The 72,089-nt window shown below is 37.9% G+C and overlaps 3 protein-coding genes across 11 annotated transcripts in view; all 3 read right to left on the bottom strand.

Annotated features, from left to right (window-relative positions):
• Positions 1 to 4,991, bottom strand: part of dvl1b (dishevelled segment polarity protein 1b) — a 21,695-nt gene extending 16,704 nt beyond the window's left edge. For 2 of the 3 annotated variants that reach the window (XM_026221249.1, XM_026221251.1), the window contains exons 1-3: positions 4,366 to 4,991; positions 1,154 to 1,223; positions 647 to 768 (exon numbers count right to left, since the gene is read on the bottom strand). In XM_026221249.1, coding sequence (XP_026077034.1) covers positions 647 to 768; positions 1,154 to 1,223; positions 4,366 to 4,535 — 362 coding nt within the window. In that variant the 5' untranslated portion in view covers positions 4,536 to 4,991. The remainder of the gene's footprint in view (positions 1 to 646; positions 769 to 1,153; positions 1,224 to 4,365) is intronic. The other variant, XM_026221250.1, reaches the window with a different exon arrangement.
• Positions 4,992 to 5,963: 972 nt separating this feature from the next.
• Positions 5,964 to 20,391, bottom strand: LOC113055199 (matrix remodeling-associated protein 8-like). The gene is made up of 10 exons (XM_026221248.1): positions 20,175 to 20,391; positions 15,248 to 15,274; positions 14,357 to 14,659; positions 13,970 to 14,071; positions 12,815 to 13,282; positions 8,295 to 8,456; positions 7,994 to 8,051; positions 7,826 to 7,908; positions 7,668 to 7,742; positions 5,964 to 7,484 (listed from the first exon to the last, which is right to left on the bottom strand). Exons 1-10 carry the CDS (start codon positions 20,236 to 20,238, stop codon positions 7,444 to 7,446), a joined length of 1,383 nt encoding a protein of 460 aa, XP_026077033.1. The 5' UTR covers positions 20,239 to 20,391; the 3' UTR covers positions 5,964 to 7,443.
• Positions 20,392 to 22,076: 1,685 nt separating this feature from the next.
• Positions 22,077 to 67,504, bottom strand: LOC113055197 (pleckstrin homology domain-containing family G member 5-like). 7 transcript variants are annotated; one of them, XM_026221242.1, is made up of 20 exons: positions 67,338 to 67,504; positions 58,947 to 59,026; positions 41,771 to 41,912; positions 41,501 to 41,600; positions 41,057 to 41,117; positions 40,758 to 40,849; positions 40,530 to 40,666; positions 39,023 to 39,183; positions 31,998 to 32,189; positions 30,988 to 31,149; positions 30,115 to 30,210; positions 29,675 to 29,875; positions 27,994 to 28,104; positions 27,580 to 27,729; positions 27,030 to 27,167; positions 26,776 to 26,895; positions 26,375 to 26,623; positions 26,142 to 26,272; positions 24,822 to 25,811; positions 22,077 to 23,042 (listed from the first exon to the last, which is right to left on the bottom strand). In XM_026221242.1, exons 1-20 carry the CDS (start codon positions 67,390 to 67,392, stop codon positions 23,033 to 23,035), a joined length of 3,378 nt encoding a protein of 1,125 aa, XP_026077027.1. In that variant the 5' UTR covers positions 67,393 to 67,504; the 3' UTR covers positions 22,077 to 23,032. The 7 variants fall into 7 exon arrangements, with proteins under 7 accessions (XP_026077027.1, XP_026077025.1, XP_026077030.1 ...); XM_026221240.1 differs by lacking the exon at positions 67,338 to 67,504 and adding an exon at positions 62,233 to 62,535; XM_026221245.1 differs by lacking the exon at positions 67,338 to 67,504 and adding an exon at positions 60,827 to 60,842.
• Between the last annotated feature and the right edge of the window lie 4,585 nt (positions 67,505 to 72,089).

Here is a 72,089-nt window from a genome sequence, read left to right as displayed (position 1 = left end):
CTACAAGTGAATTTAGTCATCCCAACATTATGATGTACACTGTACAGAATAAAAAAAAGAGACTTGCTAAAGATTTCATTTGATTGTGATTAAAAACATTAATAATTTCATAAAACTAAAACTACTTTTATAAAACTACTTTTAAAGGTGGGATAGGGGATTTCAGAGAGGCTAGCAATGGCAAGCTACCATTGAAAGCAAGATCCCAACCTTCCTGCATAATCACTCTCCAAAGCCACGCCTCCTCAAAAACACATGAATGCACACAGGTAGACCAGAGGCTAACCAGCGACACAATGATAGACGGCACTGATGGAGGGTTGAAAGTAAGGCTGTCAGATTGCCTTAGGTTTCATTCACCGGTGAGAAAACATTACAGTACAAAGTGAATAATATTACAATAATAACTCCATTCTCGCTTGGTCTGCAATAATGGAATGCGCTGATGACGTATCATGTCTATGCAAACCAAATCACATACCCTGCCTTTAAGTGATTATTTAATGACAGCAAAGCTAATCTAAATGGAAAAAATCCTGAAAAAATAATGCATACTTTGCTGGGACTCTGATCCAGATTATTGAGCTGTTTAGTGGATTCTTTCAGGAGCGTTTGCTTCACAGGATACATGTGTGTTGGTACTCACTGGAACGAGGGGGGTCTGGAGTCTCCAATACCTCCTGTCCTCTCCAGCGGTGGGGGCAGCTCAGTATGACTGTCAGTGCACACAGACATCCCATCCGTATGGGAGCTCTCAGCCAATACAAGCTACAAACAGACACATAAATGCATATTTAAAAAAATGAAGTGTCTAGTTCAGATGCTTTTTGTTTGGATGAACAGGATGTTTGAACTGGTCTACTAAACTCACAACAAAAGACAACAACAAACAAAGGCCTCAAAAGGCACTAAAAAAAATGGCATCCAGCATAACGCAATTTCCTGAATTATGCATTAAACTTTAGAGTCGGTCTGACTTCAAAGTGCCTTTAAGACTTAATTAGTGTAATGAATCGGTGAACTAAAACTGGTGATGTCCAGTGTATGATTTAGCGCATGTGCTGCATATTTCTTATGACATATGAATGCATGACTGCCTGCCTTTTCCACTCTGATTCAGATGTTATATAAGGCAGAGGTTATCACAGCTCACCCATGACACCACTCTCCCGTTGAAACAAGGCAGTTTGGAGTTATCGTCAGAGACTTCCTCTTTAACAACCCTGCAGGGACACAAAGGAAAAAGAGGCATGCATTATTAATTAGTACAATGTTTGAATAAAACTGCTGTATTGGTTGTGCATATTATATACCACTGCTCTGTGCCACCAGATTTTGCAGGATCCTTTTTTTTCCTTTCAGATTTTTGCAGCCTAAAATAACTGAATTTGCAGAATTCTCAAAAACTTTTTTGTGTTGTGATGTCAAGTAAAACGTGACTACATACTCTATATAATAATGTTATAATAGTTTTTTTTTTTTGTTCAATTTATAATAGTGTTAACAGTGATTGCAAAAAAAGTGCAAATCCAGTAAAATAATGTATATGGGGACTAGCAAATATTCATCCTAATATACATTATCTTCAGCCCTACATATAAGTAGTTTAACAGTATCATCAAACCTCTAGAAACTGTCATTACATCCCACACTCTTAAAACATAATTATAAACAAGACACTGAATTGCTTGCACAGTAACAGTATTGATTCATTTGTTGCTGAAATAAGATAAAAACAGATGCCACAAATAATACAAATTTTGCATTAAATTCTGGAATCACAGATTTGCAAATCTCATCGCTCGGACTGACTGCTGTATTAAACATCCACCAACATGTGGTGACAAATGTGTTTATAGGGACATGTGCTGTGTGGTGTGTAACTGTGATCCTGTCTAAATGTGTTGCTCAGACTGACTTTGCTAACTGTAAACTGTCACAATGGATTTGAACAGAGCATGCTCCCACATGGCAGCTTGTCATGAATATGTCAACTCAATTATGTCAACCTTTCTATGTTTAACCACAACAAACCAGACAGAAAAAAAAAGAGTTTTAGTGTGAGATGAGCTACTGAAATTAACATCAAATTACGATATCAATGTCGTCATGTTATTTCTCATTTTACATGCTACTGAAACAATCTAGACAGACATTTAAAGGACTTAAATTAGGTTAAATTAGACCACATCACTGAAGCACTGTTTTTTTGTTTGCTTAACTTAACTGCGGATTTGTTTTTAAACAAGACAGTATGATGCAGGCTTTTTAGAGAGACAACGATGATGCTGAGTCTGACTATATTGGATCCAATAGTACCGTAATCGCAACCTGTGTTTTTACCACTATTGCACTGTCTGTTCCCGATTTTTATATAGGAGGCTATTTATATGTCTTTAACCAAAATGGCCCATGTTGTTTTCAGAGTACATTACAGCAGCGTCGTTTTATTATTTTAACGTACAGTACTGTGCAAAAGTCTTAGGCCACTAGTATTTTCACCAACAAAAAATGGTTTTAAGTCAGTTATTTCTATGTTTTGCTGTAGTGTGTCAGTAGGAGATATTAGCTTACATTTCCAATCATTATTTTTGCCATTAAATGTAATAATCCAGTGAGATTTTTGTTTGGCCATAGATTTAAATGATTATAATGAATATATTTATAGTGACAATTTTATTTGTTTTGCAGATTTTTAAAAAGCATCTGACACAGTTAACCATAAATTTACGTTTGAGACATTGATTTATAATTTATATAATGGCTCAGTAAAACTTATAAATGGCACTACCTCTAAGTTTTTTTTTTTTTTTTAGAAAGAGACAGGGATGCCCAATATCGCCTTTTTGTTTTTACTTGTAACCCAGACAATGACTTTTTATGATGCAGACAATGAACTTTTCGCAGAATTAGAATTTTAGAAAGAGAAATAAAATGCTGTCAACTGGCAGATGATACAACTATATTTGTTAGAAATTCATTAGAAGATAAAAATGTGATTGATTGTTTAAATACGTTTTTTTGGTTTCAGGGTTAAAATTTAATTTAAAAAAATGTGAGTTGCTCCCTCTGAAAAATAGTCAGTTTCTTGATAATAATGGAATCTCCATAAAGAATGTGGTTAACTATTTAGGAATCAAAATATGCAGAGATGATTTAAATAGATTTAATTTATGGTTAATGAGGGACTAATCAATGAGCAGTAGAATTATTTTAGTAGTTTATCTCGTCTGCTCTATCCTGCGATTTCACTAGAAGAACCTAAAAACATAATTATGGAAGTCGATTTCAGCACTTCAAATACAATTTTAAAGAATAGATGGATTAAGCATTATTTTCAGTACAAAAATAAAATGAGGTGTTTAGTTCCTAATTCAATCTCTGAAATAAATGGGTGGATTTGCTTTTCTGTTGCAATGCCATTTTGAAATGAGTAAGATTCCAGTTAGACTAGTAATTTTCACAGGCAGGTGCTTTTCTCTTGGTTGCTTATCTATAAACATAATTTTTCTCCTAACAAATGTATAATTTGGAGTAACAGGTATATAACATATAGAAATAAAACTTTATTTACTAAAATTATTTAATGAAAACGGGAACCTGTATGCCTATGTAGAATTTCTTCAAAGTTATAATATTCAAATAATCCCTAAAGAATATTATATAGTGTTCGATGAATCGATACTATTATTCTGGTTTAAAATGCGTTTTAATTAACCTTCATCAACCAAAACCCAAAACTGATCAAAGTATCCTTTGAAACAACATTCAGACACAATGCATTGGCATTAGGACGAGGAAAAAAAATCAAACCGTTGTATCTCACAAAACACTACCAACATAATCACATCACAAATGTCCATGCAGACACATATAGAGGTGGAGAAAATCCATCTTTAGTGATTTTAAGATGGTCTCCCAGTCTGACCAGAAAGAAACAACACTAAAACTGACTGGATAAGCCTGACCAAGCTTAGGTTGTTTAAGATGTTTTAAGGTTGCAAAGCAAAATTTAATAAACGGACAGAAAATCAAAATCAGGGATCTTTTTTTATTATTATTATTATTTTTTTTTTCTACATGCTGGTTGCTTTCTCACTTACTCTTGCTAAAGGTCAAATTTCGGTTACCATGCAAATAAAATAAGCAAACAGATGAAGCCTATCGTACAGTATTTGGTGCTGAACATCTAAGAGCATGACTGTATTCTGAGGCTGATCCCACAAAGGAGGAGACGATACAGTCATCACCAATGACAGGCAGGTGCCAATGATGACATGACGCTGACAGCTTCATTCGCACGATGGAGTGAATACAATCAATGAATGAATAGCCTTCAATCACATTTCCCATCATTCGACTTACCCAAAATCTTGATCCATAGATTTAAAGAAGAATTTGTAGCTGTTGACCGGTCGGTTGCTGAGGACATTTTTGAAATCTGCCAAAGTTACCTTTTCTGGAGCTACTGACAGTTTCACTAAATAAGGAGTTTCCTCCTCGTCTATATGGTAAATTATTTTAGTCTCCGCCATGAGAATATGGTGGGAACAATTGCCAGAGAGCAGCGCGTGTTCCTGATGCTGTCTAAACAGACGTAAATAATGTCTAACGCAACGGATGCTAAATTAATATAATCACGCAATTGGCGCGATTGAGGCTATGAATTAAGCGACTTTGTAACGCTAAGGCTAAGGCTAAGAACACAGCCATTATGGAGGCCTGATATCTATCTATTGCGGTCCACTCTGCGGAGGATACGCTGCCTGTGTTACTGAAACAGGAAGGAAAGGTTCACATCCTTGAGAGAATCAGCCTGGAATATCCCAGCCGTTCTTCTGCGCAGTGCTGCCATCGTGTGCTAGAAAGAAGCCATGCACTCTTTAAAATCTGGATTCGAGGTGGATTGGAATGAAAACAATAAACAAACAAAAAACGAATTTTAAGAATTGATTACACTTTACTATACTTTCCAATTAGTTAATGCATTAGCTAAAAATAACTAACAATGAACAATATGTTTGTTATATTTATTATTGTTTGTTAATCAAATTAATCTCTTTGTTGTAAGAACGTTATCTTAGATCAAATAAATAATTTGAATAATGTAGCCTATTAGTAAATGTTGAAATTAACATTAACTTTGGTTGATAAATGCTTTAGAATTATTTATCATTGTTAGTTTGTTAACCAATGTAGTTAACTAATATTATTGAACAATTAACGTTTATTGTAAATTGTTAATTAAAATGGAACCTTGAAATAAATTAAAATAAATCTGCTTATTCAACTTAGAATTTGACTTTTATGCCTGAATTCAAATTCAATTCAAACTGAAGCATTAAAAAGGACATTAGAATTTTACAGATTTAAATGGAACATCCACATTAATTCAAATAACTCCTGTAAATTAATTTTAAATATTTCAGAACAAATTACTTATTTGAGAGTTTTACAGCACACAATGTATTTATTTATTTTTAATCAGTGTTGGTCTCACCTACAGAAAATGTAATACATTTTTGTTTCTTTGTATTTAACAACTTAGCTTGCATTTAATGGTTCATGGTAGAAAAACAATTCATTTCCCAGAATGTTAATTTAAAACAGTTTTTATAAGTAATAAAAAAACAATGTGATATAAATTGTGTATCGCTGAATGACAAAAGTTAAATTCTTTTCTGATTAGTTAATTTATTTAGACAGCACTGATATGAGTTATGGTAAAATGATGAGAAATATCTATCATAAATCAGCTGCAGTCTTATTACAGTTCAACAGACAATTTGTTGAGACAATGAGTAAAGATTTTATTTTATGTTTTTAAGTTCGGTCATAAGCAAATGGCCATATATTAATGATTTCTAGTTTGAATTTGTTTAAGCATCATAAATCTTTAACATTATAGGCACATGAGCCTATATTTATGCACTGAAAAAATGCCACCTACAGCATGCAAAAGATAATCCAGGAGTTAAAATGTGTTTATTTCATTCTGTTTTGAATCAGAGAATTGAACATTTTATCATCAATAATAAAACTGCATCAGGAAATTCCTCTTGCCACCTCAATCAGTGGTCTTAACACATTCCTATCTGGAGCCTTTGAGGAATTTAAAAGAGTGACTGAGTCTCATATAATCATTATACTGGGCAAAAGCATTGCATTTCCCCATACTGATCAGTACATAACACGATGTGAGCAAAAAAAATGTTTGCATCTATCATATTCATGTATGAATATTCATAGCCATGCTATTAAAATTAAATTATTTTTATGTTGTACAGGTACCTTAATGCATTTGTATCACTTTCACAATTAACTGTTTGACCTCAAATGAACTCAAAGCAGCAAGTATGTATGAAAGCAAATACACTAAACACTAGAATATTCAAATAAAGGGCAGTTTGTAAGACACAAAGGCAATTAGTAAGGCTTGTAACATGAGAAAAGTAAGCATGAAAATATACAAATGATAACATGAAAAAAGTTAATAACAGAGACAGTTTAACATGAAACAAAAGATTGTGATAAAACAATCTTATACATTAAAAAAGTAGCTTTTTATTGGTAACACACTTTTGGGAATAAATATCAAAATGAAAAAAAAAAGTGTTTATAATATTCTAATGAATTGCAGTATTGAATATTTTGGCTAAACTGACTGTGCTTTCATACACCAATAAGAATGTAGACTTTAATTTTCTTCTGTTTACTCATGTTTAAAACTGTTAAACAAAACCAACACATAAAATTCAGAATTGAGTCTGGGCTAAATTATACAGAGACAGATCAACATTAAAAGCAAATTACACCTGACCTAGCATGATTATTAAGAGCATGATGCATTAAAGTATGCTTATAAATTGAAGGTTTCAGAAAGAAAAAAAATATTAAAAAGGAATTAAAAATGCAATTTGTGATGTAGCAATAGCGTATGCAATAATTGTACCATACAGCTGTGGACTTAATTTAATTACAAAATCATTTAAAACGGCATAGATTTTTTTTTTTTTTGATTCCCTATTGAATAAGAAGGTTCTTCCTCAATTAAAGCTTCTGAGCTAACATTTCATGCCACAGCCTCTGCCAGGCCTCATCCTTCCACACGACACATTATTCTGTTTCATTCTCACCCACAAAGTGTGTGGCAGCATTGGGCAAATTCAGTAAAAAAAAAAAAAATAAAAAAAAAATGCAGACTATATTCTTGCATTTTAAAGATTTTTGCTTGTTTTTTTAGTGCTCTGAAACAAAAAAAGCAAAAAAAAAAAAAAAAAAAAAAAACCATCTTGAGTCAGGAAAAAGAAACTATACAACTGTCTTTCTCTCCTTTCACTTATTTCCTTGCCATTATTGTCACTGTCCACATGTCATTCTTCATCCCAAAGTCACCCCAAGTTTGAACGAATCTGCCCCTGGACCAGCCAGTGGCAAAGTACCTCATTTCCAAGATGGCCTCTCCATCTCTGCAGAGAAAAAAGCTAAAGAGAGGGAATTAGTGAATTTTGGAAGACAAATCAAATTTCGGAGTTATTTTGGTTTGCACACTACTGTGGTAAAAGTTTGTGCTGATATTGATTGATTGATTTAAAGAAGTATCCTCACTGAGGCTGCATCTATTTGTTTCTTAAATACATTAAAACAATCCCAACCAACGATTTTACCTCTGTCCAGGTCAATGACTTTTGGGGAGCATAGTTTGGACATTTCCACTTCCTTCAGAAGATTGTTCTTGTAGTCTTCAGAGAAAAACAGAAATACATTTGTCCAAGTTTTTTTTCACTGGTGGTGCATTTTGAGAGGAAATATGAGGTAAACTCACCCAGCTTCGTTTCCTCTTGGTTGCTTGACTTCACATCTGCGATGCTTCGCTCACATTCTTTCTTAACACATGATGTGTGGCCACTAGATATATGACAAAAATTGACATCTTATGCTTTATGCATAACTAATGTTCACAGATGGCGTTTTAACGTCAGTGGGTACTCACACATACGTCACCGTTGGCAGAGGAGGGCTTTCGATTTTTCGTGGATCAAAATTTAGGCCTATGTTTAAAAAACAAAACATAACAAATGCAATGCAAATATTAAATCACGTACAGATTACATAATATTTGAGCATACAAATGTCATATATTAATACATGTTATATATAACTATGTGGTTGAATGACACTTCTGAAGTGCCACAATGAAAACCATTTTATCCACAGTTACATTTAGACACCTGAAATATAATTATATGAACAACAGATATCAAAACAACAGATGGAAAGGACCGATAAAAGACCTTGTTTTTTCCGGTGACACGTCAGGAGAGCGATAGCCAACACAATAAGGGCCAGTAGAAGGAGCATTGCTAGGATGTAGCCCAGCTGCTGCAGGAAGTGATTCTTTTGCTCTGGCAAGATGACGTTGATTACATGTGGCGGCACTTCTACCATATCGGTGTCTAAAAGAAAAGATGATGAAGTAAATATATTGAGAATTTTGGCATCATACTTGATTGTTTTTTGCCATTTTTAATAACCACCAGAGGGCCCTGTGCTACTTATAAAGACTTATGCTACACAGAAGTTTTTGCAGTGAAAAAGCACACTTCAGCACTCATAAAGGAGAGATATTACAGATTGAATCATAACCTGATTTCATGTCCTCTAAGAAATGAGCATATTCTAGTCTATGCTCCTGAGCTATTTATTTGGCATCACATCAGCTTACATAGTCTATAAAATAAATACATTGAAAAAAATAAAGTATATTTTAGATTAACCTGCTATAAAACACAATACATTTTCAAGTGAAAAATAACTAAGACCAAAATCCAGGAAAGTCAGAGATAAAAAGAAATATACACCATTATATACAGAAATATTCACAAGAGCTGGATTCATACGGATATCTACAGCATCAGCTTCGTTTTAAGCAGCACAGTTTGTGCGGTTGTTTGTTTTAATTGCACTCTGAATTCTGCCAGAAAACCTGCCATGTGTTTTTCAGCTAGGATGAGATTTTCTTTTTCCTGGCAGGAATGAAAAAAAAGGTTTTAAACAAGAACAGTATTGGAAAACTGAAAGATGATTGTGGGAAATGGGGAAGTTCTATGTGGTCCATTTTACTGAATGACATTGTCATTATGCTTCCCAGGAAAATTTTATAAATCAAATAAATAAAAACCAAAGCTGCACCACTTCTTCAACAATAGAGACATAATAAAGACACCCAGCCTAAAATGACGACAATGGATGACAAAATACTGTATGATATCATAAGTCTTAGAAGAGTAGTTATTAGATGTGGAAAATCACTCGGAGACTATTATGTTTGGATCTGGACCTGAAAATCTGAGAGAGATTCTTGCTTCTTAATGTCTTATTATCATGAAGTTGTTATATATATTATTATTTAAAGCTTTTTAGAAATGTCTTACAAAAACACCCAAACTTTTGAATAGCAATGTATATCAAATTGAATTCATGGTTACACTTTATTTCGATAGTCCACTTTAGACATTCTACTGACTATAAGTAACTTTGTAACTACATGTCTACTATAAACCAACTAAATCTCAGAAATTTCCAACTACATGTTTACTAACTCTCAGAGTAGTGTTAGGGGTAGGTTTAGGTTTAGTATAAATTGACAATAAGCTGACAAAGAAAGTGTTAGAAGATATTAAGCAGGCAGTCTACTAATATTCTACTAACTGCTAGTTGACATGTAGTTGCAAAGTTACTTACTCCTAGTAGAATGTCTAAAGTGGACTATCAAAATAAAGTGTTACCAAATTCATTACCATGAAAAAGAGATTAAAACAATAATAGTATTAATATATCAGACAACTACAAATTACAAATGTTTGTAATGAAATATTTCTAATGTACCTCTCTCTGTGAAAACAAGCACATTCTGCTTACTACTGTGTTAAAACATACCCATTAAGTAATTGTTACCTGTGCCACAGTTACTCTTTCCTGCTTGTTCATGAACTGATGTGTCCATGAATAGCTGTGTTTATGGTGATGTTGAGTTTGGGCTAAAGATGAAAGCTGAACATTTATGGGCCAAACAATCCAGAACAGGGCTTCCACGGGGACTTCACTTGGACTGTCCTGGTTCTAAGACCATAGAGGAACATCAATATGCTCAAAGCTCGCAACTTTTGAACAGCTATTGCCAGATCCTGAGTGATTCATATGATTAGAACCACCTGGTCTAAAATGGCTAAACTACAACACAATAAACAGAATTATGAAACGTCCTAAAAGGAAATGGTTTTATGTAATGCCTGAGCAGGATCCAGACAGTTGTCTTTTTATTCATGCTTAAACAAGACAGAAGAAAGGACTGACACATTTTGGACAGCTTAAAAAAGGGTTGAGGGAAGGTTGAAGGGGGAAGGAGGGGATGTTGAGGGTGGGCTGACCTAAATCCACAACAGTCTCCTCCTTATGGCTTATGGTCTAATGTTGAGCTCTAGCTACAGCTGGCCAGATGCTTTACAGATGAATCAAGCTTCCCTTTTCCTGCAGATAAACAAGACGCTGTCCAAAAAAACTCAGACAGAGGGTAAAAAAGAGAAAACTATGCAGTGAGAAGTGAGAAAGAAAGCGACACAGGCAAGACAGATCAACAGAAAATTAAAGAAACAGCTGAAGCGAAATGGAATGCACAAGGGAGGAGACAAGAATCGTGAAAGAAAACAAGAAAGAAAGACTGAAATAAAATAAAAAATGGGGCAGATTAAGTCAAACCACAGAGTTATTTAGCAGCAGTTAAAAGAGAGAAAGTGAAAGCTTGGAAAACGAATAGACTGACGATTTGTATGACATTTACAAAATATAACCAGGGGAGTTGAGGAAACTTGATACTTTAAAAGAACAATTCACTGAAAAAAATAACAATTGGTCATTAACTGGTCAAAGTACAACATGCTGGTCTATTTGCTTCTTCTTCTTATTGCTGCTTCAGTCATTCGTCACTGATAATCTTTCCCTTTAACAAGCTGAACCACTGCAGCTGGGTCACTGGAACTTGAGATCTCATGAATGAATCAGCCAGACCAGTATGAACCAGACTGACCAATACAACAAAAAGGATAAGTAAAAGAATGATTTAAAAGAATGAATCAAATGATTCAAAAGTACGATTACTTGATCACATCCACTCATCTCACATACAGGCAATAGTAAGCATTGTTTTTCAGTGAATAATGACTTCAATATTAGTTTGTTCTGAATACAAATGTGTCATAAGGCTTAATTAAAACTTAGAATATACTGCACACTGCACACATTGTTTATTGTATTATAATGATAATTATAATTATAATAATAATAATTATTATTATTATTATTTTTTTAAACATCAAAACAAAACTCATTTGGGTTTGAATTGATGTGAGGGTGATTAATGATGACTGAACTATCCTTTTAAATCAAGGAAGAGAGCCTAGACAAACAATTGACGTCAAAACAAAATACAGACACTACAAATCAGAATAACACAATGTATAATTAGGCACTCACTGCAGATGCCCAAGATTGTTTTGTTTGTTTTTGCCCCCCCCAAAAAAGGCCATGTAGAAATATAATGTTGTTAGAAGAAAGTGTTTAGCGCTTTCCTTTCTATCCCAAAAGTTTGTGAATATCCACCAGATTCCACTGAGGTTTGTGTAGTATATGGTCAACATTTCCTTATTAGTGGTTTTTCTGCTGAATCCCCACCCGTCTTTCACTCTCTTTAATTTATGCATCAATTCCTCTAGGTCTCTTATATATTTCTTTAATTTTTTATCTCCAAATTCACATCACCTACCTCCCTGTCTTATGCAAATAAAAAAGCTTTCTTATCCTCCTTCCCTTCTGTCTGCCTGGCAATACCTCAAAAGAAAACAAATGGCTTTCACTGATCTGACCAGAACAAAACTCAAACTGAGAAAGCGAGCAATTACAGTGGGAGAGGGAACAGCAATGGAATGTAAGTGAAAAAGAAGCAGAAGAAGAAGAAGTTTTAAAGGATAAATGCTGCATTTAAATGAATGTGAACGTGGCAACCCAGACAGCAGGGTAACCAGATCTGCAGACTTACCTCAGACTGATTTAGGTCAGGATTGTTTGCTTAAGTCCATGCACTATTTTCTTTCTCATTTCTTTTTCTTAAATTTGTTTATCATTTAGTCAATAGAGATTAAATTCATAAGACATAAAAGGGAGTCCAATGGTGGGTGGGTGCTTTTTCTTTGGCTCAATAAATGCTGACAAAGTAATACAAAACTCTTCTATAAAACAAGTGTAGACTTGTGTTGTACATCAACCCTTGCCTCTTTCTCTTGTGAATACAAACAAATCACAAACCAAGAACAAATAAAGAAAAGCTAATTAAATTAGGAGAACTCCCTAGCCTGGGGGTATAAGTTGCAAATATAGCAATCAACATATTTCTTCAGGAACATGCTGAAGATGCTCCAAGCAGGACGTTCTTTTGTCTTACATTCACTTGTTACCTGTTTAAGTGGTCCGCACTGGCATTTATCCACATGCAACTTTAGTTGAGTGCCAATTCAGCCGACAACAATTTTAGACACACTCTATGAACTGCAGACATGCATTCAGATGAAAAATATTTACTGGAATCTGTGGTGCAAACATGTCATAGTGCCAAAGCAGCAACAGAAACCACTGACCGCAGCAACTATTCTGTGTTAAACTGGGTGAATTCTGGAAAATCCCTTGTGTGCTGTGAAAGTGTCGTACATGATTAGTAAACAGTCCAAATAAAGAAAGCTGAATAAATTAATGTTCCTCTTACTTGGTTCTTCATTGGGAAGATATTGAGGTTCATCTGTGGCTTCCTGAGGGATCTGGGGGACCGGAGGCATCACAGTAAGCTGGAAGATGCGTCTCTCATGCAGGCCGCAGTAGTGATGGTGGAGATGACAGGAGTATAGCCCCTGATCCATGGGCTGGGTGTCTGAGATGATCAGAGAGAAATCTCCCTGCGAGAACGCTGTGGCAGAAATATTCATCTTTTGCTGAACAAACAGCGGTCCGTAGTGACGTCTCTCACCAGAAGCGTACAGGTCGATGAGCCGATCGGCACGGTCGTGTCGGACCCCTGGAGGTTGACGGTCCCAGTGCACCACTTGTTGTTGGTCCTCCTGACTGTTGCCCTCTGTCCAGATGGGCCGGCGGTTAAAACAAGGGAGAACCACCGTGCTGCCCACCAGAACCACAAACACTGCCTTCTGACCGTCCCAAAACCGCCTCTCCTTACGTGCTGAGAGAAAACCACAGCAACATGTAAATATGAGTATCCATATACAGTATAATTGCTGTTCAAAAGTAATTATTAAAATACATACTTAAAAAAATATATACTTTTATTCAGCAAGGATCCATTAAATTGACCTGACAGTAAAGACAAAAAACTATATATATATATATATATATATATATATATATATATATATATATATATATATATAGTAAAAAATATCATGATTTCTACAAAAATATTGAGCAGTATAACTGTATTTGACAATAAAAAATGTTACTTGAGCACCAAATTAGCAAGTCAGAACGATTTATGAAGGATAATTTTACACTTGAAATTCCAGATTTGCCATCACAGGCACTGATTAAATTTGAAAAGATATTAAAATAAAAAACAGTTATTTTAAATTGTACTAATACTCACTCTCTCTCTCTCTCTCTCTCTATATATATATATATATATATATATATATTATTTTTTATTTATATATTTTTTTTTCAGTTGGTGACTGGAGATGAACAGAAAAGTGCAAAGTTTGCTTTTCAAATGGTCTTCACATTCTTTCCATTCTTTAATCGTCAGCCAGCTCCTTATTTGGCATGAACTTAAACAGTCTGATAAAGATGCAGGTTAAATGCCAAGAATAGCCAGACAAAAACCTCCTCTAAAATATGAAGTGAATTTACCAACCTGATCTGGTGACATTGAGCTGAACTTTGATTGACTCATACAGGTGGCAGTAATGATGATGCAGGTTACAGGAGTAGATTCCTTTGTCACTCACTGCAACATCTGTATGAACCCAGACAAAATGTATCAATTTGGAATCTAGAAAAGGAAATATTCTGAAATGTGAAGGTTATATACTGTAGGTCTTATGTAGTTAAAAAACTTGAGAAGTTTGAATGGATTTGATGTTCCAAGGGATATAGCTGGTGGTTTCCAAAGCGTTCTGTGTAGTTGCTCCTGGTGCTTACTATGATTTTGTTTACAGAAAGACAGACAATTGACTGGTGGCTGCTAAGGTTTGAGGCTCATTTCTAGGGAGTTCCTTTGCATTGCTGAAAAGTATCTCACCTTTGATTACCAAAGAGAAGTTGCCATCCTTAAAAGCCGTCTTGGTCATGTTAATCCGCCCCTGGTTGTAGCCATTGTAGATGCGCTGGTCTCCAGTAGAAAACATGTCTATAACACGTTCCATTGCGAGGTCTGGGCCACTACGAAGTAAATCCCAGTGCACTACCCTTTGGCGATCCTTTATGCGGTCTTGTGTCCACACCATGCGCTGACTATGACATTGCAACACCGCCTGAGATCCCTGCAGCACGCTGATATTGTACGTGGCCACCACCACGCCACTGCCATCACTTTGGCCTAGCGCTGAAACACAAATGGCAGGTTTCACGGACACAGATTAGGCCTTATCATTCACAGAATTCTCAGTCCTGCAGTAGTTAGGAGTTACTCTACTCTGTTCAGAAGTTTGGGGTTGGTTAGTTTACTCAATGTTTTTGAAAAGAAGTATCTTATGCCCACAAGGACTGCATTTATTTGATCAAAACTATTGTAAACACAGTAATATTGTGAAATAATATTACAACTTAAAATAACTTTTCATTTTAAATATATTTTACAAATATAATTTTCAATTACATATGGTTTATAAAAAAATTTATTATAAGTGATTAACAGTTTTATGTGGAAACCTTGCTAAGAAAATCTGGATTATAAAGAATAGAAAGTTCTAAAGAGCAGCATTTATTTATTTTAAATTAAACATAAATCAATTGCAGTAATGTATTTGTCACTACTGTCACTTTTGATCCATTTATTGCATCCTTCTAAATAGCATTAATATCTTTTTTTAAGTAATCATAAAATTTTGAATGGTAGTGTATATTTTTGGATACTTATATTGTTAATTAATATGCTCTATGCTCTTTTTTTTTTTTTAAGTAATGTGCTTACCAGGGCTGAAGAGGAATGAAGCCAGAACTGTAAAATAAGCAAAGAGAAATAAATTAATACATAAGCCACCTCATACTTTTCTTCCCACTAGGTTCAAGACTAGAGATTTGCCATAAGGGATTTATCACTGTGTTTTTTAGAAATAACTGTTAAAATGATTAGCTCTAAAAATAAAAAAATCAACCGGCTGGATGTTTTATGACAAACTGGGCCTTGAAACTTCCAACTGAGAGCTTCTGAGCACAATAAAAAAATATATTGTAGGTATAATATGTGAAACATACAGCAACACACAAAAAGACGGAAACATGAAACATGGTGATGGGCAGCCATGTACAGTATGCTTCACTTTCTGCATAACATTACTTTGTTAACAAATATTTTGTGAAAATGAGCAGCACCCATATTTTGCAGCTGTCTGGAAGGACTCTTTATGGATGTTTGCATGAGTCTGTAGACTCTGTAACTATCAGAAATAAACACCTCTTTGTACATCTACAAGAAAAATCCAAACACTCAAGGCTACTAAAACATTACCTTGTAATCTCTTGTCAAATTTAGACTTACAATATGAACATTTAACTAGATATTACCTAAACCCAAATTATTCTCAATCACTGAAATGTTTGTCAAGTTTTTGTAAATTCAAGGGACAGCTCACAAAAAAAAGGCCTACTGAAATTTGCCCTACATTAGCTCTATTTGACATGTTCATGAGATAAGTAACAATGTCTGATTTGTGAACAATACAGTCAAGTTTGGAACAATATGAGGGTAAGTAAATGATAACCACAATTTTAATTTTATGAACTTTATGACTAAGGGAGTGGTTGGATAGTCCCAGATTCTCTTGCATTAAAAAGGTCTGGGACAATTCAACTACTCCCTTAGTCATAAAGTAGTAAAATTTTCTGTGCTTCCTTTTCAACATGCTACAAAAATATAAGAGAATTACATAAAATGGGTTGTTTTTTTTCTATTCACACAACCCACAAGCTTAAAGAAACACAGTACAAAACACAAACAGTCTGTTGGATGAACAAGACATTTTAACATTTCACAACCATGTGAAACACCTAGCATTTCATGAAAAACCAGAGCAGTGTAGTTATTTTTGCACAGCTGTCTCTAACAGCTGTGTCTACCATTCAGATGACTTAACCAATTCTGTACAATTTTTTTCAAAGCAGTGGTTTCTCTGAAAGAGCAGACTGAAATATAATGCTTTTTAAAGACTTTACAATAAAGAAATATATTCAATTAAGCTACACAGTAATAATTATTTTCACCCAGGTTTTCATCTCTGTATATGGTTTTGAGGGTTGTTATGTCATAATGATTTTGTGTCAAATGAAAGAAAAATAAATACTTTTGCAAATGTACAGCAAAACCTGAGGGCAATAGAAAGGCAGTAATAGGGATGTGTTAGAAGCTAGAGAAACCACAATCATTGAAAGGCAGTGAAAGGCAGAGGAGGAGGAGGGAGAGTGTCAAGCGTTTGGAATCTGCTGAGGAAGCATTTTGAAATGCAATGACTTGTCCGTTTGCTCATATTGGGTATTCATCATTCATTCACATATGCACACTCATTTTCACACAAACATGTGGAGGGCAAAACAGCACCTGCACATTAGATTGTAAACCTATAAAACTGCATCTCTCTTTCTATCTCTTTTTTATGTTTTCCCCAAAATGACAATTCTGTGCCATTTACTAACCCCTATGTCATTCCACACCTGTATGACTTCAGTGAAACACAAAAAAATACATTTTAAAGAATATTCTGGTACAAACAAATTTGGACCCCCATTGACATTCATTGTATGAAAAAATACTTTGGTGAAGAAAAAGTAAAGCAGGTTCGGAATGATGCGATGTAAAGTAAATTTACAGAAAATGTTCAACTACTTTAAGTCAGGGCTCCGATTTTTTTCTTCTTCTCAGAATTATGAAACAGCTTCAGAGGAACTGTATATAACTGAATAAGGAACTGTATTTTTAGTGATGAAAATGATTTCATAAATAGTCCTACACCAGAAATGAGCCCGGGTTCTTAATCTCAGCCCAGCAGAAAAAAAGAAAAAGCAGTGCTGTTTATCAAGCCCTGGGTATTGGCCTTGTAACTGAGGTTTGTTTATAGGGGTTAACTATAGGTAAGATTTCACTTTTTTTCTCTCACAGACCTGGGGCCCGTTCTTCGTATGTCGCTTATTACATCCAAGATGACACATCCGGCTAATTGGGTTCTTCGAACACACCTGTTGTGTATGATTAGTATCGCTGGATTGAGTTATCTGAGAGAAATGCGCGTTCATGTGTTGGGTTAAAATGGGATATGTATCGATCCTCGAAACCATGATCAGCAGTGCAGCGATTGGCTGGTGGCATATAATTTAAAATGACACCCGACGAAAAACTTGACAAATTTCTGGACTTTTATAAGGAAACAGCCAAGCAAACAAAACTACATAAATGTTATAATAGATACATGAAACAGATAATAGATACATGTTTTTGTTGTATTAGAATTTTTTTTCATGATTCCCAATTATTTAGATTCGCAATTTATAATAGTTGTGCAGTCTTTACATTTTTATTTCAAAGTAGAAATTATGTATTCATTTCATTTTATATTTGGAAAGATTTGTTACGTGATAGCATTAATGAAAGTTTCTTAAGAGTCAATATCATGTTATCTGCATCTCCTGCGCTCCATCAAGCCACTCGTATAATAGCAGTCATCACTCAAAATAATACACGACTCTATTATCTGTATAGCATGTGTGTAAGACTCTAATACAATTATGAAGTAATAATTTTGTGACAAATAAATATTTCAGTGAGTAAAACTGTCTGTGTCTATAGTAGGCTTATATGGACTACACAGCATTTTTATATTATTTTTAAATTTTTTTTTTAATGATTATTATTTTAAATTATTGTCCCTGGATCAGTACGATACTCTTGTAATAAAGTAGCGGTGGTAGCAGACATATTTTGAGTATCAGTTCTGGTTGAAAAGAAGCGATCTAATCCTGTTTACATGAAATAAGCCTGCTCCCGAGCAGGTTTAAGTTTACGGACCTGTTGCTATGACAGCAGCTCCGGGATGAGCTTCGAAGAACCAAATGATCCAAGATCACATCAACATTCAAATCCAGCTAACTGAGTTAGCGACGTACGAAGAACGGGCCCCTGCTGAGTGTGCAGAAATGTTTTGGGATTATCCACTCAAAACAGAAACCACTGCAAAATGTCAAGTGTATTAATTTAAGATGAATAGTCAAGATAGGGGATAAAGTGAAAACAGTAAGTATAGTGAACATTTTACTTCAGATATTCAGTGTATGGAGTATTTATCAGGCTGGATTGATGAAACAAATCCATTTAGAAGTTCAAATAGAGGCAAAGACATGTATAATTCAAAAAGAGTTTAGTTTTACATCAAAATATTAAGCTCTGATTGAAAAAAAATAAAAAAAATAAATAAACTTGTCATTGGCCCAACTGCCAATAGGGCCTTGTCTAAAAGAATGAAAATTCGTCACCATCGAAGCATCCTAGGTGTGTGTGACTTTCCTTATTCAGAATAATCCAATCGAAGTTATATAGAAAATTGTCCTTGCTTTTCAGTCTGTCAGTGGGGTAAGTGGGTGTTTGTTGTCAACAGTTCAGAAGACGTGAAATAAAGTGTGCGCATCTGTAATAAAACGTCCCTCATACAGCTTTGGCGGGTGAATAAAAGCCCCCTGTAGCCAATTTATGCATTTTTGTAAGATAAATATCCAGATTTTAAATGTAATAAAAAAAATTCCTCACTTCTGCTGACTGTGGGGAACCAGAAAACATGCAGGCGGATCAGCGCAGCGTGGTTAGTGACAAGCGTGGAGAGAGAACAAAACAAAATGCTGGACACGAATTGGAAGCACAAAGCGAGGATTTGTGAAGAAAAACGTTGGAGGATTTTGAAGTAAGCCAAGAGGGGTCAGGTTTTCCTTTGCTAAAGTAAGGACACTTTGTTTCCTTTGCTCCTACATTTCCCAGAGGCAAGCGCGACCCATACATCTTCCATCTTCCGCTTGCACATCTTCATTCTCGAGTGAACCAATCCTTTAACTGACCAAAACTGGTTAATCATACGTTTACAACACTGACTCAATCTGTGATGAGTAGATCTGAATAATAAAACATCTACACTTGTTTTAAATAAAACCGTATGCCTTTGCTGTTTGTGTCAAGTGAATCACCCTGAATCACTCCTGAGTTCTAAATATGCAACTCTAGGTCCAAAGTGTTAGGTAAGGGGAATTTTCAGTGCAAAGAGAATAAGAAAGAATAAACTTCAGCTCTTTGTAAACCATCACTGGATCAGACATTTCAACGAGAAAAACAAGACCATCGTGGACAAATATTTCATGCTCACCACCTGAATTCCCCTCTGCACAAAAAAAAAAAAAAAATTCCATACCACATTTAGCATTCATTCCACAGAATGTCCAGAAATATATTAATTTCCCTTTTTATCTTTTATGTGCTTAACTTTTGGTGCTCATATCATGACGGGAGCAGAAACTTCCCTTTGGGTTATTTCAAAACAAAGTCATCAGTCTGGAACACAAGTTTGAAGTTATCTGCGTCTCAACAGTGCGAAATACAGACTGAAAAAACATTAAATTACTTTATAAAACTTTTAAACAGCGGATAATATTCGCAAACATTTACGACTCTCCAGAGACATGCCAAAGATAAGCCTACACTCAGGTGAGAGAAGAGAGACATTACCTTATATACCACACAAAATTAAGCATTTTAGTCCATTTAAATTTTTATTCCAGACCATATTTATTCATATCCTTCAATGTAAACAGAGCCGCACTAAAGCTTAAAGAACAACAATAACTTTGTAGGTAAATCAGATTGAACTCACGTTGAGCCAAGAAAAGCGCTCGAGCGCACAACGGCACAGCCAAGTTCTTCATGTCCGATATCATCTTGGGTTATTCACTCTAGGATGAGTTAAAAGAAGTATAAAGACGAATTTGTAGGTTTATTCACCTAACAAACTTCTATCGCGAAGGAAGACTTGCTGTTTGTCGACCAGCGACATCAGCAGCAGTCTGCTCTACTGACCCGCCTTCAGTTGACTATCTCTCTCTCTCTCTCTCTCTCGCTCTCTCTCTCTCTCTCTCTCTCTCTCCCTCTCTCTCTCGAACCACTGAGCTACGGTCTTTGTTCATATCCCTTGAAATATGAAAATCTTAAAAACAGTTCTTATAAGAAAATGAGCAAAATGCGCTAAGAAGTTTTATGATATAGGATCTATTTTTTAGCCTAGCCTACAGCAGAAAGCCGTCCAATTTCAAACGATTCCCGAACTAAACGTCTGCGTTCCCCCAAAGAAACTTAAATCGTTTCTTTCCAAAACATATACACACCCCCCCCCCCCCCATTATCTGCAGAAATCACTGTCATTCCGTCCAACTCAGTTCACTCGGCTTTCAATCTGTGACAAGTAAAATAGCATGAGTAGGATATTTGCGGAATACAAATATATAGGCTTAAACTGGTCGGTTGCTAGCTATTTATTTCTTTATTTCTGATTTTTTTTTTTTTTTTTTTGCATTTAGCGACGTAGTTTTTTGTATTTTACTGATGATCATTCCAGTTGCATGGCCAGATTTGTCTAAGGTAAGACCTGGTAATAATTAGTGAAAGTGTCCCCAGTTAGCGTTGTTTCATCAGGGTGTTGGTGGTGTGTTTACTGGCGTTTCTCACAGCATGGTTATGAGCCACAGTGCAGACTCAGCTCCCAATATGAGCAATAAAACTCTAGGAGAACAAACCATCAAGACAGCCTCATTCTCCTAAGAACGAGCAAAGAGAGAGGTACAAATGTATTTCTATAGTTAGTCAATTTTAGACTATAAAGATGTGGAAGCAGATTCTAATAATTTCAGTAGCCATATTATATTATGGGGGAATTGGTGTTCCCCTGCCCTTCTTGACTTCTGAGAGACACTGCCACTCTTTTTATTCCCAATCATGTTGCAAATTGACCTAATACATTGCAAATTGGTCCTACAGCTGTTCCTTGTTTACATTTAACTTTTCCTGCCTCTTATTGCTACCTGTCCCAACTTTTTTGGAATGTGTAGCTCTCATGAAATTCAAAATGAGCCAATATTTGGCTTGACATTTCAAAATGTCTCACTTTCAACATTTGATATGTTATCTATATTCTATTGAGAATAAAATATAAGTTTATGAGATTTGTAAATTATTTCATTCCTTTTTTACTCACAATTTTTACAGTGACCCAACTTCTTTGGAATCGGGTTTGTACATGATATTGCCATAACTGATATAGCAAATAGCCCATTTATTTCTGAACATTAAATTGCCTTAGTTGATTTTACATTTCAGCCTGTTCATATTTGGGTTTACATAAAAGTGATGGAAATGATGGAAATATAAATTGCATCACCACATCTCTTTATCAGCTGTACAAACAACATATGAAGTCGAAGGTTTAAAAAAAAGTAGATCTTTGCTTCCACCTTGTGGATTATTGGAATATTGTAATTTCACATTTGAGAGCTCACTCCTGTACTGCACTGCATTCTAAACCCATGTTGCATTAAATGTCACACCAAGAAAAATAGGCACATAGTGTAACCAAAACATTAAAATTAGACAAGGACCATTCAGATTTGCTTGGAATGATATAAACATTTGGAGACACTCCAATTTTTGGAATTTCCTCTTAATAACAAGAGATGATATCATTCATTCAGTTTTATAAATAAAATAGACACATTTTGGCAGTGGATTTGGAGTCTGAAGCATTTTAATGGGAAGCTTGCAGGTTGTGTTTTCTCCTTTCTTTCTTAAGAAGCACTGTGCAAATTTGTAACCTGTTAATATTGAAGCTGCATATGTAAACCAATCAAATCCAGAGATAAGACATAAGATTCAGCCCTTTTTTTATGTCAATAGACAAATCAGAGACAGTGCTAACCATTCAAATAGCAAAAAGAAACATAACAATCAAAAGGCATCAACAATAAAAATGTTCTACAAAACAGAGCAGGTTCAATAAATACCGTATTTACAGAACACTGAAAAAACAAAAGCAAGCAAGTTGATTATTGTGGCGTTTGAAGCAAAAATAGTCCACAGTTGTTCTTTTTTTTTTTTTTTTTCGTATCACAAGTGAGATTTAGTCAATTCCTACAACCCATTTTTATTTTAGGTGTTTCAGGAGCTACATCATCTAGAATTGAAAAAAGCCCTTAAGACTCAGAGGTCAAATTAATTGACAATTCAAGCAAAATGACAATTCAGGTAAATTCTGCGATTAACAGTGCTTCTGAGCTTATAGTCATACTTTTTGTGAAAATAGATCCAAGGACATGTATGGAATGGAGTTAGAAATTGGAAACAATTATTTTCTTTTCTGTCCCTTTTACTCTGCAAAAGCCCTGACTGGTGCATCGCTGAATGAAAACTGATCAACTCAAGTCTCTTTTTTGTCAGACAAGTATTATACAAAATGTCTTTGTACAGTATATATAACCCTTTACCTTTATATTCAACATTGAATTATAGTCATGGCTTTTAACTGAGTTCCATAGTGTTCTCCCTGTTTCTGCCTGTTTATATTTGAGTCACTGAGTTGTACTTCCTCTTGGGCACATATCTTTGCAGATGTAGTCTTGGACCAAAGACTTGGTTTAAGTCCCACCAATAGACCAGCTAATGGCATCAGCTTCATTTACACCAATACTACACTTCCCTAGAAAGAGAGACAGAGAGAGAGAGAGAGAGAGAGAGAGAGAGAGAAACAGATTTTTTTTAAATAAATAGCAAATTAATGATATATCTGTAATGTGACATCATATTTAATATAATTTCAAAGCAACTGCATAGCATTTCATAACAACAAATCATTCACTCAAACATCAGGGAACATTGAGAGACCTTCCACAAGGTAAAAAATATATAGAATAAATGGAAAAAAGTGAAAACCTCAGTACTCAGGATTCTAGATCTAGTTATTGTTTCTGAAGGTCCAATTCTCTAATAACTCTGGGTGGAGACTGAGATTATTAGATAAAAGACACTGGGGGGAAAAGCACTGGATGTTGAAATGCCAACTTCCTATGATGACTAGACAATAGAGGCTTGGCTATCCTGTGCCTCACTGACCGAGATCACTGTGTCTCAACCTATTAAAAGCTATATTAGAAGAGCACATTGTCTTCTAATGGGCTGAGTCCACACTGATGGCTAATGGTGTGCCACACTCTGCAGAGAACATTAACAATGAGGAGGACACGCTGTGCGAGCATGTCTGGACAATGAAGGAGAGTTTTATAACAACATGCAGGAACAATCTGTCAGCAAGCTATTAGTGAGACGACAAGAGTTTGAGGGGTACATAGTAATGCCTAGTGCTGACATCTTTTTATAGCAAGTTTATAAGAATGGCTAAATTACCACGTGCAGTTAGTGAAGAGAGACAAGGACTAAGCAACATGTTTGAATTGCAATTTGTTTGTGGTTACACGACGGAAATTACATTTTGCATTAAAAATAATACCTATTTTATTTTATTTTCATGACAAAATATTCTCAGTACTAACACTCCTCATGTCCAGACACAAGCACTAAATTAAATGTAATACAACAAATATTACCAAATTCTACTTTACAAATGTACACTACCATTCAAAGGACTGGAGTCAGTAAGATTTATTTTAAGTGTGTATTACATTGATAAAAAATTACAGTAAAGACAATTACAGTGTTACAAAAGAGTTCGGTTTCAAATAAATGCTGTTCTCTTGAACTTTTTTCAAAGGCACCTGAATATATCACAGTTGCCACAAAAATATTAAGCAGCAATGTTTTCAATATTAATAAAATAATAATAATAATAATATTAACTGTTTCTTGAGCACCAAATCAACATATTAAAATGATTCTGAAGGATCATGTGATACTGAGGACTGGAGTAATGATGATGCTGAAAATTTAGCTTTTCTATTCAAATGAATAAATTACATTTTAAAATATATTAAAACGCTTCTTTTAAATTGTAAAAATATTTTACAATATTAATGTTTTTTTAACAGTATTTCTGATTAAATTAATGTAGCCTTGAAAAGGCTCACAAACTTTTACAGTACTGTGTACTTTTTTAATTATAGCAATGATACGTTTTGTTTTTTATATTACAAGCAACCGACTGAAAATTGTCAGTGTAAAAATACCTAAAATTGGTTTCCTTATCTTTATGCAAAATAAAACGATATATATATATATATATATATATATATGTATATATATATATATATATATATATATATATATGTATATATATATATATATATATATATGTATATATATATATATATATATATATATATATGTATATATATATATATAATCTAATTATGAAAAGTATTCTTTTTGTATTATACATTTTAAAGTGTAATTATTTAATTTTTTCCGATTTAGGAGTGAAATATGACCTTAATATGTGAAATATTAGGTGTGTTTGTAGACTTACGATGCTGTCAGTGTTGAATTGATCACCATGGTAGCACGTATCCTGTGTAACTGAGCCACAGTCAGTTTCTTATGCTGCTGAAGTGGCTGCTGGGATAGCACCAAGTCACTGTTTTCCTCCAGACCACCAGAGGGTGGTGTCTCATTCTCTTTAATCTCAAAGTCTGAATGGCCATTGGGGCAGCTGAGGGGCCTTTGCACATGCCTGGACTCTGCTCTCCTAAGAGTGTTCGTCAGTTTGTTCGACAGTGTGATGGGGTCTTCACGGAAGTCTTCCTCGTCTGTCTGGAATAGGACTGTGCTGTGAGACATCTGTTTGGCGAGGTGTGTCAAGCTCTTGCTGATGTTGTTCCTGCCAGAGGGATGGAGAGGACCTGTGAGGCATTGAAGGAGGTCATCTTCAGAGCGTGACCTTAGGGCAAAGTGCTGCAGGTGGTCTGGACGTGGCTGGATGGGCGAACGGCGCCGCAGTGTATGTGAGCGACAACCCGTAACCTGAGACATCGCAGAAAAATCATTCTTCTGGCCAAGCTCCTCTTTGCCTGCACTGCCATCTAAAATGTAGGACTCATTAACAGTAATCTGAGAGCCATTCCAGGTCAGTGAATCCTCCTCATCACCATCTTCATCATCCTCAAATGCATCTTCTTCCTCCCCAGCATCAGTCTCTTCTCCCTCGCTCTGGCAAACCACCCCCTTTAAGTCCAGCTCTGTGATCAGGGACTGAGGTGAGAGAGTTCCATATGCACTGTCTATAGAAAGAGAGCGACTTTCTGGATCCAGGTCTGTGGCACCATAATCACTCAGACCTTCCAGAGTTTTACTGTTACTAGTAGAGAAGGAATCCCGCTGGCTTGATGAAGACAGCAGGGAATTTCTTAGCGATGCAGTCCGAACTGTCGACAAAGACCCAACCTCATCAGTTTCTTCCATAGTCGCCACAGAAAGGGTTTCGGTGGAGCCATCAGAGTGACTTGGTGAAAGAGAGAGGCTTTTGGAAAAGAAAAATTAAACTTAGATCTTTAATTAATCTATTGTGCCATTTCTATATTTAATTATATTTATCACATATATTATTAATGCATTAATACATATCAGTTTCATATATACATATATATATATATTTTTTTTTTTTTTTTTTTTACATCATTTAAGCAAATCTGTTTATTTACATTTTAATTGATAGATTTGGCACAGGCTTTTATCTAAAATTACTTACATTGCATTACTAATAGTTTTGCTAGTGCCATGCTTTACTGTTTGAACTACATAATCTACATACACTATATAGTATATATACAGGATATAAGGAAAACATTACCTCTTGCCTAGCGGCTCTCTGTGGTGTATTGATGGAGAGCTAGAGGTGGACATGCTGCTTTCTGTCTCATCCTCATCTCTGTCATCAGTGTCATCTCTCTGGGTCTCAGAGCAAAGTCTCTGGAGCTGGTTCTGCATGGGAAGACTCTTCATATTAAAACCAACAATCAAGGCCAATGGTTACAGTGACCAAACATTATTAATCAGAAGGATGCAGTAGGTTATTCGAATTACCTGTGCATTGTAAATGGCCTCAATCCAGCTGCGGCCCTGAGTGCCACTGTTGGCCTGAAAGCAGTAGGAGGCAACGGCACATCGAAACTCGTTGAGGTAGATAAGGAGGAAGCTTCCTGGGTCTTTCAGCTCTCTGCACACTGTGTTATGGATGACAAGAGGCTGCCGGATCACCTTCACCTTCTCCACACGCTTCACGGACTTAGTAATCAACAGAACATCAGTGAATAGGAAACAGTATACATCCATCTGTCGGAAACAGGAGTTAATGGAGACCAGTGAGAAGCTTTTAGACAACCACTAGCTGTTAGTTACAAATGTATTTCATACTAAAGTGCACTTATAAATGCAGGCTTTGAGGCTTTTTCCAGTAACAAATAAAAAAAAGAAGGAAATCGTACCCTGCTCTCTTTACCCTCCTTCATTTTGAGAGCTCCCTCTAGAAGCAGCTGCCGAGTTTCTTCAGGTGGGGCGCCCATGACTGGAGCAGTCAGGTCAAAATTATTATATTCCCTGAGGATCTGAAGGATCAATGCAAAGCACAATGGATAATTATAGAGACACCGATCAGTCACGCTGTTTGTTTCTTCAAGATCTCATATAAACCAGGCAGCATTCTGAAGCCTGATAGTATCTCATAGTTTATGCATCTCACCCTCTCCACCTCCTCGCTGGCCCCCTCCACGGCCTCATACGCCTCTATACGTCCAGCGATGGCAGCCAGCTTCTGTTTTTCCTCCCTTTGTCTCATTTGTGAGTCCACACTGTTAATGAAGCATTCAACAGTAGCCACCTGACCACAAAAGCAAATATTAACAGTAGTATTGTGGCTGTCAATAGATAAAAAAATAATAGACAATAAAAATAGCCTATAGAAAATAGACATAAAAGAAAAAGAAAAAAATATGTACAGCTATGTGCACAAGGTGTTACAGTCTCAGCTCAAGGTTCAGGCTTATTTGTTCATTAGTCATGTCAGCAGCGACTAGTCGACATCGACTCGACATTACGTGGTTCAAATTCTTGCAATTATTGTAAAAAAAATGTAATCCAAGAATTGAAATGTGGTCTTAGATATTTGAATATGTCACATCATTGTGAATCCCAAAACCCAGTGGCATGAACACACTAAACAACATTGTAAACAACATTAAAATAAACTAAATACTACTGAATAATGTGCGCATGTGCACCTCCTTTCTTACCATTTTGTTAAGGGCCTCACGAGTTGCCAGGTCATCTGTCTTTTTCAACACACTTTTGAGCAGCAGTGGGTATTTAGTGAGCCTTTGATGAGGCTTCACCAACATGTCTGTCAGCTTCAGACGGTTGCACTGTTTATGAGTTTCTGCCCACTGCAGGATGGAAAAGTTTATTGAAAGTCTCATTTGGTGAACAATCATAAACATACACTCACAGCATAAGCAAACTATGAGAGAAACACTGAGTCATAATGAGGATGCTGTAACTGTACAGGTTATTATACTAAGGACCTCTCATATCTCTTGTATATAATAAACCTTCAGAGCTGCCTTTATATTTGCCGCCAGACTGAATCCATCAAAGGTTAATGTGTCTGTCTGAAGAGCGACCAGATACGGATGGTAATAATTACTCACAGTTACATATATTCTGAAGAGCTCATTGTCTTTCAGTAAAGTGCGCATGTACTCCATACAGGCCTCTTCTTCCATGCAGTAACGGATGTAGGGCTTGAATCGGAAACCAAACTGCACACAAAAAATTTAAGTAAAATGATGTTTACAAATATTTAGAGGCGATTTTGATAACTTTAAAGGAATAGTGCACCCAAAAATGAAAACTGCTGTAAATCTAGTAATGAGTGCTGTCAGAATGAGAGCTCAAACATTATAATGATCTACAAGTAATATACAGTACATGAGTCCAATCCAGCAATTAATATCTTCTGAAGTGAAAGGTGTTTTAACTTTAAACCATTACTTCTGGCCAAAATACCAGTCCACAATCCATAAAAATGCTTCATCCCCATACTGTCCTCATCAGAATCCACCAACATATTTGTTTAGAACTAATTGGGATTGTTTTCACTTGTAAAAGGTGCTTGATCTGTAGATATTTCTTTTCTGAATACAAGACAACTTTTTCACTGGAGGAAGCACTATTATGGACTATTATTATATTTTAGCCTGAAACTAAATATTTTATTTAGTTTTAATTGTAATTAAATATTTTATTAAACTCTTTTAAATTTCACAAGACATTAATTGATAGACTGAAGTTTTACTTATGGATTATTGAGATGTTTTTTATCAGCTATTTGTACTCTCATTCTGATGGCACTTATTCACTTAGCTTAACTCATAAATTCTGTATCTCAAGGGGCTTCAAGGGGTCCTATTACGCTCTTTTACAAAGTCTTGGTTTTGTTTTGGGGGTGTACTAGAACAGGCTCTCATACTAGGTTGTTAGAAAAACACATTATTTTTCACATATTTTACATTATTACAACACCTCTCTCCCCAGTCTGGCATGTACGGCTCAAATAGTTCCTGTATCAAATGAAAGCCGGTCTTCTGAAAAACGAAATGCACTGTGATTGGTTAGCTGGGCCAGTGTGTGTTGTGATTGGCAGCACTCGGCACCTGGTCGGGAAATGTCATGCCCCTTACCATAGCCACCTGCGATCTTGAGTGTAAATATTGCGTCAAAACCAAATCAATTTGAGCATGATTTAAACCGGATGATTGTAACCACTCTAAGTTCGTCTGCCTTGGGAAACCTATCTCTCAAATGGACCACTGACACTCTATCTACAATCTCAATTAGGAGTGTCAATGGTCCATTTGAGAGATAGGTGGCGATAATGCACTTTGCAATTGCAGTTGCAAATGCAGTTTGCAATCAGCCATAAAAGCAAGAAGATGACGCATCACACGCTCAGGACAGTTCAGACATTGTGGTGAAAATCAGAGGTAAATAACAATATTAATACTGTTCAGTTTCTTGCACAGACCGATTGTTTTGTGTCTTTACACATCAATGTATCGCCACGAGCCGCAGGGTTTAATTTGATTTTGTTTGTGTATGATACTGTCAAAGCTGTGATTCCCATCTACTTACATTATATGACTGACAGACTGCAACGGTTTGAGTTAAAAATCTCTGTTTGTGTTTTACTGAAGAAATCTTGGATGCCCTGGCGGTAGGCAGATAAACATCAAATTTTATTTTTTGGGTGAACTACCCCTTTAAGTCTTGAAAAATGATGTGTGCAGCAAGCAGTGTCTCCTGTGTGGGATAGTGTGTGCACACACTCACAGTGCTGAAGCCCTCATGTAGTTCAGTGGGGTTGATCACTGATCTTTTTTGTCTGGCTTTCTCTAATGTCGGCAGCATGACCTCAGCCCACAGGGATGTATGCAGTTGCACAATATCCTGAATGTTACTGAAGAGGCGCACAGGTTCGACTTCACTTAATAAACCACTCTCCTGCAGGTTTAACAGGCCACATAGAAACAGCTGGCAAAAGAGGAAAAGATTCTGATTATACCATGCTATAAAGTTTCACATGTAATCTGTCACAAGTCATATAAAAGTATCATAAATGCTGAAGTCAATGAGCATTGGACAAGATACATATTATAAAATCGTCTCATGGTCTTGTTGAAAACAATGAGAGATATTTCAATGACATTATCAGACACATTTACACAAGTACTAAGATACATGCATTGAAGTTAACATCAGTGTGCTCTTACATCAGTAATGACATGCAATTTCTTGATGTAGTCTGACTCTGTCTGAAGCAGTTCCCATATGGCCTCTTGTTGATGGCACTGACGTCTGGTTAAAATCTATACGAAATAACAAACAAAAACAAGTAAAAATACTATATTTTGCATGAACATACCAGGATGACTCTTGATTCATTAAAGAATTCAGAACAAATGTAAACAATAATAAGAAAAAATGTTTCTTGTGTACCATATCAACATATTCGAATGATTTCTTAATTATATTGTATAGTTTGAACAAAGCTGTACAGTAAGCTGACACCAATATTTTATATAGTGATGACAAAACACTCTGGTTCTGCATGGGGAAACTCTTCCTATTAAAACCAACAATCAAGGCTAATGGTTAATGTAATCACACATTATTTATCAAAAGGTTGCAATGGGTTAATTCAGAAACCTGTGTGTTGTAAATGGCCTTAATCCAATGTCTCATTTTGTGAATATCTCTCTCATGTTAACAACATGTAGCAAAATTGTAGCAAATGGATTTCACAGGACGTACTTAAATTATTATTATTTGTCCGACTAGTTTTGAGAGTTAAAATGTTTCCAGACAGAAAAGATTGATCTGTCAGACACTTAGTAGAGAGTATAATGTAGACTTTTTCTGATAATAAAAAAACACTTTTTTTATCATCTAGTTACTTCGACAAGGGCAATAAAACATCCATCTCCATGATATCCACCAAAACATCAATGAAAAACCTTAAGTCATAAAACCATTCTTATCTGACACAATTACCATCGTACATGAAGTCAGATGACGTTATTCTACAATTTATGATGGGATATGATTTCCTAATAAAATGATACAATTCTAAATAGTGTGTTTACTTCAGGATTGTCCAAAAGCTGCTTCCAGCTCTCTTCTAGCTCCAGGTTGGGCTCCTCTTCCCATGAGTCTCTGTGGAACGAGAGCTGCGGAGGCATCTTGGGTAATCCGAACATAGTGTATGAGTAAAGTTTACTCTGCAGCTGTTCCACGCGATCACACTCCTGAGAAGAAAAATTAAGTGGAGAGGAAATTAAAACTGAATGAACTTATACTATTTTGATTTTGCAATAGATTACCTTAGTGTTAAAAAAAATGATCAGGGCTTTTAAAGATTAACTTTAAGTAGGCATTACCTTAGTGTTAAAAAAAATGATCAGGGCTTTTAAAGATTAACTTTAAGTAGGCATTAGTAAAAAGTAAAGTAAAAATAAGAGAAAAATATCATTATCAATTAAATATTCAATATTGAGCAATTAATTAAATATTTAATACCATCTGATAATGGTACTGATATATTGTAAATACTAAGAATAACACAAGCTATTAAAAACACCATACAAATTATGAGAATATACTTACTATTATTATATATAAACACCATGGTGTATTGTTTGAAGCATGGATTTAATGATCTCATAAGTGGTGGTCACCTTTAAACAGGCATTGTTTTCTAACTTTAAGCTATTATGTGATTTTTACAAGAGTCACATAGAGAGGAAAAGAGCACAGCCTGCTATTTGACCCCAACTTTACACTCCTGAGCCAGCCAGGGTGTCAACCAACCTAAATCTCTAGGGCATGCCAATGAAAAAAACATCAAAGGTCCAACACGTGAGGGAAAACGGAGTGTGGACTTATAGGAAAAGTCTACTTGTACATTTTCCTGTTTTTGGTTCATTAAGTGGAGCAATACTTTGACAAATTGATATCTCTTCCTTAGTGGTTCCACACTCACTCAAGTGTGAAATGCAAAAAGCTTGCCAGGAATATGTAAGTGCTTGTTTTGCATATGAGAAAGTGCTTTGCACATGTACTGTAAAACAATCCTTGAATGCTCACAGATGCTTACCTTCCCAAGAGAGCCGTTTCCTGAGTTGGAACTGAAGAGGCCGCTGAAACGGCTGGCAGCACGGTTCCTCCAGCGGTCTGTACCCGTTACAGATCCTGGAAGAGAACTGCTCAACTGGGATATGGAGTCTTGATTGGGGACACTGGCATCACCCAGAAACTCCGGCATGTTCTTTCGCCGACGCGCTTGAGCCTGTCACAGACAGAGAGTGAGAAAGAGAGGTGATGAGAAAAAGTAAAAGTAAACCGAGACCAATGTTTGAATCGAGGCAGGGGCTGGGGTGGTCCTGGACCCTTCATAAAAGTTAAAAGGACAAAAAAAGAACACAAAAGAAAAGAAAAAAAAACGTTGGGGGGGGGTTCTATAGTTTTTTTAATGAATAAACAAATAGGCTACTTTTTTAATTACATTACATATTTACAAATATTTTACACCATGGCATTAGCAACGTTGAGGTAATGGGTTCGATTCCCAGAGGAAAGAATAACTGTTGAAATGTGTACCAATATTTTTGATTATTGACATACTTGAGTTACTTTATCTCTGAAACAAAATTGAATTCACAAAATTTTAAATGTGCCTTTATTGACTACTGATCACTTTAGGAAAACAAAGAAAGAAAAAAAGAAAAGAAAAACATTAAAATTATTCAATATTGTTATTTATAATATTAATAATTATTATTATTATTATTCATTAATTTAATAAATAATTATATTATTATTTGTATATTATTATATGTGGTTACATATATTATTAATTATATTATTAAATAAATATTGTAATATTTTAAATATTATATATATGTAAATATATATTATTTTTTATGTATTATAATTTGTATAATTATTCAAAATGATTGCCCTATACAGCATGATTGTTTTCATTTCATTTTACAAAACACAGGCAAGCTGAATAAACCAACAGTGTAGCAATAGTCACAGAGCAAATGCTTCTGTCATACAAACAGACACCTTTTGTCAAATCGTCAGGCTAAACTGTGGAATTTTAAGTGCCAGATGTAGTCTGGCTCTGACAGGTAAGGAAGCGCAAACAAAACACTCAGGACATTTATACATAAACAAAGACAGGCCTGTTCTCAGATCATCTCCGTACGTTATGTTCAGGGACATCTTTCACCTGAGGATGGGACAGCACATGTGCGTTAAAAAGAAGAAAAAAAAACTGTTGACCTAAGGCAACATATTCAGCTGTCAACAGGTGAAAAGGCCGTTTGGGTTTTGCCAACATTCTCTGTTTAGAAAGGTTAAAGCATTAGAGACTTGACTGACAAGAATTAGCAAACTCTGTGACCTGAGCCAACGAGAGGAACCCTTCGGCAACAACAGGAAAAGAGACAAGGCATGTCTCGGAAAGCAGGGGAAAAGCTTTTCCCTGTTCACGACAATGGGAAGAAATGAAGAATGCATGAGTGTAGCAGGGAAAGCCACTCAATGTCCCTTGGGGTTCATTACTTGGACATTGTGTTCTGATGATGCCTTTCGTTTCAATAGAAAATGCAATTACAATGGATTAAAAACAAACCTGGCATTTTTCGTCAGAGAAATGTTTTCAAGATCTTCAGGCCAATTCATTTGTCAATGTTCTGGGACAATGCCAATTTTTCTTAACGGACGTAATGTTCTGTGCCCAAGATGGGACTTCATGATGAAGACAAAACATCTAAAACATCTCTAGATCAACTCAATATGTTCTAATCAGAGATATTCACTCAGCAGATCTCTGAAAAGCATTGATCAATCAGTGCTCCCCTACTTTCTACATTTGACAGACAATACTGGCTGCAGAAAACTAAAATCAACCTTCCAAGATGACAAGCTGACATTGTCTTGGTCTATGTCCATCGGGAGAACCTGTTTGACTCATTTGTTTGGTCGAAGGAACACAAAGTCAACACTGCGCCCAGACAACATGTGATGATATTATATTTCCAAGAGTTATCACAAAGACTTCTGTTTACACTTAATCATGCCAAAAAAAAAAAGCTGATTTTGGCTCATCCTCTAACAAAATCACTTTTAAAATGAGCCAATATGCTTGATGACACCATTATATTTGTTAGATTTATTAAGAAATGTGTGAGTTCGATAAGAGAGAGCAATACAAGCACCACAGGCAGCATTTTCCCTTATCAATTCCCAGACAGATGCTCTTTGAACATTTATATTTGATAAAAAAAATTTTTTATACGAACCATGCAGACAAAGCCAAAGTGCCAAACACGAAAGACGAGCAAAAATAAGCTCACCGTAGATGTCAGAGGCATTTCCAAGGCAGTCCAGAGCATTGCACGGCATCAAAAGAGAGCCTGGCCCATGCTGCTCCCACAATGAATCGCCTACAACCTGCTTCCCTCCTGCAGCCTCACAAAAGCTACATTGATGTCAAAGGACTAGTGCATTCAAATCCACTTCTACAGGCTCGTTGGCTTGCGTGTCTATGTGCGTGCGAGTGAACCTGAAGGAGGCTGAGAGGACTGAACGGTAGACCGCTGCATTGCTGAGGAGGGCTGGCCGGATGTCATAGTAACTGCAGAATCCTGCCCTCCTATTGTGCGAGCAGGAAGAGAGGGGAAAGGAGCAGGGGGAGGAGGAGCTCCTTCTGCTACCTAAACTACCTCAAACAACCGATCCTAGCAGCGGCTTGCTTTAAAATCAACAGCACTGAACGAGTGACTGTAAAACAGTGTTTAATGCACATCTGCTGTGTATGCAGAGGGCGAAAGGGAATAGTGATGCTGGGCACCGTACGCCTGCTTGTGTGTATTCTTTTTTTAAACAGTATGGATATTTTCAAAATCAGTTTGGTAGGACAAATTGGTCATTGTCCTAGTCAGCAAGTAAGGATGCTCAAAGAGTTCCACAGGGCTTATACTTTTAGGGGAAATCAACCTATAAATGGCTTAAGTTTTTTACGAGACTTCATCCAAAAATGTACTCTCTCTCTTGTTGCAAACCTGTATGGCTTTTCTGGAACAAGAAAGAAGATATTTTGCAAACTACATGTGTTTTTTGGGTCCATACAATGAAATTGTTGTTTGGACCACATTGGCGTTCACTGTGCACTCTTAGAAATAAAGATTCCAAAAGGTTTTTTTCTCCTTCTTCTTTAACTACAAACAGTTCTTGAAAGAACAAATTGTTTAATGGTGTGAAGAAACTTTTTATAATCTAAAGATTTTTTATCCACGGTAAAGAATCTTTGTGCAATTTAAAATTGATGTGGATATTAAAAAGTTCTTCATGGAACCCTTGATGTCAATAAAGAACCTTTATTATACATTTTTTTAATGATGTGTATGGACAGAAATTTAAAATGTAAACATCAAAACTTTAAAATATCTTATTTTGTGTTCCACAGAAGAAGAAGAAAAGTCATACAGATCTGGAACAACATGATTGGCAAGTGAATTATTTCGGAATTGTAATTTAAGGGTGAGTATGGCCGCCATAGGGATGAACTGTTAGAAAGTATTTTAACACACACCCTTCAAATTTAAAACAGAAAAACATCTCATGATGGCTGAACAAGTGATCCGGATAAGTGTTAAAAATGCACTGTGAATATAAACACATTTGGGGTCCTGTTTTCTGAGGCACAGCACACAATTCTTCCAAAGTCCAAAGGTAACTTGAGTGATTGTGACTAATTAGGTGCTTGCACAATTTGCATAATGGCCTAATTTGCATTTTGCTGAGAGTCTCTCTGAACTGTTCAAAACCAACATAGAGAACAGGTAAGGAAAGCAAGATCTCTCTGTCATCTTCTTAAATCTTATTGGGATAAAAATTTTTGTTTTAAGAATTTTATTTTGTGTAAAAGCTCTCTTTACTCATGTGATATTGCTTACAGAACAACCACAATACACCCCCTTCATTAAATAAGTTCAAAGGCGCTAAAGACAAGGCTCATTTTACACGTGCAGAAACGAAACACTTAGGCCAGCAAAAGAGTTAAACATTCCAGGTGCTTCTGTACATTGTTACACATTTACACAGATTTCCCCATTAAGTAACACGCTTCTAATCATGTGATGCTGCATAAAGATAACAGAAGACATATTTTAGGTTCCTGTTTCCCACAAAAGACATACAAATAGTAAATTTCATATAAATCTTATACAATACATTCATTTAACTATCTGGAATAATATTACAGTGTATAAAAAAGATGACTGACCCTTCTCAGCGTAAAAAGAGGATGCATACAGCATCTTTTAATGAGCTTTTAATAAGCTATTTCTACAGACTTTTATGAAACTACTTTGTATTAAACACTAATATGACATAATACATTGTAAGCAGTTAACTTAGATGCAGCCACATGAAGTAAAATAAAAAAATGTGGTTACCTGACATTTTTTTTGGAGAAAATAAACCATAGTCTTCTCCTGAACATAGAGGATTTGAGACTGATATTAAATCTGTATAATGCAGAAATACCTTGATCCCTTGTTTAGTAACTCCTGGAGGATACGTAGGACTGTTAGGAGAAGTTGGTGTAGTATCAGGCATGGGGCGCAGAGGTGGCGCGTCTCCAGCTTCGAAACGCTGCACGCGGGCAGCCACCAAACCGGTAGCAAGAGGCCTGTGGGCATGGGTCCGGGGAAGATCATTCAGAGGGCTGCAGTGGATAAGCATTCCACCTGGAACCTCTGGTAAAGTTGGCAGGCTGGGTACATTCCATGTCCTCTGACGAAAATTCAGCATTTCTGCGCCGGCACGGGTTTCTCTACCATGCAAAAAGGTGTAAGACGTAAAGGTCTGGACGGAGTAGTTCCAGTAGATCCGGTATAAAAGATACCTTGTCAATGATTTAGTTCTCTTCGAATTTCCTGTAGTTTTGAGTCATGGTTAAAAAAAGAAACATCATGGATGATGACTGTACTCAAATTCACCTCAAAAGTCCTTTAAAACTTCTAGCTTGTTTGTTCTCTGTCTTCCTGTGTTGTTCCACATGTGTATCTCCCTGCTTATGCATCAGTCTTCTGATATGACCTTTGACCTCGATGCCAAAGCACGTTGGAAGGTGGAGCAACACTCCTGACACTCTTCCTTGGCCAATCTGTTCCGTTTAGTTCCGTCTTTCACTGAGATGACACACAACACTGCCTCTCCAGATGGTGTTAACCGGCTGTATGGCGCTTTCTTATCATTTCTCTATGGCTTGACAATCACTTTTATGGTTAGCTACGTAAATCTTACTGGTTAGCACAGATCTGACCTTAGTACGGTAAAAGGAACCTTACAGTACAGAAACCTCACTGCTGCATTATATCTTCATAGCAAACTGCACCTGTCATTACAAATCACATTAATCCAGGCTGAAAACGGATCAGTATGTATGAGGATTGAATGAGAGCAAATACATTTTGCTTTCATGTTGAAAAAAAAAAAAGTGTTTGTTTACAACAAGGAGCCAATCGTTCCAGCTAATTCCACAGGACTTTCCATCGCGGACATCCCGGGTGAAATCGGTTAACCTTGGGCTCCACTGAACTGCTGATGAAGCAGACAGAACTTTTGGACAGTCACAAGGAAATAAAATGTCATGAGCTTTGAACCTTGCTCTTGTTTGAGATCGTATGCAAATGCTCCATGGGAACCAGAGGTGGCTGATTTCAACACAGGCCGAAAAACACATTCAAAGTTTCACAGGATTGAATTATGCTCTATCAAAAGGATGTGTTTGCTTTATTGGGAAGGTGTATTTGTTTGATTTTGAGCTTGAATACTCTGCTTATGTGGAAGTCAAGTCATTTGGCAGCACTATCAGGATTTCCGAGACACATCCCTTTTTTCAAACAAACTCAACCCTGAACGTATCTCTGATATGATCCTAAATAAAGGCAGGCTGGTTTAGAAACCTTGCAGTCACTAACTGAGCATTATACCGGGAATTAGTAACAGGTGGCAACACAAGATTGTCATAAAACAATGAGTCAGTTGCTCACTGGGTTTGCGGTAAGCACTCAAAAACATTGACTTTGGAAAAAACATTTCTTTTAGTTATGTTTCACAAAACATGTTTGCACGATGGATGAAATTGCAGGGTTTCAGATGAGAAAAATCATATACTATACACTACTAAAAGAACAGTAAAAACTGGATGTGACAGAAATTATAAAATGAACGAGAGAGTGACAAAGAAAAAGGGGAGATTGGGTCTAGTTGTCTTTTTTTTTTTACTCTACAGAATATTTCTAAAGATTATGTTGTTTTTTTGAAAATCTTCTATATATGCACATACACTACTGATCAAAAGTTTGGGGAAAGTAGGATTATTTTATAAAAAAAAAAATTTATTCAGCAAGGATGTCTTAGATTAATCAAATGTGAAAGCAAAGACTTTTACAATGCTACAAAAAACGTATTTAAAATAAACTTTCTATTCTTCAAAGAATCATGTAAAAAGGTATAAAGCAGCGCAACTGTTTTCAACATTAATAATAATAATAATAATAATAAATGTATTTTTAGGCACAGAATCATCATATTAGAATGATTTCTGAAGGACCATGTGACACTGTAGACTGGAATAATGATGCTGAAAATTCAGCTTTGCCATCACAGGAATAAATTACATTTTAAAGCATATTAAATTAGAAAACAATTTTATTATTATTTTAATAATGTTACAATATTATTGTACTTTTGGTCTGTATCTATTATTGTACTGTACTTTTGGTCAAGTAAATGCAGCCTTGGTAAGAATACAAGACTTCTTTCAAAAAAGCTCAAACTTTTGAATGGTAGTGTATCCTAGCAAAAAACAAACAAACATTTCATCTTTTAATGCCCAAGAAATAAAATAGTGTCCTCTGACCACATTGTAGTGCATGCTGTCACACTAAATAGGTTAAGCTGTCACCATGGAACCTGTTATCAAGTCTTTTCAATAAAATCTAAACAGTAAAATAAACTAAACAATTCATGAAATAAAAAAAGGACAAAGTCCTTGTGACAACTAGCCCTGGTCTCCCCTATATAGAGAGAGTGACCTACCAGGCCGACTAGCAGGTCTGCCGCCTCTCGGCGTCCCAGAGAGCCATGCTCTGCTCGGTCAGTAGAGGAACTACGTGTGCTAGAAGACCTCATAGTGGGCAGACTGAGAGAACGGGGGTCTTTCACACACCTCTCCACCTTCAGCTCCTCTCCTGGTCGAGCTGCGCACACACACACACAAGATAGTAATTTACGCATTGTGAAAATGTCTCATGAATTTATCAAATTTCTGAGAAATTCTCCTGTTGATAAATGATACAGAATTCATTCATATCATTATTTAACATTGGCCATTTTAAAGGGATACTCCATCCCAAAATGAACATTTTGTCATTAACTGACATTACTCCCATGTCGTTCCAAACCTGTAAAAGCTTTGTTCCTCTTTAGAACATAATTTAAGATATTTTGGATGAAAACCGGGAGGCTTGAGACTTTTGAAAACCGGGAGGTTTTGCCAAGTAAGTTATACTGTCAAGGTCCAGAAAAGTATGAAAACATCGTCAGAATAGTCCATCTGCCATCAGTGGTTCAACCATCACGTTATGAAGCGATGAGAATACTGTTTGTAAGCGAAGAAAAGTAAAATAACCACTTTATTCAACAACTCCTTTGTCAACAGTCTCCTCTGTGTCTCTCCATATCACCGTATGCTGCGTATGCTCTTCTGTATCAGCCGTGCCACAAGGATGCGTTGTTTCTACGTGTATTTACTGTAGCTTTGATTTGAAAGATAAAAGTGCACCCTTGTGGCCCGGCTGACACAGAAGAGCATAAGCAGCATATGGAGAGACACAGAGACAATTTGTTGACAAAGGAAAAGCTGAATAAGGTCAATATTTTGTTGTTGTTTTCCCGTCGCTTTATGTAACCCAGATTGCACATCTGATGGCAGATGGAGTATTCTGACGACGACTTTCATACCTTGACACTTTCATTTACTTGGCAGTCAATGGGCAGTCAGAACTGAAGGGTCCCGATTTTAATCTAAAATATCTTAAATTGTGTTCTGAAGAAAAACAAAGCATTTAGGCATGACAAAATTTTCATTTTGGGGTGAAGTATCCCTTTAATTACTTTGGGTCATTCTCAGATCATAAGATCTTGAGCATTTTATGCTTCCAACTGATGTAAGTACTATTTCAACAAATAGCTTTTTATTGAATCTGAGGGAATATATGAACTTTACATCATTAATATATTGTAAAATGCTAGATTGAGAATCTCCAGCTCACCAAATCACATATTCAGACTTTTAAAATCCATTCAGATTGTGTCTATATAGTTTTTGGTTTAGTCATTAGAAATTGTAGCTGAGTACCAGAAAATTTTACTAAAAAAATACTGATATAATGTCAAATGTACAATAACTTTTCCTTTACTCTCACTGTTACAATAATAATTTGAGTTCTGAGATACAACTGTTTTGAATTTGATTACTAGCCAATAAAGACAGAATACTGTCTGTTGATTTCACAGCATTGTTTAGAAGGCAGCAGGGCATTACCTCGTACTCTGAGGTAGTGGCCACCAAAGCGGTAGGCTTCAAATCCCAGTGAAAGTGGGGTATTGGACTGATCTAGGAACAGGTTGACCCTTGACAGCTCAATGCCTTTTCGTTCAAATACAGCTCCCAGGACTTCTCTGAAACACAAAGCTTACAGGTCAGCTAACCATGATTCTAAATGCATTGATTTGGTTATTGCACCACCTAGGGGTTCAAACACAAAATCACCTCAAGGTTTTCTTCTTCACAGCTGGGACGATCTCCATGCTGACGTCAATATTTAGGTCAAACTTCAGAGTAAAGCACTCCTTGCTGGGGTCCTGCAGGAGTGAAGAATGGATAACCAGCTTATGCCTTAAGAAAACAAGCTATAATTTATAGTAGATACTAACTAATATGATTACATTTTCAGACAAAGAAAGGGTCAGAGTACTGACTCAGAGGCACAACAAGTCTCAAAGTCTTGTTTGAGACAGAAAAGCAGTACACAGACTTAATAAAAATCAGAACTCTAATTCTTCTCTTACATCTGTGTGTCGGCGTCTGGTCTTCTTTTTAACCAGTTTCATTCCTCCACTCCTGTGATCCCTGAGAAGCACAAAAAAAAGGAATGACTGAAGTGTCTAGTGTCTTTTTCACTAACCATAACCCAGTTTAATCAAGAACAGGTATTTAAATGTATATATTGAAACTTGTTAAAAAAATAAAAAAAGTCAGCATAATGTGCTGTGAACTGGATTTTACTAAAACTAGATTCATGTTTACATTTTCTATTGATAATAGTAGAAGTAATACATGAATGGTGGTTATTTCTCAATGAATAGATAGTCAAATCCCAGATGTTCTCCAGTGGATGATGCCACTGGAAAGTACACAGACTTCCTCTTTCATTAAAACAAACATCAGCGAAACCTAAGTGCGTGCCCATAAAGGATGTAATAACAGAGGGATAAATGCAAAAAAGAACTGACCCTAGGTCAGAGTATCCATCCTCTCCATCCTCCATGTCAGAGGGTAGACCGGTGCGAGGCGGACAGGAACGCGTGGACACGTTCCGGGTCAGGATGGAACCTGTGGGGGAGAGGAAGTGAGGCAACACTAACTAACATCCTGCCAGAAGACTGTGATCATAATTAACCATTACAAATTCAATGATAATTGTCATGCTCATCTTTCAGCTAAATTTAAATTGCTGAAACAAGTGATAGGTTAAAAAATAAAACAGATAGTTAGAGCTTTACTTTGTGGTTGCAGGTCAAACCGTGGGTGCCTATCAAAGAGCATGCCGTCTCGGGTGACGGGATGGCAGTTTGAGTCACATGACTCACAGAGGTGAAGGGGGCTGCCGTCTCTAAGGTCCTGACACGACGGGTGGTGACACACCTGAGGCATAAATCATAAAGCAATAATGTCAACTTTGAAAACACAGTAGTGTAAAATCCAACTGTGTGTGCATCATTTTCTTTTTGTCAGTATAACAAAAACTTAGTTCCCTATCTGTCGGTCACTACGAGTTATGTCGACCGACAAATGGGGTCTCACTTGGGAGGCCAATCATCTCTGATTTTAAGAGAAAACGCCAATGAAATTGGCAAGTGGATTAACACACCTGAGCCACTCCCCGTGCCAGCGGGTATAAATAGGGCGACAGGTGCATCCACTCATTAGATTTTTGCTTCGGAGCCGAGTGGTTGTATGAAAGCCGTTATACTCCACAAAGCCATTCATCTGCTGTGTCGGGAAGCTGTTCTGGTTGGCGGTACGGCGCAAACAGCGGTGTCCCTTTCAGCGATTCCCCTGGGCGCTTCAACTAAGAGAGCAGATTTCCTAAAAGAGCAAATCGCGGACGATTCGCGTCTTTTTCAAGACGCCGTTTCGTCCGCGTCCTTCTGGATGCGGTCGTTTCCTGTTCTCTGACAACGGCCACGTTCGCTCTCTTCCGTGTCTGGGCATTCAGCACGCTGAAGGCGCGTTCGTGGATGGTTCATGCACGCACTGCGTGTGTGACCATGGCAACGCTGTGATCGCGTCTCCCCTTTCTTAAAGGGAAGGGAGCAGACCCCTCTGTCACTACCCGTTCTGGTTTCTCTGTCTCGAGCAGAGGACCGCCGGTTAGTGCTCTGGGAGATTTGAAGGTGACCGTGAGAGCTTCTCCGCCGGGCCACGCCCCACGGACCTCTTACCCCTTCCGCAGTGTTTGTCCTGTGCAGCTGCTGGGTGATTTTGCTGGGCTGTCTAATGGCAGTCCCAGCGGGTCATTCAGTTTGCCGCCGGAGATCAGATGTCGATTGCAGCATCGGGGGATGGGTTATCGACCTCTGTGGATGAAGATTCGGTGGGGCTGCCCCCCTAGGGTGTTGTCGCCACTGCCGAATTGGACCCAGAGTCGACAGCCGTGCTTGCCCGGGCAGCTGTGAGCATCAGGATGGAGGTGAATGCACCGCCAGCCCTGTGTGCTCATGGCTGTTTGATTGGTTCTCGGTGTGGAGCGCGACTCACAACCGCGTTTTACTCTGGTTCCTTTCTTCCCGGATGTGCATGGGGAAGTGATGTAGTCGTGGATGGCCCCTTTTACGGCCGGAAGCAGCTCATTTCGTTCCTCCGTCCTCACTACCCTCGATGGCGAGGCAGCTAGGGGTGTGTTGACATTCCCCAGCAGGAGAGTGCGATTGCGGTGCACTTGTGTCCGCAAAACGCCGCCACTGGGAGGGATAGTCCGCGCCCCTCACCCAAGGCCTGTAAGCTGTCGGCCGCGCTCGCTACCAAGGCTTACAGTGCTGCGGGCCAAGCTGTCTCTGCTTTGCATGCCATGGCTATCCTGCAAACCCAACAAGCCAAGGCTTTAACAAATGCACGAGGGTAGGTCCAACCCGAGGTTGATGCAGGAGCTGCGCATGGCGACTGACCTCCCCCTTCTGGGTGACGGAAGTCACAACGCAGTCCCTCGGGTAAGCGATGTCCACTCTGGTGGTCCAGTAGTGCCGTTTCAGGTTCAGCCTGGTCTGTATGAGAGACATTGACAAAGTGCATTTTCTCGATGCTCCCATGTCCCAGGCTGTCCTGTGTGGCGACGCTGTCAGAGGCTGTGCCCAGTAGTTCCTGACAGAACAACAGCGGACTGAGGCCATACAGCACATCTTGCCACGACGTGATCCTCTGGTTGCCACCATTCCGTCGCAGGCAGTGCCTCAGCCTGCTCGTCGCCGAGGGCGCCCCCCTGCGTCCTCCACACCAGCTCCGCCCCGTGCTGAGAGTTCTTCGAGGCCGGCGCGTCGAGCCCCGCGCAGGAGAGCGGCGCCCCCCGTGTCACTCCCGGCTGCAAAGTCCTCGAGGAAGTCGACTAAGCGGCCCTGACACGGGCAACTCGGAGATGCGGAGAACTGCTCTTCAGGAGATGGCGGAGAGAGCGCCACTCCCTCCCCCGGAGGAGGGCCGGGTGGAGAATCTTCTGGTTCTGTTCCGCCGCTGGTCGAACGGCCAGTGGCACCCACATTTTCATTGGAAGAGCAATTTCTCCTTCCTCCGAGTTGCAAGGCTTGTGGGCTGACAATGAGCGACGCACAGCTTCCTCATTCTCACCCACGACGCCCCCTTCGCCAGCGGCCAAGAGGTCGCGGTTCGGAGACGCAACGCCTCTCCACGCGTCTCTGGCCAGTTCCTCCGGGAACACGGGGAGTGTGGTTGCGATGACCCAGGACGCAGTGCCTTCTGGGCCTTCCGGCACGACTCCCCATTGCTGCACCACTGCGGGTATGTCGACTGTCCCTTTGGTGCCACTTGTACGGTATCTGGGAGCGTGGCTTGCGCTGCCCAACCCGTCACGCTGGCTCATCCGGACGGTTCGACTCGGCTATGCGATTCAGTTCGCCCGGCGACCCCCCCAAGTTCAATGGCATGCTCGAGACTTCGGTGGCAGTCCAGGACGCCCCTGTCTTGCGCGAGGAGATTGCTGTCCTCCTGGCGAAGGATGCAATCGAGCCGGTCCCTCCAGCCGAGATGAGGACGGGGCTTTACTGCCCTTACTTCATCGTGCCCAAGAAAAGCGGTGGCCTTCGACCTATCCTGGTTCTGCGAGTCTTGAATCGGGCCCTACACAAGCTCCCGTTCAGGATGTTGACGCAGAAACGCGTTATCAAATGCGTCCAGCCCCAGGACTGGTTTGCAGCGATCGACCTGAAAGACGCGTACTTTCATGTCTCTATCCTCCCTCGTCACAGACCGTTCCTGCGCTTTGCTTCCGAGGGTCAGGCATGGCAGTACAAGGTCCTCCCCTTCGGGCTCTCCCTGTCCCCCCGTGTCTTCATGAAGGTCGCGGAGGGCGCCCTTGCCCCACTTTGGGAAGTGGGCATCAGGATCCTCAACTATCTCGACGACTGGCTCATTATGGCCCGGTCCCGAGAAGAGTTGTGCGATCACAGGGACTTCGTGCTTCGGCACCTCAGTCAGTTGGGGCTTCAGGTCAACCGGGAGAAGAGCAAGCTCTCCCCTGTGCAGAGAATCTCTTATCTCGGTATGGAGTTAGACTCGGTGAGTATGATGGCACGTCTCACCAGCGAGCGTGCCCACTCAGTGCTGAACTGCCTGAGTTCCTTCAGAGGCAGGATAGTGGTACCGCTGAAACACTTTCAGAGGCTCCTGGGGCATATGGCATCCGCAGCCGCAGTCACGCCGCTCGGGTTGCTTCATATGAGACCACTTCAGCACTAGTTACACTCCCGAGTCCCGAGATGGGCATGGCGCCGCGGTACACATCGTGTCACCATCACACTGATGTGTCGCCGCCTATTCAGTCCTTGGTCGGACCTTGCTTTTCTACGGGCCGGCGTGCCCTTAGAACAAGTGTCCCGGCACGTTGTTGTCACAACAGATGCCTCCAACTCGGGCTGGGGCGCGACATGCAACGGGCAGGCAGCTTCAGGGTCCTGGACAGGACCTCGACTGCTGTGGCACATCAACTGCCTGGAGTTGCTGGCAGTGCATCTAGCTTTGCGACGGTTTCGTCTGCTAGTGCTGGACAAGCACGTGTTGGTCCGCACGGACAACACTGCGGCTGTTTCGTACATCAACCGACAAGGCGGGTTACGATCACGCCGCATGTCTCAACTCGCCCGTCATCTCCTCCTCTGGAGTCAGACGTGGCTCAAGTCGCTGCGCGCTGTCCACATCCCGGGGGAGCTCAATCGTGCAGCCGACGCGCTCTCACGACAGCTCACTTTCCCCGGGGAATGGCGACTCCATCCCCAGACGGTCCAGCTGATCTGGAGTCGATTCGGGGAAGCTCAGGTAGATCTGTTTGCTTCCCCCGAGTCCTCCCATTGCCATCTGTACTATTCCCTGTCCCAGGCCCCCCTGGGCACAGATGCACTGGCACACAGCTGGCCTCGGGCTTTACGCAAGTATGCGTTTCCCCCAGTGAGCCTGCTCGCACAGACACTGTGCAAGGTCAGGGAGGACGAGGAACAGGTCCTGTTGGTTGCGCCTTACTGGCCCACCCGGACCTGGTTTTCGGAACTCATGCTCCTCGTGACAGCCCCTCCCTGGCGCATCCCCCTGAGGAGAGACCTTCTCTCTCAGGGGCTTGGCACCATTTGGCACCCGCGTCCAGATCTCTGGAACCTCCACGTCTGGCTTCTAGACGGGACGCGGCAGACCTAAGTGATCTGCCCCCAGCAGTGGTAGACACTATCACTCAGGCTAGAGCCCCTTCTACGAGGCAGGCCTATGCTCTGAAGTGGAGTCTGTTCACGAATTGGTGTTCTTCTCACCGAGAAGACCCCCGGAGATGCCCGGTCAGAGTCGTGCTTTCTTTCCTGCAAGAGAGGCTGGAGCGTGGGCTGTCACCCTCCACCCTGAAGGTGTATGTGGCTGCCATTGCAGCCCATCACGATGCAGTGGACGGCCGGTCCCTGGGGAGGCATGACCTGATCGTTAGGTTCCTGAGGGGTGCCAGAAGGTTACATCCTCCTAGGACACCCCTGATTCCCTCCTGGGACCTCTCTATTGTCCTGGCAGGACTTCAGAGGGGTCCCTTTGAGCCGCTGGATTCAGTCGAGCTAAAGTTCCTGTCTCTCAAGACAGCGCTCCTGATCGCGCTCACTTCCATCAAGAGGGTCGGGGACCTCCAAGCATTTTCGGTAAGTGAAGAGTGCCTTGTGTTCGGGCCGGCCTACTCTCACGTTGTCCTGAGACCCCGGCCTGGATACGTGCCCAAGGTTCCCACTACCCCCTTTCGAGACCAGGTGGTGAACCTGCAAGCGCTGCCCCTGGAGGAGGCAGATCCAGCCTTGTCGTTGCTGTGTCCCGTAAGAGCGCTGCGCATATACGTGGACCGCACCCAGAGCTTCAGAAGCTCTGAGCAGCTCCTGGTCTGCTTTGGAGGTCAGCAGAAGGGGAAGGCTGTCTCTAAGCAGAGGTTGGCCCACTGGATAGTGGACGCCATCGCCTTGGCTTACCATTCCCAAGGCGAGCCGTGCCCCCTGGGGGTGAGGGCCCACTCCACACGGAGTGTGGCCTCCTCCTATGCGTTGGCGCACGGCGCCTCTCTGGCAGACATTTGTCGAGCTGCGGGCTGGGCGACACCTAACACCTTTGCGAGGTTTTACAACCTCCGTGTAGAGCCAGTTTCCTCCCGTGTGTTGGGTAACAGGTAATTGGCGGGAAGGGCTGGCTGGGTGTCTCGCTTGCTGCGCCATTCCCCCTAACACGGGGATGTGAGCGCCTTCTTCTCCCAGTAGAGTTCCCCGGTTGGCGTACCCTGGTCGAGCATCCTCCAGCACCCTCGGCGTCAGACTTGGCGGAGCAGTCTGTCGCCAGGCCCAGTACTGGCGTTAGCATGCCCGGAGCCGGTCAGCCCCTGTACTGGGCTAGGTGTCCATATGGCTGGGTTCCCTACGGGTAATCCCATATGTGTATTCTTCCACGGTAAGGTTTCCCTCTTGGCAAACCCGTGTCTTCCCTTGACAGTTCGCTCTGTCAGTCTCTTCTGGCAGCCGTTCCATCCCTACTCCAAGGTAGGACCTGCCTCAGAGACCCTTTCCATATGTAGTACTGCCCCCTGGGTCAGTCCATATCGGTATATCCACATGTCACCTCCCTACGGGTAGGATGTGGTCTCCGTAGCGACCTTTCCTAAAGGCTCGCTTCCCCATTGTCTTGCCAGCTGAAAGAACAAATAGGGAAGATTTGAAGCAATCTTTCACTGAAGGTTGAAATCCCTTCCATTTACTTTATGTGGGCGGAACAGCAGCATGGCCTTCTCCAGCAGCGATGTACTCACCCTTTGGCCCCTTCGGTACCAAGGTCAGTGAATTTGCGCTGGGGCTTTGGGAAGGTTACGACCTTAAGCGTAGCTTTTGTAGCACGCCAAGGCTTGTCAACAATTGCAGCGCCTCAGGGTTGTGACGAGGTTCAGGTTATGGCGTTTTCCATAGGACCCCATTTGTCGGTCGACATAACTCGTAGTGACCGACAGATAGGGAACGTCTCGGTTACGTACGTAACCCTCGTTCCCTGATGGAGGGAACGGAGACGTTATGTCCCCATGCCACAACCTTGAACCATTCGCTGTTGCCGGGACACGTTCTCGGCTCCTCAGCGTAAAACCTAATGAGTGGATGCACCTGTCGCCCTATTTATACCCGCTGGCACGGGGAGTGGCTCAGGTGTGTTAATCCACTTGCCAATTTCATTGGCGTTTTCTCTTAAAATCAGAGATGATTGGCCTCCCAAGTGAGACCCCATTTGTCGGTCGACATAACGTCTCCGTTCCCTCCATCAGGGAACGAGGGTTACGTACGTAACCGAGACGTTTTCTTTCAAATTTAACGTCGATGGGTGTTTCTTCAAATATTGTATGGGTGTTTCTGACCCTGGGGAATGAGAATAAACATTCTTAAAGCAATATTCCCACTTCCATTTCCTTTTTTAACTTGTCACAATTAACTTTGTAACAATTTACAACAGTGTTTCTGCAAACAATCACAGGAGAATTCCAATAAATTGAAGCTACATTGGCAGGAAAAAAAATCCTTTTGTGTGATAGCATTTGTCAACTTACTTTTACTTTTATGATTTTCATAGCTTGATAAAGCCTGGATCTAAGATAATGATTACACAAAATGTATACATAAAAAGCATTTGAAAAGTATAAAAAATAAATCATGATGGCATGGTGAAATTTTTCCAGGACTTTAATGTGACCTTCAGTATAATGTTATAAATATTAAAAAGTTGAAATTTGCTAGTTTAAACAAAAGTAAACCTTTGGGAAATAAAAAGTTCAGAAACTGCCTGCTGTTCTATTATGTGACATTATGTTACTATAAAGTTCAACTTCAGTTTACATCAGCACTCATACCCAAGGCCAATTCAGAGACAAGTTGTAAGGCCAACATCAGCAGGAAATAAAGTGTGGAAAAGAAAGAGGGATTAGGACCTCCTGGTTGTGTGCTTCCTTCGATTGTCCTGTTCATATGCTTCACAACAGAAGCAGCTCACACTCAGAGAGAGAACCATGCAAAAAACTGAGCCGGCATATAAAAAGATTTTTCTTCATGGTTATTTCTCAAACATCATCTTCTCAAACAAATTTAGTACTGGATCAAATATAATCCACTAAAAATACATTTAAGGACACATACTCAAGCTAAACCTTCTGAAGATGCCAAAACAAACACGTCTCCTACATGCTGAAGTAGTGACGAATCGCCGGTGCACTTTCTGAGAGAAAACCACAAGAAGTGAGTAAGCAAGACCGAGGGCATGTGCCAGCAAACTCCAACAAACAATTGGAGACAAGCAACAGGAAAATGGGCAGATTTTAGAGGTTACATAATCACATAAACCACATATTGAAAAAGAATTGATCTGGCTGAAAATGTGAAGACTTGAATTCAAGATCAATTTTATATATATATATATAAAGCCCCTATTACTCAGTTCCACTATTAAACCCTGTCTGACACCCCTCTCAGCATGTGTTCAACATCTACAGAAATTAAATAAAGTTATCAAACACAAATCTAAATTAAATATAGATTAATCCTTATTGATTTCCTCTCTTTTCTTTAACAGAAACAGATTAACAGGCATCAAAGCAGTTGATTTTTAGGTTATTTTGTCTGCTTTAAAACCTGCCACTGCTGAACATGAAATAGATCTGACATACATCATATTTTCTTACAACTCTTTACCTTTTCTGACTAAATTTTTATTTTTATTTTGTGTGTTAGATGAGGGAGACAGTGCTGGGCTTTTGAAAACCACTGCATTTCATAGATAGGATATGTTCTCAAACGGTGACTCATATACAGGTGCATGTCTTGGAAAGTTCATTTATTAATGAGCTAATCGAGCTAATCAACTCAAAACACCTGCAAAGGTTTCCTGAGCCTTCAAAATGGTCTCTCAGTTTGGTTCACTAGGCTACACAATCAAGGGGAAGACTGATGATCTGACAGTTATCCAGAAGACAATCATTGACACCTCCCATATAAGGATACCCTCCCTAGCCACAAACATTCATTGCCAAAGATGTAGGCTGTTCACAGAGTGCTGTATCCAAGCATGTTAACAGAAAGTTGAGTTGAAAGAAAACGATGCACAAACAACTGAGAGAACCGCAGCCTTGTGAGGATTGTCAAGCAAAATCAGCAGGATTTGACACCTGCCCACACTGCCAAAAGCACAAAAAGTTGGTTAAATGACCATGATGTTGGTGCGCTTGACTGGCAAACAAACTCACCAGACCTGAAGCCCGTAGAGAATCTATGGGGTATTGTCAAGAGGAAAATGAGAAAAAAGAGACCAGATGAGCTAAAGGCCACGGTCAAAGAAACCTGGGCTTCCATACCACCTCAGCAGTGCCACAAACTGATCACCTCCATGCCACGCCGAATTGAGGCAGTAATTAAAACAAAAGGAGCCCCTACCAAGTATTGAGTACATGTAAAGTAAATAAACATACTTTCCAGAAGGCCAACAATTCACTAAAAATGTTTTTTTTAATTGATCTTATAAAGTATTCTAATTTGTTGAGAGAGTGAATTGATGGGTTTTGTTAAATGTGAGCCAAAATCATCACAATTAAAAGAACCAAAGACTTAAACTACTTCAGTCTGTGTGCATTGAATTTATTTAATACATGAGTTTCACAGTTCGAGCTGAATTACTGAAATAAATTTTTAAAAACTTTTCCACAACATTCTAATTTACTCAGATGCAACTGTACATGCATGCACAGTTTTAAGGCAGATTTGATAACATTTTTGGTAACTTCATGACTTAACTGACAACATAACTATGACACTGCATGTTTGTAGTTTCATTTGCACTTTAATATGAAATGATATACAGTGCACGCTAACGCATTTGTGCATGCAATTGAAGAGCATGTGCTACGAGCCAAGTATAACGGGCTGACAGGACAGGAAAATTTGTTTTTACTGACATGTAGCTTGACAACATCTAATCTAATCTAATATATACTGTATATAAATATAGTTTCCATCTGGGAACAAAGTAAAGCCAGATTGCTGCTCATAAGTACACATTTAGGGCTAAATAAGGCTAAGAGGAACTACTGCCAAGCCAAACTGTTACATTATTCAACCTGGGACTTTTTTTCCCCTTTGTCTTCTTACTTGAAATGCTTTTGGAGGAACAATTCTTGTGAACGCCAGGAGAAGTGCTCAGAAAGCTGAAACAATGCCTTTTCATTTCTTTTGTTTGAGTTTGTATTTATACTTCAAAATTAATAAAAAATTTTAACACTTCAAAATTAGTACATTTCAACAACAAGTCAAGAAGAATAACATTAAACCAGTGGCCACTGCTGCATCTTCATGTGTGATATAAAATTATTCAGTAATGCCGTTATTGGTGTTAATGTGCTGTGTTAACGTGAGACTCTTATCGGGCAATAAAAAAATATCGCCGTTAATCTATTATCAAAGTTGGGTTGAGAGCTGGTTCTATACTACGCGACCTATGTTGACTCTCACCTTGATATTTTAGCGCGGATGTATACCTAGCCGAATCTGTAGGCGCCGAGAATGAGTCTTCGCACCTGTGTGTATGCCTACTGTGAAATTACCACATCAAACATGACGTGCTAACATGGATGCAGCTAAGATGCCACTGGGTTTGCTTCAGGGAATTTTTTATTTGTTTTAAAGAAGCTTCCAAATGGAAACCTCGGCGAGACACATGCATGTTTCACACATACTCCGCCTGCAGTGCGTATGCAGTCCGTGTGCATTACGTATGTGGAGCAGAAGCAGCACGGCTCATACTCATTGTGCTTTCACACAGGACGTGTTTGCAGTCCGCTACTCGGTACGTGAACGATCGCTGCACTGCTGCAGATGCACCACTCCTGGAATGCACTGACGGACCGCAACTGCGTGAACGCTAAAATCCATTAACATGGGTGCGTAAAAAACGGGCACCGTAATGCTCACAGACTGCATATGCACTGCAGACAGAGTATGTGTGAAACAGGCGTGAGCAGGGCCGTAGCTGGGGTCAGCGGGGACCCGGTGAAGGTTGTATCAGTGGGCCCTGTTTGAAATTGTTTAATTTGTATGTTCATTTATTTTTATTTATTTGTGCTATTTACACAATGTTTAATTTTTTTCAAGTTTGTAGGTGTCAAGGACAGAAACCAAATAATTAAATGTAAAATAGCACTGTATAGTCTTAAATGTAAAAATGAAATATACAATCAAACCTACATTTATTCAGACACCTTCAACATTTCTCACATTATTACAGTTTTGCTATATATATCAAAAATTATATCTGGTCTATGAATAATTTTTGGTTTGATTGTTAAAACTACAAAGTAATTTAATCAAGAGCAGTGAGTGATTTTCATTTAAATTTTCTTGGATTAACATTACAGCAGCTATAGCTAAATAAGGCGAACATAATTTTTTCGAACATAGTTTCCAAGGTGGATATTTTGACATATTTTGTATGTATTTGTCGGCACAAGAGCAAAAATGAACAAATTCGATGTTCAAGTGTTTTGAGACGCCTTTCTCTGCGTGAGCCCTGAACACCAGAACACCGCGAGTACTGAATTGGGCTCTTTCACATCTTTTTGTTTGTTCAAACTGCGATTTGTATTTGTTCGTTCAGGTGCAGGAGGGACTTCGAGGAGAATACATATATATAGAGCATATAGAGCATAGATCAGATCATGAAAGTCAACTATTCTAATCTGTGAACACTGTTTTTAGAATTGTAGAGAAAAAGCTGGCAAATGGCCAACAAAATGCTGATAAATATACGCCTCAATTTAATTTGTGTAAATAAAACATACATATTATTTTCCAAAACACTGATTAAAAACCAAACACATCTTACATTAACAGCTTTTATCTAAAGTAAGGTACACAAGGCATTGTGAGTACAAAATCCATCTTTAGTTTTTCCCCACACGACCCCCGAGAGTCATGTTAATAAAATCAGCTTGTGATTATCTTGTGCCGACATTTACAAAGGGCCTGGAGAGGACTGGAAAAAAGTCCATTATTGTTCTCTACTCACAGATATCACAACCTGAACAGACCTCCTATAATCTCACACAAGTCTACACCTGTTTTAAAGGTCACTGTAAGAAAAAAATTCATTAAAATGACCACAAAGTGCAATATCCACCAAACAGTAAAGCACAACACTGTGATTCAACAAAAAGCCAATGAAGGAATGCACACAGACTTTAGTTACCTTAGTTGACCAAAAGTAAGAGCGAGAGAGAGCACTAACTCTGTCATCAATTTGGCTATGCCTCATTTCTCAGACCTTTCACACATCTGTGGTAAAAACCGCAGCACTTCACGCAGCTCAGAGACTTTTTAATAACAACCATAAAACCTCAGCTGTCACCGTGAAATAACATACAATAACGCATTCATGACACACACCTGATGCCGGTGTCACACGCATGTGTGTGTGCACGAGTCTGCCTGTCTCTCTCCCCCCTGAAGTGACGGCTTCTCGACGGTCTGTAAAAACAGAAGAGAACGACGTAGTTTCAGGACAACTCGATGCTTTGAGTGCCCAACACCCCCCTCTCTTGCTCTCCCTCTCTCCCCTTTCCACTTCCCCTGCTTCCTTCCTTTCTTACTGGCTGCTTCTGAACAGCTCAGAGTCTGTCTGTGATTTAGGTGATTCAGATAGAGCAGCTGTGTGTACCGACTACCGACTAAAAGATCTAAAAGAGGGGGGAAGAGCAGTTGCGGTTTTCCAGCCACACCCGCTCCCACTGATTTTGCCGTTCGCAAACACAGTTGTCCAACCACCCATACAAAAAACAAACACATAAAACTCTGCCTGACTTATAATCTTTCACTGTCTATTCTCATTCTCTGTTCTAGTTTTTATTTTAGTCATTTATCATCTATAGCAACTGGATGAAACGGGCAAAGATAGCCTCATTTATTTGCACTGTAATCTTAAAATCTGTCTAGTTTGTACTAATGGTGCGAATATAAAATAAACTGTAACACTATTGACACTGTAAGAGAAGGGTTATAGGAAATACATTTTTAAAATGTTGAGTAAATACATGTAAATACAAATGATGAGCAATGTACGAAAAACCTGTGTGTCTGACACTTTTCCTTAGTCTTAGTAATTTATCTCTTATATGTACACCAACTCTCTCCTGCCATCATCTACTTCAGATTTTTCCCAGAGTACACCCCTGTAGTGGTGTCAACATATCCTACATAAAAACAGAGACTTTGAAGCCTGCGGCTGAGCTTACTTTTACCAAATCCAGAGTATTACAGTATCAAAAACCCCTTTCTTCTACTCTCTCCATCCTTCCTCTCTTACTTTGACTGTGCTTTATATAACAGACGGATGTAAGGCCTAATAATGTTCTAGTTCATAAAATACTGTGCCTAATTAAAGTCATAAGAACCTCAGATTCATTAAATGACTATGTGCAAAACTCGAATGTCTTTCATAACACGCCATTACTGGCCCCAGAAAAAAAAAAAGTCTAAAAAAATAAATAAATAAATAAACAAAACAGCAGAGGATGTGAAAGGTCATGTAAAAAATGCCTCAGAGACAGCAATCTCTGAGAAACATGAGGAGACAGAAGTGTCATCATTAAGGACGTTTCCAACAGTCAAACGTCACCCTTGCATCCATTTCCTGTTTTTACTCAACTCTGAATCCATAACAACTTCCTGTGGCTGCGTCTCTTGGCCTTCCCTTATGAGGACTGGGATGTGGAAGACTAGTGTGATCTCACTGCTTGTCCCTTGTGAATGATGGGAAATACTCAAGCATTTGAAAAATGTCCTATCAGGGTATCACGTGTTTACCTTTTGAGTAAACATTAGTAAACTATAGTTTATACAAGATATATAGCATCTAGCAACATATTGTTTAATATAAGATGTCAATGTTATATCATTATTTTAAATATATGTATTTTTTGCTCTATTCTTTAGATTTAAAGAAGTATATTACATTCAGATTTTGTAAAAAAAAAAAAAATAGCATGTTGATCCTATGCACTCATCAAAACAACTGACATTTGGCTTTATTTCAAAGCATGTTGTCATTACACATGAATACACCCGAGGCAAGGAAGTTACCGATGCCTTATGGAGAGCTGAAAATGACTGTAATTTTAGTCCTCAGGGGTCATGCATTGTGACCTCTTTGTTCATCCAGAGTCTTAAATCTCACTTGGTGACATCAGAGCTCTCCTTTAAAGGAGTGAATGAGTGGAGTGGAGAGTGGAGAGCTGTATTTGGCAAAAAAAAAAAAAAACACAAACAATAAGGAGAGAATTATGATCTTCAAGCTGACAGCTGACAGCATGGAACATGAGAGTAAATATAGGTTGTTTTCATACTTGGTCCCAAATCAGAACCAACAGGAGTAGAAGTACAAATAGGGAGAAGTTACAATATTTTAAGTTGAATCATGTCAGTCTATCTTGTGTATTTCTACCTCTATTAGTGTCGGAAAATAGTATTGTAAACAATGACTGTTTCCAAAAAGTTTCCCAAAACACTCCAAAGGTTGGTCAGGGAAACAGAAAAATGAAAATGAAATTTTTAAATAAATTCAACTTGAATGAAATCTATGTATATTAATTAAATCTAATTAAATTAAACATAATAAATCTGTATTTTATTTCATTATTTTGTCCATGTGGCCAAGCACACACACATAGATTTACTTATCTGAATGGGGAATTATATTGACTCATAGTTTTTATATACAGCTAGTATATACGCTATAACCTAACCATTACCAACACCCAAATCTTTACAGATTTTATTTACTTTTTTTTTTTTACAGTAAAATCTTCATTTCGGGGGGTTTTGTCAGGTTTAGCTTCCTTCTGGGAAATTTCTTCCTGGAAATATGGCACAAACACACACTAGAAATGTTCCTAGTAGCTGAGAATTATTGCTACATCTTGTGGTAGAAAGCGGTAGTGAGGCTCCACTAGCCAAAGCATTCCATGAACACAGATTTACTCTCATTCTTTTGTCCTTGAAATATATCAGGCAGCACATAAAGATTTCAAAGCGTGCGTCTCGTGAGAATGTTGTGCTTTAGACGTGAGTTCAGCCTCTTCTCACACACAACAGAGAGAAACTTAAATCAAGGTCAGAGGAGACAAAGCACAGACCTACTACAGAAGTTGATATAATCCTTTCAATCATATTAACGACTGTAAACGAGTTTGATAACCTGCTATGGGAAATTAATGCCAAAGAAGATATTTTGAACAATGTTCGATGCTGTTTGGACACCGTTGACTTTCTTTGTATAGACAGAAACAACTGACTTTTTTTTTTTTATTACATATTGCTCAGAAGAAAGTCAGAGGTTTAGAACAACGTGAAAAAATTATGACAAATTTCATTTTTGGGTGACCGATCAATTTGGTTGTGAGCTTCCTGATGTCTTTAAAATTACTTTGTGAGGAAAATCCATTGCGACAGGATGCCAGGTTAACCTCAAGCCAACAGATTAAATATATTGAACACTGAAAAACAATTAACCTACTTTTCTATCTGAAATCAAGTCTCTGAAGCCAAGACATTGGACAAGGCGACATTCTGGTGTTTTTATAAAGAAACTGTCTGAAAGACACCATTATCCCTTCCGCTAACCCATAATACTCTTGTCCTGCTCCAGCTTAGTGTCTTTGTAAGCAGCACATTCATCTTTTACAACACAAATTACAGTCAGCTGCTAATGTCTGTTTATTATAGTGCAGTCACTGTTTAGTCTGTATTTGTGTAAGGGATGAGAACAGTCGGCTTATTTCGCAACTTTTTCACACACACATTTACATGTGCACACAAGCATGCAAATGCACACACACATAAATTATCGATGCATATACAGATATGGATACACTCACAAGCTCTTACACTGTGCTTAAATATTACAGATCTTGTTCTGTGTTGGTTCTGTGTGGAATTAATGTGTAATGGATCCATTTTCCCCACATTTTAAAATAAAGACATATACCAATTCATTTACACACAAGAAATCAGTCAAACTTAAAGTTGAAGTGTGAACTTGCTTCTAGCTACAATTGGTCAGACAAATGTGATAGCCAGCCATGTCCCAAACTCTTGCCACTGGTGTAGTCACTGTACAGGATGCTATTTTAAAAGTGTCAACACCTTTTGGGGAAATTAATCTATGAAGGACTTACTCAATAAACCTGGCATTGTATATAATTAATAAGTCGCTTAGTATGAAAGTGTTTGCTAAATATGAAAGTCGGTTTCACACAAGAGTTTTTTTAACATTGAAAAATACACACTGCACCTTTAAATGTCAGCTAGCACGGTGAGCAGTTATGTCAACAGCAAACTATAGTCATCATCTTTGTGTATTTTCACCTCTTGACCCCTTGCAGGAGACAGGAAGAACAAACCTACATGAAACTTGTAGTGCACTAGAGACAACCGCAAAGACCTCAAAACATAAACAAGCGCATACACACACTTAAACTCTCCTTCGCTCTTTTTCAGCAGAAACCTTTCCAAATAAACAAGAGTCCTTCTCATCTTTCCATATTTTGAGGGTAATGACATAAGTGTGTTCTTGGTTCAGATAAAAACACTGGGTACATTAAGTTAAGTCTGGCTTCGATCAGAGAGGACTAGAAAGAGAAGTGTTTACCCAGAGACTCTTTTCAAAAGCTTGCTAAAGTTCAGAGGACACTGGCAGAGTTGAGCTCACAGGAAATGTAGGACACCAAAAAAAATCAATCATCACTGTGATGTCCTATAATGAATCAGACATGCTCCATGTAAACAAACTTTATCGGTTTCCTTTATACAAGGTTTATCTGTATCCAAAGTTTGAAGAGGGCTGGTACCTGCAATTATTTTTGTGTACAAAGTTGTCAGTACTCTTATCGATACCTGTTTTACAAGATAGTCTGCCTTGTTGGTCTAACTAGACAAAAGATTGTTAGTCTCGAAAACCAGGTTTGATAATACACATTATTTTGACCAATAATCATCCATTCAGATATGAGCTTTAACTATATTTATATTATGCACTTCAGTTGTTCTAATGTGAAGTTTAGGAATGGTTTGTAAACCAAATGCATTCAGAGTCGTTAAAAATAGTTTACTTTTTTAAAAAGATGTATTTTGTAATATATTTTAAGAAATAGATTTTTTTTATTAAAAAATAGTTTCTAAGTGATAATTGCTTATATATGTAATAACAGTAAATAAATAATTAATAAATAAATAAAAGCTTAATCAACCGAGTCAATAAATTCAAATATTCATACATAATTTAGTTTTTTGCCAATAAGAAAAAATAGGAGTGACTGATTTAAAAGAAAGTGGAGACAGGCAGTAATACACTGGCTTTTTTAGTCAAACCAGTTTGGCATTGGTCCCAAGACAATAAAGCGCAATCAAAAACAGACAAACAGAGAGGCACAGGAAGAGATAGTGTGTATAAAGGGAGAGAGAGAGACAGAGAAAGACAGGAAGGGAGAGACATATTGTGTTTTGTGTAGGTGTGTTTATATGTGAACAGCCTCATATATACGCGAGCAGTAATCTCATATTTCCATGCCTGCATCCCCAGACTCCCAGGAGATAGTGAAATACCACCTATAACATCATATCCGTCCTCTCACCACTGAACTTTCAACAGCACAAAGACAAACAAAACTATTGTTTTTCCTGTCAGTTCCCTTAGTGAAAATGCTGACAAATTATTATTATGCTGGAATATTCCATGTGATAAAAGCAATTGGCATACTTGGGATTTTTGTCCATAAAAGTCCACAACAAGTTGACAACACTAAGAGGTGAACATTTATCGGCTTGTGTCACCTGCCCTACAGGGCTTCACTGTGCTGTGTGACAAATCCTGACGGCTCACCTTGGAAGCAAGCCGTCGTTCGGGACAGCTGGGATGCTGACAAAAGATGCCGGTTTTCTCCTCCTGTGTAGGCTTCTCACCTGAAACAAAACACAAACAGAGGTTAAAGATCAACCCTGTGTGGGAGGGAATTATCCGTGAGATCAAGTTGTAGTCCAGACTGGTTAAATCAGATTAGTGAAATTTCATGGATATAAAAGGTCAACTGTATGCTGTCAATGTTATAGCGATGTATGAGGCACAGACAAACAGTAAGTAATTTATTTTCAAACCAAGCCGCTTTCTTTTGGTCAACAACACCAAGAATCTGCATAGGGTTGCTGAACAATGGTAAATGTGATTGCTATGGGTTCCCTTTGGAATTTCCTATGGCTTTTTTAAATGGTGATTTAGGACTGAAATAAGGTCTACCGCAACATTACTTGGAGACACTTACATTTTGCTTAAAACATTAATTACACACAATCCTCAAACATGAATTTGAGCAAACTGCTATAAATTAGGAATTTATTGAGGGAAAAGTCATAGTTAATAGTAAATATCTGTTTCCTATTCTAAAGTGTTACAGAGAAAACTTTAAAATGCTAATGCTCTTCCTAGCTTCAGGGCCACCAACTGAACAGCTCTATATGGAAGTATCCAGGAGTAATATAAAGCAGATAAATATGATTAAGACATTTCATAAAAGGGAACCATGGAGAGACGTTGTGAAAATGGCAAGCCTGTGGGGATATGTCCTTCGGCATGAGCCAAAAGACATAACAGCAATATGGGACTCAAAATATGAGGCAGCTGGAGGATATGTGAGGATATGTGCCGGAGAGATTGATTGAAAAAGAAATGACTCAAACAAAAACCAAGAGCCACAAACAAGAGCTAGTGATAAGTAGGATAATGATATGGTAAGCAACTCAAACATGACATCCCGTCATTCAGCCATGCTAAGTCCATAAAGACAATTAACTAAGTATCAGGGTACCAGGGATCGATGATTAAAAATTACAATAAATATTAAAGTTTTAGAGAGGGATTGACTAAAAACTGAAGAATTGATAGTAACACAAAAAGGGAAAGAGGAAAAGGAGAGGAAAACAGACAGAATGAAAAAAGTTGGCAGAAATCTGAGATTTCCAGACATTACAAGATTTCTGGCAGACTGGCTGATTTTCCTTTCAGTGATGGCAGTGATATTCCACTTACCTAGAAACCCACAAGTTTTAATGTGAAAAAAGTGCATGATTTTTTCATCGATTTCACCCCTCCTTCTCCTTTCTAACAATGCTGCCACTTCAGTACCGAAGTCAACAGAAGCCATTGATGTTTACGGAGTACAGAAAACCACATTGGAAAGAGAGACCAAATCAAATCTTTGAATATATTATATAGAGCAGACATTAGGAATTACTGAGAAACATTGCTATACAGGCTGATTTATTAAAAAATTCTATGCTACAGTGATGGTACCATGGAACACTGATTCAAGGTTCCATTCCTTTATTCCCTCTGAACCATCATGAACAAATGTCATTTGCACCATATATTAAGTCATCATTTAAGTGATGAAAAGGTTTTTTAAACATTTTGTTTCATTTGGAAAAGTTTTATCATGGGGAAATTTGGGTTGTGGTGGAAATGTTGCCACAGTGATGATGTGTAACAAATTATACGTTTGGGTCTAGGATAAGTGAAAAGCAATATCAACAATGCATTAAAGGCATTAAAGCGAAAATAAACTGACGAAGGCTTGGAAAGAAAGAAAGAAAATCTGTCCCCCTAGGACATAAAAGTGTCAGAGGTTAGTGAAGCACCCATATACAGTGGTTGTGTGAATGTTTTCTGTGTTCATACATCATGATATTTACAAGGTACACAGTGCCTACCTCATCAAGGCACTGCAAGTTTTCTAACATCCTGAAAGCAGAACATCACCACATAGCCCAAGCCAGACTCTAGATATTATCCTCAACACTGCTCACATTCCATCTCCATACTCGCCTCCATCTCTCCATGAAGAATATTCCATTTCTCCTTCTTTAGTCAGAGAGGCAAAGGGCACCTACTAAGAAATCCTCTATGTAAGGAATGTGCAGAATGCCAGGATCTGTTTTTCATGGCCCTCTGTTTACCCAGTCGTTTGCCGAAGTTCCTGAGGAGTGTTAAGCAGACCTACTGTCTCAAGTGCAAGAACGGATATATTTTATTTAATACTCGTTTCCTTTGCCTCCACTGGAGGAACAGCAAGCTGATGCCATGGATGCCAGTAAATGATTTGGATGGTCTGAGGATGTCAAAACATGACCAGGAGAGGAGCTGTCACTGATTCTTTATTCCTGGATAACTAATCCTCTTGTGTTTTGGGCTTACAGTAAATGAGATTAGGTGATAGAGCGTGACATAGCAACATTGGCTCAACCGATGCTGTGTGTTTGGGGAGGCCCAATCTGCTTATGTAATGGCCACTGAGTTTCTGAAACCTATTTTGAAAACAGTCATTTTAACAATAAATGACACACTTCAGTTCATTACACAACTGCTATGTGTGTTTTTTTTTAAGATTTAAAAGAAATCTAAAGATTTAGGCAATAAGAAAAGACAATTTGTTTGACTGCAAAGACTGGAAGAGGAACAGAGTTAGTGATTAGACAGACAAAATTCTTCCAGAGGCAAAGGTCATTCTTAGTGGGTCCTAATTAGGGCATTAGCACATAAATCAAACAGTAAGGGTAGAATGGAAAAGCTTAAACTCATTCTCTCTGTCTACACTTAGGTGTCACAGTGGTCTCTAAAACCGTCTGACTTCTTAGTGGAGAACAAACATGTGGTTTTCCACACAAAGGCAAAAAATAAAAAATAAAGAAAAAGAGACACTTTCTTAAACTAGATTTGAGTATAAAAGTTCAATTTCTCCCAAATAATAAAATTCTATCATTATTTATTCACCCTTATGTCTTGCAAAACATGTATGGCTTACTTTCTTTCCCATGGAACACAAAAGGAGTTATTTATTACAGAATGTCATTTGTTGTCGCTACTTTCCCACACAACGAAAGTATATAGTGACTACTGATCTTCTAGGAAAGATTTTCTGCAAGTTATTAAAGTTTTAGCCAATTCCGCACACAAAAGTTTCACATAACTTCAGAAGATCTTAAACTTTATGTAATATCTTCAAAAAATACAAACAAAATACATTTAAAACAATTTGTCAGTTTATCTTTTTAAGGTAAAAACTAATGATACAACCTAACTGTCTCACATTATTCGCCATTCAATAAAGATCTCTTACCACAAGACTTCTGGGTAATGTCCATGAGGGAGGTCCAGGTGTACCTCTCCACCCCCAGCTCATTCTGTGTACATGGCAGAGTTTCCAGCTCATAAGACCCATGTCGCCGCCAATAGAACATTGTGCTTTACAATCCAAGCGCAACCGATAAATCTAACACCGCATCTCACTTGTGAAGATCAAATTTATGTCCTTCACACCTTGAACCAAACATCAATGTTTTAAATATTAATGCTATTCAAGTTTACCCATATTACAGAATTTACAAAAACTTGCGTGAGTTGTCTTATGGAGAGAAGTTCTCAGAATACTGGATTTCTCTAAAGTTTCCAGGCAGGGTGCTTTGGACTTTGTGAGCCAGTATGCGAAGGGGGGAAAAGAGGGGGGGCTTGACCCACACAGCACGCCAGACAAGCAATGCATTCATCCACATGTGAAGTGCATGCTGGGATGTGAGGGAGACTTGGACCTGCGACTTTTCAGAATGGCAAGAGATACAAAGCTGCCTTTTGAGATTACCACCTACTTGTTGCCCACAACCGCCATGCATCTCAAAGTTACAGTATCATCATAGAGCAATGATGCAGAAATCATACGGTTTACAGACACTCAAGACACAGTAAGGAATATAGAAAGAGTATTGCAGGACAAAATACTTTATAAAGGTTTATAGAGTTGAAAGTGAGAAAGGGTTAAGATAAAGATTAAGAGCTGCAAGAGTTTGTGAATGCCCTCCAGAACCCCCACAATTTCGAATTTTGCTCTTACAAATTAGAGAGTAGCATGCGAGAGTCTTAGCAGTCGGGATCCAACATTTCCAGCCATATGGTAGTGATTTGGAGCAGTGTGACGTGCAGGGGTTAGTTTTAATGAACAGGCTTCCAGTGGCAGTCAAGCCAATACACCGCAGTCTCAAACTCTGTCAGGTTAATCATTCTCTGAGACATGTACAAACAACAAAGCTCTTTTGATCTTCATCTAGACATTTCTCTCTGCGAGCTGGTGTTCGACTTTTATATTTATGGCTTATTTTATCTGGCTATTACATTAAATAATTACAGTTGAACTTAATAGCTGCAAACTAGCGCGGTTTTGTTTCTGCTGTACAGTGTGTTTCTCTGTAGCTATTGTTTGACTATTTAAATCGTTTGTCTGGTGTATTGTTGGTCACTCTTGATTCTTAGAATGCAAAAGAGTTTAAATGAAGAATAAGACTGTCATTAAATTTAAACAATTTGAATTAATTAATCAAATGAATCATATATATAATCTGATAGAAAAAATATATGTGTGTGTGTGTGTGTGTGTGTGTTTACCAGAATTAAAAAAAACTTTTGGTCTAAATACATATACTTTCCATTAATTCATGAATGCACTGTCCATCTGCATTAATACCATGAGTGGGAGATTTTAAGGTTGTTCTGCGATAAATTTGATCTTTTAAAAACTTTTTAGGCCTGTCATAGATAAATAATGATGATATTAAAACCACCAGTAGGTGGCAACAAGCCCCTGTTTTGAGTAATGATTTATTGAATTGAATTGTCATTTTCAATACTATTTAGGGCAGATAGTCTGGATAGTATGCACATTGGGATGCAGGGAAGGTTTCCATCTGAATGGACGGATAGTTAAATCACTGGCTTACTTGATTCATTATTGTCAAGGAACGATACACCGTGTTACTATGCACTGTTGTATAAAATTAATAACACATTTGTGCATGCGCACGTAGGCCTAGAAAGGTATACATTGCTTGTGCAATAAATATAAAAACATAAAAACTCATACATGGGTATTTTTTCTTTAATTGAATTATGAGGTTATTTTTACCTGTATTCTAATAGGCTTCATCATGCAATGAATGCTTTTGGACTTTGATGTCAGCTCTCTTATCATCACTCAATCCCTCACAGTTACACAATACTGTACAGCACAATAATTTTATGTAAGGGGAATGTTTTTTAATTTTAATGAAGGAAAAATCATACCTTTTCTGTTGTCTTCTTTTTAAGGAAATTCAAAAGTTGCGCTTTAACCAATTTGCGTGAAAAATGACGAAAACTTGCTTCCACTTGTATGCAGCTTGTTACAGAACCGAGTTCTGATTGGCCAATCGCCGTTATTCGTGAAATATCTTAAGTAAATCATTTTAACATTTCATTTGCATGGTAAGTTTTACATAAAACACGTTACTAACCCAGGTGCAGATGCTTTTTTATAATTCTTTTCAACCAGGGGGGTGCCATCTCCCCTCAATTCGAGCCCTGACCACACCCAACTTTTGTTTGCAGCATTGCATTTGGCTGTTAATAATAATGCTATCTTCAGCTCATGATACTCAGCATGAAAAGCATATGTTACCACCAGCATGTTGGCCACACATGAAAGAGCACTGCATGGTGTGACAGCTACAACAGTCAATTATAATAACTAGGGTAATCCTCTGATCTGTGATTCTCCTGAGACTGTTTATCTTTGTTTAAAACACTAGCATTAGGACAGTCATGCACATGGTGTAGAGGCCATTTGAGCTGAAACTAGTAATGGGCTTGGTTTGGAGGGTAGATGGCAAATTAATCAGGCAAGTGACAGTTCTGAAATAGACAAGACAAGTTCCATGCAGCAGTTCCTATTCAAAATCAGGTAAACAAGTCTATTTTACTGGTGTTGTTCATCACAAAAACTAAAAAGCTTAAACAGTATGTGACATTAAAGAAATACCACTCAATAGCTTCAATGATAATAAATTGTGAACATCATTAAAGCCCCATTTGTAAGTTTGAAGTTTGAATTTAATAACTATGTCCCAGGACCTCACAGAGATAACATAATTTCCTTCAGTTGGAAGAGTTACAATGTTTCCACTGTCAAACTAAAGTATATATATAAATATTTCAAAATATTTATATTTGCTAAAAAGAATATAAAATAACGATCTTGTGGCCAATCCTGCTAATATAATTATATAATGATATAAATATATAAATATAATTAAATATTATTAATTATTATATTATTAATTATTAATATATATCAAATAGTTTCTACGGTGAGAGAGTGCATGTAAATAAATACAAAATTTAAATGGGAATAAAACATTTCATGCAATCACTGAAAGGAAATCTATAGAGAGGAACCTTTAGACAGGACAAAAATTAATTAAATTTTTAATATTTAATAATATTAATTCTGACCGTATAATTAGACACCATTTGGAATCACTTCCCATTTTCGATAAAATCAGCTGGTCTAAATATTATCTGGATAAATAGCTCATATCGGGTTAATTCAATTCAAATTCAAATTCAAAAAAGCTTTATTGTCTATCCCCACAGGGGTAGAAAACTGTCTTTAGACAAGAGGCTCAACAAACAATATACAACTATCAATACACAGCTAACAACAATACAATACAACAGACAACCACACAATTTAAGATAACCCCCTCCCCTATTTCCTATTTAAAATGTCAACGGACGTCGGGATAAAAGACTTCTTATATTTGGCCTTTTTCGCCAAAGGTACTTTAAATTGTCTACCAGACGGAAGTAAATCAAATGAGCTGTGCAGAGGATGGGCAGAGTCTGTCACAATAGCAGATGCTTTCCTTTTTAATGCCACAATATAAAGATCAGACAGGGTTACTTGTTTCTCACCAATAATTTTACCAGCTATGTTTATAATCCTTAGAAGTCTATTTTTGCATTTAATAGAAAGAGAGTTATACCAGGATACAATGTTGAAAGTAAGCACAGATTCGATAAGGGATTTATACACCACAATCAGAATATCTTTTTCCACATGAAAGCTCCTCAATTTCCTCAATAAGCCTAGACGTTGATATGCTTTCTTAAAGACACTTTCTGAGTGCTTGTCAAATTTAAACTGGGAGTTTCTATTAAAATTCTGTAACCAGATATTTAAAAGATCCCACCTGCTCAACTTCCTCTCCATTAATTATCAAGGGTTTAAAAAATGTGCGTGCATTAATTACCCCGGAGCACATTTCTTTGGTTTTGCCAATATTAAGATGGAGAAAACTCTCCTTTGTCCAGGCCATGATAGAGTTGACAAAATCAAAATAAATGTCCAGTGATTGGGTATCTCTCATACATCCCACCAATGCCATATCATCTGCATATTTTATCAGCATCAAATTCTCATTATTACAGGTAATCTCATTTGTATAGATAGAAAAAAGTATCGGGGATAGAACACATCCCTGTGGAAGACCAGATTTTAAAACTACATTCTCTGACTTTTTACCATTTACTATCACGTGTTGGGGATGGTCCCGTAAAAAATTGTTAATCCATAAAATAAAGGTTTGATGCACATGAAGCTCCTCTAAACGCCTCAAAAGTGCAATGTTATCAAAGTCTTTCCATTTCTTATTGCATCGCAATTGCAACATATTTTTAAACATACACACACATATTTTTTCTAACTTTTGCACGATTTTCCAAACTAAATGCAATCTCTATAAGCAGAGCTGCTGACTCTCGATAAAGAGTTAATCATATTTCCTAATGATAAGCCAGTAGAGAGGTAATCTATCTATATGTCACAACATAAATACAATTTAGCTCATATCTAATTGTGATGAATGAGAAAAGCTGAGATCAAGAGTGGCAGAAAATATGGATTTATATAACCAAAACCAAAACAAAAAAGAATTAATTCTGTTCAGGCAGACAAACATACTGTAATAACGAGTTAAACTGAATCTAGGCTATTTTCAGTTTTCAAACAGTCAGTGTCTTGTCATTTAAGGGTCAGATGTCCTACTGAAATTACTCAGACATGACACCCTTTATGATACTTCTATGATGATTTTGCAGCATCTTTAAAGTTTGACATCTTCTAGCATTCAATGAACGGAAAAGAGAAACTGGGACATCCAGCAAAATATGATGACACAGGGTTGAGAAAATGAAGACAGAATTCATGATGAACTATCCCTTTAAGACGTCCCCAAAACTTATAGCTTCAACTTTTACCTTAGTTGTCATCATTGCCACAAAGGAAGCACAATATAAAGGTAGTACTTTTTTATTTTATTTAATTGCAGCTGGTAACGCGTAAAACAAAATTCCACTTACTTAATCGCAAACGAAGCCCAAGCCAGCTCTTAGGTGGCGATCCGTATCGATTCATTATGTGCTGTTAACCATGTGGCTTAATTTCCAAGTTCTGCGTGTTCATGTATTTGTTGTTCTCAGTGATGAGACGTCCGACCATACCGTCCGCTGAGTATCAGCCGGAGAGCAGACATGGGCTCAGACGCGCTGTTGGCAGTCCTCCAAAAACAAAGCGTCAGGCAATTCACTTGAACTCATTTTGATATCGTTGACATGTATATTTCATGTATAATCTGTAATTGTTCCTATAATATAACGCAAAACTATTTAGTTTCTTTAAAATATCTTATCTGAACGCTTGACTGACGTCCTAAGCGCTTCACCTTGCGTGCGCTGCAGAGACACATAAAGGGCCTGGTGACAGTCGTTGACGCACTAAGTTTTTGTCTCCTTTCTGGCCTCAAGGTTTACTGAAACTTATTGAATTGCGTTGTAAGAACATGGTATATCCTCTTTCAAAGCCAACATGACATATTTTGAGTACACACAGCTTTGTGTCATGCAACAAAAAACAAACAACAGACATGCTATTCCACACACACACACACACACATATACAATGTTGTGTTCTCCATGTCCTATATATTACAACCAGCAACTTCATTGTGTTTCACCTGCTTTAGACATGCAGGCATTTCCCCAACCTGCCCTACCCATCCTCCTCACTCGTTTTACATGACAATCTGACGTTTTCCATCTTCATTAGTTACCTGTCTTTATTTAATAGTCCTGTCTAATAGAACCATAAAGACAAAAAAAAAAAATCAGTATAATACCTTTTTTATACTTTTTTTTTTTTTGTCTTCATGGTTCTGTTATTAGTAACAGAAAGGCATTTGCTACTTTCTCATATACCATCAACATTCAGCAAATATGCTTATATATAATTGAAAGTCTTCAAAAATCTGGTTAATATTTAATTTAGTAATGTTTTTGTTTTTTGTTTTAAGATGAATGGTCTAAAAGTAACATCACCACCCATGTTTGAGCATGCTAACTTTTTATTTTCCATTTGTAGTGTTAAAAATTACATTAAGGATACACTGCTTATGTGATTTGTTTACATGCATAATAATTAGCTGTTAAATATATTTTAAATTCTCAACATTAATCACACACAGGCATACCTTGGTTGGTCTCTATTCCAAAGGTGACCCAAGTGAGTTAAAATAAAATAATTTCTTTTAATCTCTTAAGCAAACCTGTTCCTTGCTTGCCAAGCCAGCCATATGTGGAGTATTAACCCTCTTCAGATCCTTCTCCCCCCGTCTCCCCTACATTAAACACCTTGTGCAGAAACCACAGTTACTTAGACAGCCTGCAAAACAGACAATACTGCCTCAATGTTCTGTGCTAATACTCACCATCACAAGTTTGGTATTTGGGTTCTTTATAGCCATTCCTGACACAGTGCAACTGAAAAAAAAAAGATCCTATTCTGTCTCTGATGTGCAATAAAAGAGCAAAAAAACACTAAATCATGATGCTATCCATCACATTTTAGATTTATCTGTCCCTGTTATAGACAATGAATCATAAGTATGGAATGTGAACATGTTGAAGGTGTCTGGACTTTTAAGGTGGACATGACGTTCCTGACTGGTGAGTTGCCAGGATTGGTGCCCTGAGCTGGAAAGCTGAACTTCAGATCTGGATGATCTATACCTGGGTTGTTTTGGATCAGATCCCATCAACATTTAAAGCCTTGCTCTTATCAGGTGTGACCAATTCCTAATCTATTGAAGTTGACAACAAATATTCTTCTATAAACTCGGTCTTTCAGGCATTTTAGGGGAGGGTAAATCGGTTGTTTGCTTGGTCTAAACCCTTATCCCACACCTGACCATGGTCTATAACTTAAAACAGATAACCTCATCTTTGATAAAATGTGCATGCAAATATACACAGGCTGTTCCTTCTGCCAAAACATGATTGTATGATCTCACCCTTGTTCAGAGTAATAAATGAAAACATATTAATGATGGTCTTGATTATATACTTATCATCATCCTCAAATACTCTGTCTATTGGGAATTATCTGGCTTTTTTAAACTGAACGTGTGTCTGCTCAGACTCTTGGTAACTGTCTCTACCGGCTCTTAAGCTGATTAGCAGCTCAGCAGATTAATTAGTTTGGAAATGGAATAAATACATTTAGGTCATTATATCAGAAGGGGAGACTAGGGTCAGTTGGAGTTTTATTTCACCTTTTTTCTTAAGTTACGCATTTAGAATAAATCTATCTGTAATTTTTTGATATAGTGGGCAACCTGGGTATGTAGGAAACATACACATGTGCCAACAGTATATCAAAATATTTACAACAAGAAAGAATTACAATTAAATCATATTTCTAAATTTAAAACTTAATATTGATCATATTGTAGAATATAAAATTGTCATTTTGTGGGAAACCGTAACACAAAAAAAAGAAAACTCCTCAGATAAGAGTGGACTCATAATTTATATAATACTTATAATTGCAATAAATATTTAAATAATTATAGCTTTCACCTTTGTTCCACTCATACAAATGGCTAAAACAAATAAAACAAAAACTGATTTAATTTTACAATCAATTTAAGCATAAAATGTTTATTTCTTAACTTGTTACAATTGCCTCCAACTTCAAATAAAAGTCAACTTCAAAGTAAAAATAAAATTCTTTAGTAGTTCATAGAATTCTCCTTTATGTGTTACTAATTCCTTAAGCTATAAAAATAAAGGATACAATGCAATTCTCTCTCTCTCTCTCTCTCTCTCTCTCGCACTGTTTATGTGTGTGTGTAAGTATTTGAAGTATTGTAAGTATTTCAAATAAATTATATGAGTCATTGAAATTTATTTTACTACAGTATCGTGATCCGTTTCCAACTTGGCATTCTAATGAAATAATGTTCTTTAAATATTTAAACACTCAATCGTTACTTGTATTACGATTGCTGCCAACTGTATGGTTGGACAATAACCAATAATTAGTATTCTATAATATTTTTCTAATGACAATTTTGTGATTTGTTTATATACTACAAACACTTTTCCCATTTTTACAGTTTTTGTAGAGTTTCTAGACTGTAATAAATGTTGTTTCAATCAGCACTGCATTTTTCATATAGTTTATTTCCTGGAGATTACTTAAAAACACACATAAACCATAAGCTATATTGTCACAGTCGTATGTTTAATGTCTTCATGTTTCATTAATCAAAAAATTTCTGCTTTTTATTCAGCTTATACAGTGATAGGCTCCCGCCTCCTTCTTCCCGGAACTACAAACTTTGCAAACAACAGACGGCTCCTGAAGACAAAGCAAAAGAGCAAAAGAGGATGACGTATACAGCAGGTGCCCTTTTATACTTCTGGGTACCCCGCCTATGACGTAATGGGCCAGGTGGACAAATATATTGCCGTTGTTTCACACATGCTTCAGACACCGGTCATACCTGGAGTTAACTAGAACAGGAAGCACCATTTACACATATCACAATAATTGATTAAATAATACAATACAAAGCTTTAACAAAACAAATTTAAAAAGATGAAACAAATGTACTGTTTTATAAGCTTTACGATTCTTGTAAGATGAAATAGTCTGACTATACTGTTGACCCTCTTTTAAAAAAAATGAATAAATAAAGGATTTTGATAAGTGAATTTACTTCGGTGAATATGAAATTTTGCAAGAAGTAATAACAGGTTAATAATAAAGTATTCATTCATTTTATCTCTTTGTATATTAAAGAAGTCAAACAGTACATCCTTAAAAAAAAAGAGAAATTGAAATCCAAAATAGCTTTGTGTGAGGATAATCCCAGAAGATATGAATATCTGAATAAGAACAGCTTGTATCTAGCTGGATGCTGGATTACCTGGCAAGTGATAAATGATTACTTCTATGAGTCTATCTTGGTCTCTCTGAGGGAGAGCGCCCTCTGGCTTCGAGTATGAATGAAACAGACACTGCATGACAATGTTCAGCGCTCTGTAATGTAAATTACCTTTTTTTTTCTCTCTTTTATCAATACATGTATTTTATTCTATATCTTAAATGTATTATGTGGTATGTAGTTTAGAGTATAATATGAACATTTTGTTTTTCTGTTACTGAATACACATTTGTGTTGTTGTTGTTGGAAGTATTACATTTTTTTTTTTAAAGTTCACATCACCTCATTCTGGATACAAATAAAATATCATGTCATGCAAATGACTATCCTGTTTCTTTGAATTTAAATATAAAATTATTCACACCAACTCTTTAACCTATCTGTAACTTGCCCGAGGAAAGGGTGGGGGACAAATTTATGTGTTATTGTATGTATTCTACGCTATGACCAGTGACAGTGTAGGCAACTTCTTACTAACAATTTAGAGATAAATCACTATAAAATAGTTATTGAAACTAAAGTTGCAATGCTTTCTCCTTTATTGTGATGTGTATATCTGACAGCTTCTTGAACGAGAAAAACTCCAAAACAGGACTTGATTTTGAATTCTCAATGGAATTGATTGCAATCGTTTTTGAATGCTAATCGCTTGAGAATTGAGTTCTCATGTGAATGACAGATCGCTGGAGGCAATGGATAGTACCTCCCCTACTTTTAAGCTCAACTGTTCATTTTTCTTCAAGGATAAATTTAGATGCTTGAAACTGCAGCATATAGCCAAAGTCTGCAGTCAGAGAAAAATGCCTGAGGTCTTGATCAGATAGTT

This window comes from Carassius auratus, chromosome 36, assembly GCF_003368295.1.
Source record: "Carassius auratus strain Wakin chromosome 36, ASM336829v1, whole genome shotgun sequence".
Classification (NCBI taxonomy): domain Eukaryota; kingdom Metazoa; phylum Chordata; class Actinopteri; order Cypriniformes; family Cyprinidae; genus Carassius; species Carassius auratus.
This window is presented reverse-complemented; position numbering and strand designations above follow the sequence as displayed.

Coding starts and splice junctions, on each gene's coding strand:
- LOC113055199 (XM_026221248.1), bottom strand. CDS start 20,238: ATGATATCGGACATGAAGAACTTGGCTGTGCCGTTGTGCGCTCGAGCG. Junction 8,052..8,294: donor GTGTCACCGGAAAAAACAAG/GTCTTTTATCGG, acceptor TTTTAAACATAG/GCCTAAATTTTGATCCACGA. Junction 7,909..7,993: donor CTGCCAACGGTGACGTATGT/GTGAGTACCCAC, acceptor TCATATATCTAG/TGGCCACACATCATGTGTTA.
- LOC113055197 (XM_026221240.1), bottom strand. CDS start 62,353: ATGTTCTATTGGCGGCGACATGGGTCTTATGAGCTGGAAACTCTGCCA. Junction 30,211..30,987: donor AGCTTTTGGACAATCCTGAA/GTAAACACACTA, acceptor TATTTCGTATAG/ATTTTAACCAGACGTCAGTG. Junction 27,730..27,993: donor TCTTCAGAATATATGTAACT/GTGAGTAATTAT, acceptor TCCATCCTGCAG/TGGGCAGAAACTCATAAACA.